This window comes from Myxocyprinus asiaticus, chromosome 20 (assembly GCF_019703515.2).
Source record: "Myxocyprinus asiaticus isolate MX2 ecotype Aquarium Trade chromosome 20, UBuf_Myxa_2, whole genome shotgun sequence".
Lineage (NCBI taxonomy): Eukaryota > Metazoa > Chordata > Actinopteri > Cypriniformes > Catostomidae > Myxocyprinus > Myxocyprinus asiaticus.
Genome location: NC_059363.1, coordinates 1386141 through 1458229, shown reverse-complemented (window position 1 = coordinate 1458229; position 72089 = coordinate 1386141). Strand labels below are relative to the sequence as shown.

The window sequence follows — 72089 nt, the reverse complement described above, 5'->3', positions numbered from 1 at the left end:
TAATTTCTTCTTGTTGTCCTTTATGTATATTTTGTTCACAATGTTCCTGTCATTTCTGCTGGTCAGTGGACCAAAACACACACTCTGTCTCTCTCTGTATGTTTTATAATGACTCTACATGACTGGGGGGCATATTACAGTTTAATTCGTTTCTGCACTTTTTAATTAGTCTTGAGTACATACCATAGTAACATAACCGATATGATTAATGACTTTTCTCGAAGGGGCAGAAAAACAGCTTTAATTCTGAATTAAGGATCAAACAAGCACTGTATAAATGAATGAATAAGCCAAGTCATATGAATACCTTACTGGAGTTTTAAGTTTGTTATATGCTGCAAAGTGGCTCTCTGAAAAATGTATATTTTTTTTACATTCTAAAAGGAAAATTGTTAGAATAGTCTTTTGGAAACACTTTCTCATTGTTCATCAAACAATGCATTAGTGTATTTTTAATGCATACTTAATACTAAATTATACATCATAAAAGTTCATATTTTTATCCACATTTATAATGCATTACCATGCATCCTGATTCACTCGCTGCATCATTTAAAGACGAATGTATTAAAACACATGATCATCTTGACATGCTATACCATTTTTTTTTCTCAAGTGCAACAATGCATTATCTTCTTAAACATGCATCATAGCTTTTGCATGTATTTACGAGAATGTAGAACTAAATATAAGGTGCATTATGAAAGCATTACATTGCACCGATAAACTTTTACACATACTGTCTTCATTCAAATGCAACCAAAACGTATATAATAATATAATGTGTAACTGATATTGCAATGTATATATATGCATGCATATACTGTATAAATAAAGATAAGTATATGCATATATACAAAGCTGTATGTAGTGTTACAGACTTTAGCTTAGTTGGCAATTAAATGAAACATCTAAATGATTGTTCGTTTGTTAGTGCAAGACACGTGTCTTGTGCATTAGGAACTGATTTTGATATTGATGATTATGATGATGTTGAACTCCTCCCCTCCTGATGAGCAGCTTTCAGGTAGAGAGTCTCTCACTAAAGCTCAGATGTTGGACAGTCATGATGGAGAGCCAGAGCGACTCCCTGCGCGCATACGAGTAGAGACACGAGTAATCATAACCATCTGACTGCAAACGACCCCAGCAGTGGTTTATCTCCCAGCGGAGGAACGTTTATTCCTGTAAGGATGGGTTGCGCCATATCAGGGTCTGGTTTGACACCGAGAGCACCGGAGAAGAGAGACAGAGACACGGAGAATGAGGGTGACGCTCCGGCGCATCTCAGCGAACATCAGATCCACATGATCAAAGACTCGTGGAGAGTTATCCAGGAGGACATCGCCAAAGTGGGAATCATCATGTTTGTCAGGTGAGAAGAATACAAGAGATATTAAATCACTGCATTTATCTCTTATTCTAGATGTCAGTTGTACACTATAATGGTAGTTAATCGATTACACCTGCCGATGTTTCATTTCAGCTCAAAAACTCATTTTTTAACAAGGTACTGACTTTGCTGACTGTCCAGTTTGACGAAACAACAGTATTAGGACAGACTGGGGCAAGTTGTCACTCAGTAAATACGTCTCATACTATTTTACAAATGTCGACCCCTATATCGGGGCACGTTGTCTCAGTATTTGTGGTTAAAGGCATAGTTCACCCAAGAATGAAAATTCTGTCATCATTTACTCACCCTCATGCCATCCCAGATGTGTGTGACTTTCTTTCTTCTGCAGAACACAAATTAAGATTTTTAGAAGAATATTTCAGCTCTGTAGGTCCATACAATGCAAGTGAATGGTGACCAGAACTCAGAAGGTCCTAAAAGCACATAAAGTCAGCATACAATTAATCCATAAGACTCCAGTGGTTTGATCCATGTCTTCAGAAGAGATATGATAGGTGTGGGTGAGAAACAGATCAATACTTAAGTCCTTTTTTACTATAAATCTCCACCTTTGACTTGCCCCAACCACTAGGTGGCGATATGCAAGAAGAATGCAAATTGCCAAAAAACAAAAGAAGAATGTGAAAGTGAATGTGGAGATTTATAGTGAAAAAGGACTTTAATATTGATCTGTTTCTCAGCCGCACCTATCATATTTCTTTTGAAGAGATGGATTAAACCACTGAAGTCGTATGGATTACTTTTATGCTGCTTTTATGTGCTTTTTGGAGCTTGGAAGTTTTGGTCACCATTCACTTGCATTGTATGGACCAACAGAGCAGAAATGTTCTTCAAAAAATCTTCATTTGTGTATTGCATTAGAAAGAAAGTCATACACATCTGGGATGGCATGAGGATGAGTAAATGATGACAGAACTTTTATTTTTGTGTGAACTATCCCTTTAAGTCTAGAAAGAAGTTTTAACAACTTGCCCTGACCTGACATTTATGAACAATGCTCTTGCACTGAGAACACAATTTTGTAGTGTCTCAAAAATGATATGCATAAACATAGTTTCAAAGCAACATGTACATAATAAATAAAAGCCCACAGCTCTTGCAAAATGATTTTAACATATATACTTTTGTTAAAAAAAACACGAATAAATAAATAACATGCTTCATCTTGCACAAAGACAGAAAATAAAACATGCAAAGCATGCCATGAACTAGAAATCTTCTGCCCAGTTTCAGTTAACCAAACAAAAAAATATTCAAATATTTATTCCCAATGCAAATGGTTTATGTCAAGCTAATATGAAGTAATATGAACATGGGAGGATTGAGTAACACTGGTGATAGGGAAAGTTAATCTTTTTGAGGATAGGTCTTCAGTACATATGCTATAAGCAAGAGTGTGATGTCGTTAAAGATATATTAGCAGATCAGGCAGATTGAGTTTTTCCTCTTGGATACGATTAATGCATCTCTGCTTATCAAAAACTAGAATGTGTGACTCAAAAGCCGATACTGTGCAAACGATAAAGCTGAATCGGGTAAAAAACAAAAAGTGATTTCAAAGCAACTCTCTTATCTGAAGAGAGCTGATGTTCTATTTTTATCCATGCTAACATCAGGTGTACCACAGGTATTGTGTGAGTCAGACACACTCTTTTGTGTTATGCTAAAAAATATACAGAGTCATAGACGTTCTATATAACAGCATGCATATATCTGCTGTTTTACAAAAATATATAATTTTGTCTATATAACAGGAACATTTGTGCATTATTAAATGATCCAGAAATCTATTAGAAATGCGATTCAAACCGACAATGACTTGAGTACACCTTTTCTTTGATATATGTGTTCTGAAATTTGGCTTAATTCTTTAGACACAAAACTCGTTCACACACACATGCATCACCTTCTATATATCACTGAGCACAATGTCCATTAAATGTTTTGTGTTCACCACAATGAAGCATCATTTTGTGCTCTTCCCTCTCATCCTCTATCAGTATTAATGGATAAACAAAAGCAGTAATGTAGCAGGACAATTCATTTGTCAGCAAAGAGAACATTTGCTGCTAATGGAACAGGCTGATTTGTGAAATAGCTGTTTATGAAACATATAAGAATGCTGCAGCTGTCTGCATTTGTGTGTGGAAAAACAGATTTATCAAAATGAAGATACGGCAGAAAAGATGGCAAATGAAAAACCATATTGTGTCATGAACACTTTTGGAAAAGTCTCACATTTTACAAAAGTGACCTCAATATGTGTGCAGGAGTAAAACACTTTTCCTCACTTATACAGTAATCCCAAAAAGTATTTGTTTACTTCAAAAACATTTCTGAGTGTCAGTATGAAAGCAAGTGTGATCTGCGTTTCTTGAATGCTGCTGGAGCTTTTCTCAGAGCTAATTTGTGCTTAATGACTTTAATCAACTGGTGTCTTGGTGATTTTTAATGAATGAAGTCAGTTCCCCTCAAGTTCTCAAGTTTAAGTTCGTGTCTGCGAGGAAAGACTGTAATCCAGGTTTCATTAGAATCTGTCCTGCTGTGGCATATGCTGCTTTACAGATCAGAGAAAGTCATTAGAGATATACATACTGTCATCAATTACTCACCCTCATGTTGTTCCAAACCCAATTGACTTTCTTTCCTCTGTGGAACACAAAAGGAGATGTTTGGCAGAATGTTAGCCTCAGTCACCTTTCAGTTTCATTGCATATTTTTTACCATATAAAGCAAGTGAGACTCATTCTACCTAACAGCTCTTTCTGCAGCCTCATGATCTCAAATTATGGCAACATTTTTGCAAAATGATATTATGCGGTTCAATACACATATTGCTGCAATTCCATGGTGAAGTGTCCACTGTGTGGCGCTAAAAGCGAGTTAAATGTTCTCCAAAAGAGACCGAGTTTTAAATCAACAAAACTGACCTCCCAACCCTAAACCTTAATTGAAGAATTTTCAGTAGTTGCAAAATGTCATTTTGTGGTGCTTCTATGACACTTCGGGTTCACGTGTGGACTCAGGCGTGCTCTTCAGGACTCGTACCCCGCTCCTTTACATCACAAGTGCAATGTTCTATCAGTTGAGCTACCGTGCATTTTGCTCACACTCGAACAAGCTTGTAAATGTAGTTGATCATGTAATGCAAATGTTAAAATGAGTCATGCACTATAGTAAAAGTGTGTAGATGGCATAAGATACGATTTTTGTGTGCAATAATGTAGGTATAGTAACGTGATTCTGTGAGACCAGGTTGTCCTTTTGTGTTCCAAAGATGATAAAAAAGGCATATAGGTTTGGAGCAACATGAGGGTTAAAGTATTTTGGGTTCTCTATTTCTTCAAAGGTCACACCCAAACCTCTTCATACTGTAAGAGTGAGAACTCTCTCTCATAATCAACAAAAACAGCCGAAACTCTCTTGACCTGAACTCAGAATGATTCACTTGAGCTTAACAATCAGGCTATAAATTTATGCACTCAATTAAACCACTCTCCTCCTGAGGAGCATCTTCATCCTCTTCCGTTCTGATTCTCTTGGACGTGTTTGTCACTTTGGAGATCTTCAGCGATCGCCTGATGATCTCAGTGATGGTCAGAACAGGGCTTTACAAGTCTGTGCTTTCACAGTTTTATTACAGGTCCTGTTGACAGAGCTCAACTCTTCATTCATGTCTGCTTTCATCTGTACTGTCCATGACAAGTCGAACAGATTTGTGGATCAACATCCATGCATGTTAGCTCTGGAACTACGTTCTCATCAACAAATCAGATATTAAACTTTGGGCTTGAATAGAGAGCAACAGTCTGGTTCCAGAAGTAAAAATGCCATTTGTTTTGTCCATAGGCTCTATTGGGTTTTCAACAACATTTTTAACATAATTCCCTCTGATTTAAGGGTTGGTCAATGGTTAGGGTTAGGTTTAGGGTTAGAACTGTGCTTGTTGCACCAACTGAAGATGTTTATCTAGGAGCCCATCCTGCTTGGCAATATAAAATCTTTCTTTCTCTGCCAGGATCTTCCTGAATAACTGTCTTTCCATCGATGATGTAGGTCAGACAATCGTCACATCTCAAAAAGCGTGATGGTTTCCTAGACAACAACAGACCATCACTGATTACTCTCTAACATCTCAGATCGGGTGTTTGGCCCCGTAATGTCTGGAAAATCAGGAACATCATCAACAATGGCTCTCAGTCAGGCTCGTGCCAGGCAGCACTAAACATTCTCCTTTTATTCTTCCTTAGAATTTCTGCAGTTATTTCAGCCTGAACCGCTTAACATACTCCATTCAACTTTATTTTGATCATTTCAGCCTTACGTGTATTTTTGGTTAAACTCTGCACTTTTTAACACTTAATACAATCTCATTGTCTTAATCTGTTAGATCTAACAGATAATGATGGCCTCATTTTAATGTTTAGTGTCTTATAATTGGTCTTTACACTGTAAAGTGACTATGGCTAAATTCGAATTCACATACTTCAATATTATTACTATTTCTGCCATTTAAAGCTGCACGGTTGCGACTTCGGCTTACAATTTCGACTTCATACCTCGCAGTTGAGACTTTACATCTAACAGATAAGACTTTAAATCTCATAATTGTGACTTTTTATCTCGCAACTGCAACTTTATTTCTCATAATTTGTACGTTTATACTGCGACATTATATTTCACAATTGTGACTATCTCACAGTTTCGACTTTATCTTGGAATTGCAACTTTATATTTCACAATTGTGACTTTATCTTGGAATTGCAACTTTATATCTCACAATTGTGACTTTATTTTGGAATTGCGACTTTATATCTCACAATTGTGATTTTATCTTGGAATTGCGACTATCTCGGAATTGCGACTATATCTCAAAATTGTGACTTTATCTCGGAATTGCGACTTTATATTTTGGATTTGCAACTTTATATCTCAACAATTTCGACATTATCTTGGAATTGCAACTTTATATCTCAGAATTGCGACTATATTTCACAATTTCAACTTTATCTCGGAATTGCGACTTTATATCTCGGAATTTGCAACTTTATATCTCACAATTGTGACTTTATCTCAACAATTTCGACATTATTTTGGAATTGCGACTTTATATCTCGGAATTGCGACTATATTTCATAATTTCAACTTTATCTCGGAATTGCGACTTTATATCTCACAATTGTAACTTTATCTCGGAACTGCGACTTTATATTTTGGATTTGCAACTTTATATCTCAACAATTTCGACATTATCTTGGAATTGCAACTTTATATCTCGGAATTGCGACTATATCTCACAATTTCAACTTTATCTCGGAATTGTGACTTTACATCTCGGAATTGTGACTTTATATCTTGGAATTGCGACTTTATATCTCACAATTGTAACTTTATCTCGGAATTTGCAACTTTATATCTCAGAATTGTGACTTTTTATCTCAACAATTTCGACATTATCTCGGAATTGCGACTGTATCTGGGAATTGCGACTTCTTATCGCACAACTGCGACTTTATTTCTTGTAATTGCGACTTTATATCAAATTTTGACTATTTTTCACAATTTCAACTATATATCTCACAACTGGGTCTTTATATCTCACAAATGTGATTTTTATATTGCAATTGCAAATGTATTTATCACAATTTTATCTTTATATCTTGGAACTGCAAATTTACATATCACAATTTCAACTTTTTAAATCGCAAATGTGTCTATATCTGTGTATCTCACAATTGTTACCAAAACTTACCTAACACTTCCTATCTTACTTAAAACTTAACTAACACTATTCCTTTGCGACCTTATTTTCATAATCTTGTTGGCAATTCTTTGTTTTGTTTTAGTACTTCAATATGTATTCTCTACAGCTGCTGAATGATCTATCACAACCCAATCACACACTTGAAACTCTTGTAAAACTCTTTGGCAAGAAAGTGTGTGAAAAGAATGCAAATGTAATTGTTGCAGCTCCAAAACAGTTTATAGCTAACACAATAGGTGATGGCACTAATATGCTGTTGATGTGAACTAAAAGGAATGGAGCTATTTCAAAGAGTTTCCACGCTTTAAGAGAGTTTAAGAGATGCATTTGTGCTTATGCAAACATTATTGCATTGTTCTTCTACCTGCTGAATGTCTGTTGTCTTGGCAACAGGTTATTTGAGACTCATCCGGAGTGTAAAGACGTCTTCTTCCTCTTTCGGGATGTGGAGGATCTGGAGAGTTTACGCACCAGCAGGGAGCTTCGTGCCCACGGCCTGCGGTTAGTATTCTAGTATACAAACACCTGTCCGCTTGATCCTGACCAGCATAATGTCAGACATTTAGACTCCATACACACTTCACAGTGGTCAAGGGTTGTGAATCAAACCTGAATCAAGCACTGCATCTGCTTAGACACTTAATCTGCTGACTGCAGTGTGTTTTTAGTTTCATTACAATTCTATTGGCACCAAATGCTCAACTCTGATGGTTGACAAAAAAGCATTGTCAGCAGATTCAATTAAGCATGATTGAGCTGTTATTTATTATTATTATTTATTTATTTATTTATTTATTTTTTAATGAAAATTCTGTCATTATTTTCTCACCCTCATTTCATTCCAAACCCATATGACTTTCCTTCTTCTGTGGAACACATAGGAGAACTTTTTAAGAATCTTCTCACAGCTGTTTTCCATATAACAACAATTGACAGTGTCCACATCTGTCACTCCAAAAAGGACAAAAAAAAAAAAAAAAGCATCATTAAAAAGTAGGATCATACAAGTAGCCCATTGAGAGCAACATCAGCGAATATTTTCAGTGAATAAGGACTTAAATTTCAGTTTGTTTCTCACACAAAGCTATAGAAAAGCCTCAGAAGACTTGAAATATTTAGCAGAAGTCATAGGCAACATTTATGATATTTCATGGTGCTCTTCTGTCCTTTTCAGAGCTTGACAGATGCCGTCTCTCATATTCTCACTGCTAATTATTTCTGGTGTCATTGTCAAGTTCATGAAATCAATTCAACCTTTTATAAATATATAAAGGCTTTAGTAGGACTCCTCTAAAGCAGGGATTCATTTCTCCCTGCTCATTAAAAACATGAACTACTGCGGCACATGGTTTATCTGGGCAGTGATATAAGAAGCTTTTGTTTCAAGAACTTCTTTCATTTGCACACCAGGATGATTGAATCTCACAGCACCGTAGAGAGCAAAGCACATGACGTGAGTGATTGTAGAGCCCTCATTAGTGTGTCATTATAGCAATTAGTCGCTCAGTAAGGGACGTGTCACTTTGACTGACGTCCACAATACGTGACATGACCGAAAGCTTTGAATCCAATGTTTTTGCTATTGTTCTGTACACCTGCTTGAAAGTAAAATTACCATGTTCATCTATTACTAACAAAACAATACTCCATGGTAACTCCATTGTTTGTTGGACATGTACCATTGAAATACCATAGTATTGTATAAGAACCTTGGAGTACCATGAGAGTATATCTATGACATCATCTTTTTTCTTCTTCTTTTTTTTGTTGTTGTCCAGCTCTCTTAATAAATTAATGTAAAAATGCAATTCAAACAGACGTTGACTTCAATACATCTCAGTTCAATTCCTGAATTAATTTTCATATTTGTTTGTGGGCCTTAAAGTAAAAAAATGTCTATTGTTAGTGCAAGACGCTCTGAGATTGTAGCAAAAAATAAATAAATTAAAAATTATATAAATGCTGAAATTCTTGTGTAAAACAACTTTTGAGTAGTTTAGCTTAATCTTATAATTTTATCATTTGTCTCTTTAAAATTGATTAATTAAAATGTCAAAAATATGTTTGCAAACATTTTGATTGATTGTGATATTTAACTACTTTGTATTTTATGGTTACACCATTAAACATTTTAAGAGTCATTTAATTGAATTTTTTGTTGCAAATGGTTAGTTTGAAATCAAAAACATACAGTTAAAAAAAAAAACCCCAAAAAAAACATTTGTTGGCTCAATGACCATAACGTAAAAAAATGTACAAATGGATAACAGCTTTACTTAATTTTTATAATTGTGTACAACACAAAATATCAATTTCAAGGTGAACTTAGAGAGTTATATAGAGTAAATGAATAATCGTGAGTTCCTTGAACTTCTATAGCTTGCAAATGCATAAAATTAAGATTTTAAGTAATACTAACTCAAACAATCAAGTGCAGAACTGAGGTTGTGGGGAATACCAATAAGCTCTTGCATTTTTAATAATTTAAGTATGTTTGTTTGGTCAAAAGGAACTTATTGCTGCATTTAATTAGTTGTTATAAGAATTCAAATAGATTTTAGCCACTTTTAGTATTATCCATGCTATTTTACTGTAAATAGCTGTTCATGTAAATCGTGTAAAGTCACCATTAGGGTGATTAGTGTTTCATTAGTGGTCAACTGTTCAATTAATGTTATTTTCCTTGCACCTGTGAATATCTATAGTGTAAGTTCAGCTTTACATGCACAATCAAGTTTAATGCCTGACCTCAGTTATTATTTTCTTTAGAGGCAAGTAAATTAAGTAGAAACAGTGATGTAAATGCTCATTTGAAACAATGTGCTATTACAGGGGTTCCCAAGGGGGACGGTACAGTCCCCCAGGGGGTGCTGAGAGCAAATTAGTAGAGAGGGGGGCGTTAGTTTACAAATGGGGGGGCGTTTATCAGCCATAATAATCAAATCGATCGTCAAGTCCCTCTTTGCTTTAAAATGTTTATCTAGACTTGGAGTATATCAGTTGGTTCATCTGATTCTGAAGTCTAGTGATGCATCTGAAGTATCTGGTTTAGCAGCGTCAAATACACAAGTGGAGGCACAACGTCGGCTAATGCACCTGTATGACTCTGTAGATGGATACGGCTCAATGGACAGAGCAGCTCTTAAAGCTTGAGCTCTTAAACTCTCAGTGAGCAGCGGAAACCATTTGAATTCGGCACAGAATTCTACATTACCACGGTCTACTGTTTATAGTTACAAAAATGTTTATAATTACAAAAAATGCCATAGTTTGTTTTATAGAAATCATGTTACATCTAACCACAGTAGTGAAGATCCATGCTGCCATGTGCTTACTATGATCTTGTTACAAAAGCACTGTTAAAACTATAAAAATAAATAATTAACGAATACAGTAACATTTTCAAAAAACAAATGTAAAATATATTAACAAGAGGGAATGAAGTAGGGGGGCGTTCATCAAAAAATGTTTGAGAACCACTGTGCTATTAGTTGTTAATCTTATTTGTGTGACATAACTTTTAAGTAAATAAAGCTGAATAACACAGGTTTTCTAGTTGTGCTGACAAAAAATGACCATAAGTTGAATTTACTTAAAAAATATATGTAGCAATTTTGCATCACACTTTTTAAGTAAATCCAACACATGATTTTTTTTCAGTGTGTGAAATCAACTTGAATGCATTTATACACAAACTAGATTTTTTTTTAAGATTTCTCTTCATCGCTATATAAAAAAAATATAATCGTCATTGTACAGAACAATGGGAGTCCTATATATTTTACCATATTATTATCCTCAGTTACCATTACTGTACCAGGGTACCACCCTGGTACTTTTTTGTAATGTATGCACTTAGAAACGAATGTAAATTAGACTAAATGGCCTATTTTTTCATATGGCCATATTTTTTACATATAGCAGTGAAATATGAACCAATACAGCTTTCTGATGTTAGATACAGTATGTTAAGAGCCACTACAAAATTGTAGCATGATATTGTTGATTATTTCTACTGCTAACACACCCACACTCCAAACTAATCCAATGCATTTGTGCCGCTGTTGTGCTGATGAGTGCACGCAGCCTTTAAGTGTCTCCCCCGTTGAAATTCCCATAAGAGCAATTAATCCAGGACTTGATTTAATCAGAGGTTTGCTGTCAGATGTGCCAGCAGGATTAGAGCAGTGTACCACCGCTCTCATGCTGACACAAAAGTTCAAGTGGCTCTTGAGTGGCGCGGTGAACGCGGCCCGTGGGACTCAACGGGAATGTGACCGCGTGTGCGTTTGTAATTGAGGTTGCGGGTTGCGTGGGCTTCTTCACAGAATGCAGAGACAAACACACTGACCTGCCCGCGGGCATGCGCTCAATTTAGACCTGTGACAGAGCCAACACCCCCCACCCCCCCGCCCACCCCCGCAAGATGCAGAAATGGGCGGCTGCCCATGTTGCCCATGCCTACCTCCACCACTGATTTCAACAGAACTTTCATTATGTTTTTCTGTTGTAGGCTAACATGAAATGTTACATTTTAGCCTACTTCATCTTGCATCAGTGGATTCATCCATTGGGTTAAAGACCTTTGTTTTTGATACATTTCAGTGACCTTTTTTTATCTGTACATAATCTTGTAAATTTTTGCAAATTACGCTTTTGCACCAAATGACTGTCTTTTACGCTTTGAACAAAGAAAAAGCAGATTATTCAGTTATTCACGATTGGAAAAAGTCTAATTATCATTTATTAAAATTTGCATCTCAACAATTCTGCACTGCAGAGTGTTTAAGCATCGTAAGCATTTCCCCACAAATGACAACAAAGCATATCTATCATACTGGGAACTGTTGAGCATGACTTTTTATCAAGTTACTGTACACAAAAATAGACAACACTAGCCTAAAAATTAATTCAATAAAGTTTGTATGCCATTGTAATTAGTTGTTTATTATTCATAATTCATCCAGCCCATTTTCTTGTTGAACGAGATTGCCGAATTGAACAAACAACTTGCCTCCTTGTCTCGTTTATAGTTGCTCAGCAGATGCTCGTTATTGATGACTGATTCATGCATTTTGTTTGCGAAACAAGTGGTACCAGTACATTCAATTCCTTCATGAATGGGACGTTGTTATCTCGTTTAGACTCAAACAACCCACTCGAACTTCAGTGAAGGAGCGTATTCATTCAGCGGGTGAAACCAATGATACACTCCTTAACAGCCTCGAATGCAATTGGCTCATGCTAAAGTCAGTCTCACAGGCATAAAAAGCCACCAAAGCAGTCTTGCGCTTCAAGTGTGGGCCGGTCAAAACGTGTGACGGGCATGGTTCCGCGGGCCGGTCAAAGAATTTCAAAGGGCCGTGTTCAGCCCCCAGGCTGTAGTTTGGAGACCCCTGCACTAACCTAGCCCTTTACCTAACCGGAACCATGACTGGAAGCAACGCCCCCTTTTGGAGTTGGCACAACCCCATTTTGGGGTAACCCCGCCGTCTTTTGGAGAGTCCACCTTGAAGCTACTGTATACCTACTTGGAAAAAGTGCGGGAAAAAAATCGGTGCACCGTTTCTTCCTATTACAGGCCTACGTGAATTTAATCGAAGCACAAGTGTGATGTTTAGCGCACAGTTATCAGACATATAGGCATGTATTGTATTTTTGAGATGATGTGTTGATTGTGTTGTACAGGGTGATGTCATTCATCGAAAAGAGTGTGGCGAGACTCGATCAGTTAGAGCGTTTACAGACGCTGGCACTGGAACTGGGCAAAAGTCATTACCGCTACAACGCGCCTCCAAAGTATTATGGGGTAAGTACCATTAAAACATTATTTGCGTTGATGTATTATTTTATAGCCACCAGGTCTTGTGTCATCAACTATTGCCAGCCAATGCAGTTCAATGAAGAGGCCAAACTGGCCGTCACATGCTGGATCAATTGCTAAGGTTTGACTGTACATGCATGAAGTCCTGCAGGAGAGCATTGCAGTAGTCCAGTCTAGATATGACAAGAAGATGTGTAGCATGCTCAGATAGGAAAGATCTGATCTTCCTAATGTTGTACTGCATGATTGCACTGTCTTTGCAATGTGGTCCTTGAAGTTCAATTGATTGTCAAAAAAGGACCCCAAGATTTCTAGTCATCTTGGATATTATAATCGTTGACGAGTCTAGCCGAATAGTGAAGTTATGTTGTATAGCTGGGCTCACTGGAACGAGAAGTTCCGAATCTGCTAGGTTGAGTTGGAGGTGGTGTTTCTTCATCTAGCATGAGATGTCTACCAGACAGGCTGAGATTCTTGCAGCTACCGTACGATTGTCAGGCTGGAGGTTTGAGGATGTGATTCAATACAATATTCTGTTTTCAATACAAGTTAAACTCAATCACCAGCATTTGTGGCATAATGTGGATTACCAGTTTGAAGTTTTAAGTCCAATATCCATGATTGCACAGGCAAATCTTTACTGAAGAATGATAGGAAATATACAGTGCATGTGATAAACCAAAAGGGGTACAAAGTGCACAAAAAAATTAAAAGTAAACGTTTCAACTGTTGGGGACTATCATAAGTGCCGCCACATAAAGAGTTAATCAACACAAACCATTTATACATACTGCAATGATTGAGTTCCAGTGAGATTAATGCTAGAAATATGACAGATATTCATGTTTGCTCAGCTGATAGAAATGGCAAATTACTTATTAATATAAATTGATTCCCTGAGTGTGCAAATATTTGTCGTTGTTTATTTTGTGTGTTCTCTTTTAGTATGTTGGAGCGGAGTTCATTTGTGCTGTGCAGCCGATTTTGAAGGACCAATGGACACCTGAACTGGAACAGGCATGGAAGGTAGTTTATGAGATATTTCAGTGTTGAGCAAAAATTGAAAGCTACACTGTATGAGCAGAAAACATGGCTTTCAAAAAGTATTCACCCAGTTGAACCTCCAAGTTGAACATTTCTTCCAGAGGTTTGAGGTTGTGTCTCATGGCTTCTTTCAGACTCCAGCTGTGATGTAATTGGTGTTTCTCAGAAGTGGCTTGTAGCTGGCCTTTTTTTCTAGTTTCTAACATTTTAACAAAGCGCTGAGTGACTCCAGCCAGGTCTCCTAAGCAACCAAATTGACCCGGTTGCTAGGGAGGGTAGAGTCACATGGGGTAACCTCCTCGTGGTCGCGATTAGTGGTTCTCGCTCTCAATGGGGCGTGTGGTAAGTTGTGCGTGGATCGTGGAGAGTAGCATGAGCCTCCACATGCTGCGAGTCTCCGCGGTGTCATGCACGACGAGCCACGTGATAAGATGCACGGAATGACGGTCTCAGAAGCGGAGGCAACTGAGACTTGTCCTCCACCACCCGGATTGAGGTGAGTAACCGCACCACCATGAGGACCTACTAAGTAGTGGGAATTGGGCGTTCCAAACTGGGAGAAAAGGGGATATATAACAAAAACAATGAAGCACTGAAACCCTCAGTGTTATAGTTGGCTTCTATTGAGAAGAGTTGCTGAGGTTAAATGTTCTTTTAATCATTTCTGATTGGTAGGAAGGCCTGAGATTGGTTGTGTTTAGGTTGTTCCATGCAAATAATTGACTAGGAAAACTAGGAACGCACCGATGTATCGGCTGCAGATATTTATCGACCAGTTTAAAACCATCGGCATATCAGTAAAAAGCATGAATACGCCAAAATGAAAAACCAATGGTTTATTTAGAATTAATTAGTAATACACTTTGTAAAAACTCTTGAATTAAAATGCACAATCCAGAAATAATAGCCACAATATTATAAATAATTAAGAATTAAAACATCTAAAACCAGCGGTATGATATCCACTAATGCTGCATGATTGATTGGATAAAGATTGAAACTGCAATATGGCCTTGTGTATTTTAGATTTTGATTAAGATTCATTTCTCTTCAGAGTCTGTTCCAGTATGTCACTCGCATCATGAAGGATGGTTATCTTGAAGAAGAGCGGACCAAACGCAACCACACGTTGACGTCCAGCAAAGAACGACCAGACAAGAGGAACACAGCGATTTAAACGTGTCACTCATTCCATATAGACTGAGATGTTCTGTGGTGTGGCTTAGCTGTGTATATAGTGTATTTATTTCTTTAAATTCATTTTGTACAGTACACAAGGTCTAAGTCTGTTTGTTTCATTTTCTAAACCAAGTCTTTTGAATGTCATTCCATGATGTTATTTGAAGGCATAAATACACGATTGTCCTAAAGGGTGACCATCACAAACAAACATTTGAGAAAAACAATTCAATTGAACCAGATTTAATTCTACAGTCAAAGAAATGAAAGTTTGGTATTCTCATTAGGACTAGTGATGCCAAACGCAATAAATGTAACATAAAATGCACTTACAAAGTAAAAGTTCATGTCAAAAAGGGAAGGATGGCAAGACACTCCACTTTGTTCAAGGAGCAACTTTCAAATGAAGAGCATCTTTAAGACTCAAAAATAGACATCTTGTTTTCAATTTTTTTTTTCTCTGAACATGAACAAACAGTGGAGAAATTAAGACGTTTTTAGATATGGGGAGAAAATTCCTGACCACAGTGCCGACTCACCATTTAAAATACATTGTTTAAATCAAAGTTTCATAAAAGAACTTGGCTCATCCTCGATGTCTTAACATCACAAAAAAAACTGAAAACTTTCTGTAAGATGTAATAAATGTAGCAAACAAAAAAAAAGGGTCCAATCTACTTTTCTTGGTTTGGAAAAGTAGACGTCAAATGTTGGCAGATTTTCAGGCAATTCCTAATCGGTCTCTCCGCTGCGGAGCACCACACACTCACGCGATGAATATCAGGTTCCCCATCAGAAGCGCAGCGAGAGCGGATGGGACGGTGGAGTGGCACAGGTGAGTGTTCAATGTCCTGGAGAGTTCCAATTAAACGCACCTTTCTCTCTTTTTCTCCGTTCATCACTGTGTGGCTTTAGTTTTCTTGCTTTTACTCTTTTTGTCTTTCTTTTTCAATCCGTCCATGTGCGCTCGCAACAAGTTAGAATACGCCTGCAAATCGAATAGGAAATATTCTGATTACTGATAAGGACAGGTGCAGAAAGGCGATTTAAACTTTGGTAACACTTTGCAATGAGGTTCTATTTGTTAACATGAGTAAATGCATTAAGTATCATGAACATTTACAGCATTTATTAATCATTGTAATGATGCATTAGCTAATCTTCTCATTTCAAAAATGTATTAGTATATGCTGAATATAACATTAACCAAGACTAATAAGTGCTGCTCATTGTTTGTTCATGTTAACCAGTGTTGAGTGTAATCTGATTACAAAGTAATTAGTTACTGTAATGTAATATACACTACATGTACGACTTGCGTGTGACAATGAACAATGAAACAGACAATGAACTTGTTGAGCAAAAAGTAACAAAATTAATTAGTAATGTGATTATTGGGGTCTGTGTAGCTCAGCGAGTATTGACACTGACTATCACCCCTGGAGTCACGACTTTGAATCCAGGGCGTGCTGAGTGACTCCAGCTAGGTCTCCTAAGCAACCAAATTGGCCCGGTTGCTAGGGAGGGTAGAGTCACATGGGGTAACCTCCTCGTGGTCGTGATTAGTGGTTCTCGCTCTCAATGGGGCGTGTGGTAAGTTGTGTGTGGATCGTGGAGAGTAGCATGAGCCTCCACATGCTGTGAGTCTCCGCGGTGTCATGCACAACGAGTCACGTGATAAGATGCGTGGATTGACGGTCTCAGAAGCGGAGGCAACTGAGACTTGTCCTCCGCCACCTGGATTGAGGCGAGTAACCGCGCCACGACGAGGACCTACTAAGTAGTGGGAATTGGGCATTTCAACATTGGGAGAAAAGGGGATAAAAAAAAAAAATATATAAAGATAAAATGAAAAAGTAATGTGATTATTTTTCATTGAAGTAATTTGTAGTAGATTACTTTGAGTAATTTACCCAACACTGATTTAAAAAAATAAAAATTGACTAAAGTGTTACCAAACATTTGACAAAATCTAGTGTACTGCATCTGTACTTAGTACACAGTTCATACTACATGGCCAAAAACATGATCCAAAATGTCTAATACTTGTAAAAGAAGCTTTATATAACATGGTATAAAGAGAGTTTATGGAAACCAACATCAAATAAGTAATAAAACTTACCATTTGAAATTTTATTACTTCTTTGGTGCTGACCTGAAAGAGAATGTTATATCAGGTTTAATTATACAGCGAATTATATTCGTATGTACATTAGGAGGGCCAAAAATATAAGTTGCATAGCACAAGATGTACAAAAATTATTTCAATGGAGCAACTAAAAAACGAACCAATTAAATTTGCTTTGACACACATGCACTAATCATTTACAAACGATTTTATGAATTATTCTCACCACTGTGCTGACTTTCTTCTTGCCGTCTGAAGCTCTAAGCAGACATTTATTATCAGCTGGTTCAAATGTCTCTGTATGCCCTTTCCTGGGGACCGGCTTTGTTCTGCCATCATCTGCACATTAAAAGCATCCCTTACAATATCAACAATCTACAAACATTCATGGAATGAGAATGCAAACACCTTGCTTAATATATTTTGGACTATGTAGTCCAACCTGGTAGGAGTGAAAAAGTACTGTAATAACAGATGAACATACATTTCTTTAAAGTGAGGACCACACTGCCACTGGTCCTGCATTTCTGGAACAGCCGAGTGAGTTCAGTGAGAAACTGCAGAGAGACAGTTGAATTATTACTGACATCAGGGAAATCAACATTTTAATAGTAGGCTAAAATATACATTTTATTTTACACTATGTCATATTACATGCTACCATGATTAATAACTACATCATCATTAACAATGTGTAATTACAAGCAGGTCAAAAAAATAAATGCACATAGTAATTATTTGTACATTATTGGATGACAGGGCGGGAATTTCTTCTGAAATAGTTTTGCGTGCACTCGCAATAAATTTACCGTGGTTTTACTACAGTTACCATATTTTACCGATGAAATTGTAGTGAAACTATAGTAATAATACAGGAAAACGAAAACTATGATAAAAATCATAATTTTGTGTTTATGGTTTAACTACAAATACCAGTTTAACTATGGTTACTGTAGTAAAACCAAGGTTACTATATAGATACAGTATACAGTGTTAAAACAACGGTTTCCACAAACAAACAAAAAACAACATGCTTAGCCTATTACAGCCATGGTAACAACAATATTACTATAGTAAAACCATGGTTTCTAAAAACTGTCATGGATACTACTATAGTAAAGCCAAAGTTTTTAAACTTACGGCGAGGCAACGCGCCACTAACTTATTGGAGGCATGCACAATTTATTGCGAGGGAACGCAACACTTAAAAAAAAAAAAAAAAAAAAAAAAAAAAAAATGGAACTGTCATGGATACTACTATAGTAAAGCCAAAGTTAACTTATTGCGAGGGAACGCACAATTAATGCGAGGGAACGCAACACTTAAAAAAATGGAACTGTCACGGATACTACTATAGTAAAGCCAAAGTTTTTAACTTATTGCGAGGGAACGCGCCACCAACAACATGCCACTAACTTATGGCGAGGGAACGCGCCACTAACAACTTGCCACTAACTTATGGCGAGGCAATGCGCCGCGAGGCAACACACGGCTAGGCAATGCACCGCTAACTTATGGCAAGGCAATGCGCCACTAACAACGTGCCACTAACTTATGGCGAGGCAATGCGCCGCGAGGCAACACACGGCTAGGCAATGCACCGCTAACTTATGGCAAGGCAATGCGCCACTAACAACGCACCACTAACTTACGGCGAGGGAACGCAACAATTAATGCGAGGGAACGCACAACTTATCGCGAGGGAACGTGCCACTAACTTACGGCGAGGGAACGCGCCACTAACTTATTGGAGGCACGCACAATTTATTGCGAGGGAACGCAACACTTAAAAAAAAAAAAAATGGAACTGTCATGGATACTACTATAGTAAAGCCAAAGTTTTTAACTTATTGCGAGGCAACGCGCCACTAACAACGCGCCACTAACTCAGGGCGAGGCAACACGCCACTAACTCAGGGCGAGGCACGCACAACTTATCGCGAGGGAACGCAACACTAATTTATCGCGAGGGAACGCAACACTAATTGCAGGGGCAAGCACAACTTATTGTCAGGGAACGCAACTAGGGCTGCAACAAATTAATCGATAAAATCGATTATTATCAATAATGGAAATCATCGACAACGAATTTCATTATCGATTAGTTGGATATATGCCACGAGCATGGAGAAGCTCCGTCAGTGACGTCACTTTACAGCCCGGTGGAAAATGTGTTGCATGATTAATCTCATTTGAAAAACGACGGAGACAAGTTGAAGCGGAAAAAACACGACCCAATCTGCCCAGCACACGAGAGCACTTTATAAACACTTCAAAGATCATAGTAAGCATACAGTTTAATGTGGAGCGGTTGCTGCGTCAGGTGCGTTGAAAGAGCGCGTGCTGTTTCATGCGCTTAAGAGTTGTTTCTCTCCAGCACATAACTTACATTTCACTGCTATTTTCTATGTTTTGTAATGTATACGTTATGAATTCAAAATCAGGTGCATATTTCGCAAAACTGTTTGTTTTTACCACAAGCGAGTCTCCGTTAAACCTCACCGAGCACGTGAGCGCGCGCATCCACGTCAATCAAACCGACTGCAATGGAGGAAAGGAGCGCAATCATTTTGATTAAACTGCACAACCGTTTACCGTGCTTTCAGTTTCAATGTAATCAATTGTGCAGCTTTAATTGATGTTAAGCTGAGGTCAAAGTGTGATGTTTCTCACCATGTGAGCGCATGTACTACAGCGAGCACCGGGATGAGACTTTTCAGCGCGAGAGTGAATGTGTTAACAGATGACTGAACTGTATAAAACTGTGCATGCAGAGATGCGAAAAACATACATATCTTCACTAATGTCATCTCCAGCCCTTTATTGCATGGTGGTTACTTCCTGAAACCACAAAAAAATGACCTTTGACCCAAACCCTAAATAAATCTGACCCCACATTGGTTTTGATGATTTGTAACATGTTCTTCACACAAAAAAAAAACATTTGTATAAAATACAGGAAATATAAAAATTTTTATCCGATTAAACTGAATAATCAAATTAATCGATTGTCACAATAACTGTTAGGTGCAACCCCTGATACGCAACAATTATTGCGAGAGAACATGACACTTATTGCAACACTTCTATCGCGAGGGAACGCGAACTATTTCAGAACAAATTCCCGTCCTGTTCTCTATGGGACTCAGTAGTAATATGAACACTGCAACACAGCTGTAGTTCATTTGAATGACGTTTATCAGCCGCTAATGAACTGCAAGTCTGATTAACATTAATAACACGTTTTAAGATGTTATTATTAACATTCCTACTTTAATATTATCCAAAAATGAATGAAATTCAAAAGAGTTATTACCACTAAAAAGTGCAGAAATGAGTGTGAAGCTTTAGCTTGCTAACATGTTTGAACTCCACGCCGCCCGATTAAACACTCAAATCATGAATGTACTGCACAGTATATATAGCTTTATAACGGATAAGCACAGAATATGTGAGATAAAGTGTTCTTACCACGTCGTTCTCTAATAACACCATGTCTTTAATGATGAATGGGCTGCTAACAGTGTGATCATAAGAACACGTGGCGCTCCGCCCCTCTCACCTCTCACCCGCTGCTGCGTCACATGACGTCACCTCAGACAACCAGTCATTTATTTAACCAAATATCGCAATAAAGAACATTTTTAATTTAGATAATGTTAATAATTTATTTAAAAATAAAATAATATTAACAGGCCTAAATAAAACCGAATATTTACATAAGACAAAGATTATTTAGTTTGTATGCCAGACAGGCTGTGGAAATATAGATGACAAACAGACAAAACAGCAAACACAAACAGATAGTTTATTTGAGGTAAAATACAAACACATAAACAGATGCAGTTTAAACACATGAATAAACTATGATGTTATGATTTAAAATAAACAAAGATTGGTGAATACAAAAGATTGTTGTTAATTAAATGCATTTTTAAATTTGCATTTGTTTATACAAATGAATCTGAATACTACATCATATACTAGGAAATCTGCTATAAAAACATTTTTCCTGTTTACAATAAGAAATCTCATGGTAAAGTTTAAATCACAAATATATTCAGATAATAACATCAATGTTCTATAATAGGCTACATTTAATTTACAACCATACAGTTTACAAAAGTTACTTTATTGTGTAAGATATTTGTTTTGTTTTATTTATTTAATGAAATGTAGAGTAGGCCAAAATCGAAATCCCTTTTTAAAATCCTTTGAAAACCTAAATGATCCATAATGTATAGATATACACTTCCCTTCAAAACACTAAGACAGTTTTGCTTTTTAAAGAAATGGATGCTTCTCTTCACCTCGGATGCATTCAATTGATTTAAAAAAAAAAAAAAAAAAAAAAAAATTGGTCATGCTGCAAATTATTACTATTTGATCATTTATTTTAAAATTCAGTTTTAACCTGTAATGTCAAAGCCCCATTTTAAGCAGTAATTAAATCCAGTCTACAAAGCAAATAACATAATCCTTAAGAAAGTATTCTAATGTACTAATTTGGTACTCAAGATAAATGAATACAGCATTTATTTAAGTAGAAACAGTCATTTTAACATTACATTATAAATGTCTTTACTGTACATCTTGATCAATTTAATGCATCCTTGGGGAATACAATGTAACACTTTAAAATAAGGTTACATTAGTTAACATGAACTAACAATGAACAATACTTTTACAGCATTTATTAATCTTGGTTAATGTTCAGTTTAACATATTAGCCTACAAACAAATTTTTACATTTAAAAGTTGTATTTGTTAACATTAGTTAATGCATTATGAACTAACATTAACAAAGATTAATAAGTACTGTAACAAAATAAGTATTTTTTTTACAGTAAACAATATATATATATATATATATATATATATATATATATATATATATATATATATAATTTTTTTAAATTTTTTTAGTTAACAATATATATATATATATATATATATATATATATAATTTTTTAATTTTTTTACAGTAAACAATATATATATATATATATATCATTTTTTTTATTTTTTTACAGTAAACAATATATATATATATCATTTTTTTTAATTTTTTTACAGTAAACAATATATATATATATAATTTTTTTTTACAGTAAACAATATATATATATATTATTATTTTATTTTTTTACAGTAAACAATATATATATATATATATATAATTGTTTTATTTTTTACAGTAAACAATATATATATATATATATATTTTTTTTTACAGTAAACAATATATATATATATTATTTTATTTTTTTACAGTAAACTATATATATATATATATATATATTATTATTATTTTTTTTTTACAGTAAACAATATATATATATATATTTATTAATTTATTTATATTGTTTATTGTTAGTTTATGATACCTGATGCTTTAACTAATATTAACAAATGGAACCTTATTATAAAGTGCACCCATTTTCTTTCACAAACATAAAAATGTCATAGTGCTTCTGAACTTTTGATGGGAAGTGTATTTGGCACTAGTTTCCTTCAAAGATTTTACATCTGAAATTTGAACTGTTTTGTTTTAAAAGTGTTTATGGTGTAGATTTGGGGAAGATACAGTCGTGGTTTTGGTTGAGCTCATCTAGCGGAATCGCATATTGTGAATTCCAGTCTCTGTCAAACGCGGCACTCAACTGCCTGTGCAATGTGTTACCCGGCAATGCGGAAGGCAAAACATCCTGGGAAACCACTAATGCCACTCCAGCAGTCGTGTTGAAGTAGTCAGCTGACCAATTAGACGTCCCTGAGGACACAAACGGTTGTAAATAGGGATGTTAAACGCTCAATATTACTTTCAGTTCACCAGTGAAATGCATATATATTTTCAGTCCATAACTCACCTATATACACCACTTTATCAGTCACCATATATTTGTTGTGGTTGAATCTGGCATAGGGAATGTGTGACTGGTTTCCTACTGGAATGACATACACTTTCTGTGCAATGAACAGGAAGAGAAACTTCAGAAAACTCATTGTTAGAGATGAGAAGTGCATTTGAATGCCGCTGACTCACCACTTCAATGTTGATGTTGTCTCTCGGGGAGTGAAGAGTATCAAGTGACTTGAGGAACGGCCAAACAGACGGGTCTGTGTCTCGCCCACAACTGACCAATAAACGCACGGACACGTTTCTCTCAAAGGCCGAATGCTTCAGAGCATTTTCAATGACCGGCCAGTATCTGTGTCACCAAATATACAGCAACAACATTGATGTGTCTACAGACGTGAAAGTAAATGAAATGCATTTGAATGTTCTTCAAGCAGAAAATATTTTACCTGTGCTGATGAAAGAACTTTGAAGCGGGGTAAAACTCCATGACGGCCACATGAATGAACTGCTGTGCGTCTCTGATGATTGACAGAATGGCATCAAGGTCTCGGGTTCGAGAGTCCGGACAGAACGCAGGTGGAGAGGCCTGAGGAAGAGGAGAGATGTGATATCTCACTCACAGACACACAACTAAAGCTTTAAAACAAAAACAACTGATAAATTGAGCTTATAGTTCAAGATCTGCATTGAGTGAATTCCCAAATGGCCATATATGAACATATACACAGTATATATAAAATCACAGTTCATTTGAGCATACTGTATATTTCAATATAGTATTTGGGAAAATGCATGCTATTTCAAAATACTACAAAATGTCAATTTTCTTATATGTTGCATATGTGTTCAAGTACGCCACTTTTTTGTATGTGCTTTGTATTTATTGCCATATCTCACATTTCTGTACTGGAAATGTTCAGATTTGAGTTCTTATCAAGTTTAGGATTAGGCTACTTTAATAAATCATTATCAAACCGCATAGCTGAACATTTGATTGAACAAATTGTTAAATCCATAAACAATTAAATACAAGTCAAAAGTTTTGACACTCACTAAATTTAGTTAGATTCGTGCTTAAAACGAGAAAGAAATGTTGTTAAAATACTGGTAAATTAATTACTTTTTATTTGCATTTTTGCAGTGTTGACAAGTGTGTAATGAAGTTAAGAGAATGAAAGCCGTAATAATTTATACTATTATTTAATGTCATTATTGTCAGCTGAACCCCTTTGATCTAAACGATTTATCTGAAGTACCCACTGATATTTTAAGCAATGTTAACCGTTTAAAATATAATTAAGTTTACATCTTTGCACTTCATTTTTATTTGCTTATTATTGTTTCTTTTTATTGCATCTATTGTTCTTTTCTTATAAGATGTATATATTTACTTCAGCATTGGCATTTTTATCCCAATCAGAGACTGCACTACATATAGTCATTATCAGCCACAGAAGTGAAATTAAAGAAAAATAAATAAATGAAATTTTATCTGACATTTCGGTTTCATTTCCCTGAAAATTGTTATAAACATGTGTAATTCCGTTTGTGTATGTACATGTGATATCTCTTGATTTGATATAGTCAATATTTATATTTTCAATAATTAAAATGACTTAAAGCGTGAACTTGAAATTAACGAAGTAAATTCTACATTTGTACTCAATTCAAACATGTAAAAATGAATGCGCTAGCTTTCTGATTGTTAGTTATCTTTGCGATGTGTCCTCATGTATCAATCCTAAAGTAGAAAGCCTTGTCATATTTATTCGCTATATGTCATAGGTAAATAAATTAAGTACATTTTACTTAACTTTTTGAAGCTGGTGTTCCCAGCATGCACTGGGAGCAAGCTGATTTGCACTATTTTTATTGTTTATTTTTGTGAAGTCTGAGGATGTCTAATCAAAAATATTCATTCATGATAAATACATATATAAAAAAAATAAAATGTTCATTTACTGTACATATTACTATGTTTAAGTACCATGTACAGCATATTTCTAAGAAAAAGTTATCCTAGTACTTTAACTCACTTTAATCAATATTATTTCATGGAGTTAAGTAGGTTTTACTTAATTTTATACCGTTAAAATTTATTAAGAAAAACTGTGTGCAAAACCTTGCATTTTATTAGTCACATTTGCAGTGTGAAAAAGCCAGGGCTGTAGCATCCAATATAACCTGGGGTGTGAGGACATGTTCCCTCTACTTCTAGAAATATTTGTTAGGAAATTAAACATTAACCCTTTCAGGCTCAGACACAGAAATTCTATTAAACACACACATAAACTGTATATATATATATATTTATTTTTTGGTCATGAACATGTTACAAACTATCAAAGGAAAACCAATGTGGGGTCAGATTTTTTAGGGTTTGTGTCAAAGGTAATTTTTTATGTGGTTTCAGCAAGTAACCACCATGCAATAAAGGGCTAGAGATGACATTAGAGAAGATATGTATGTGTTTCGCATCTCTGCATGGGAGGAACAGTAGTCTCGATACAACTGATTTTGTTTTTACACCCATGAGTATGTTGATTGCCATTCAGGGATAAGAATGGTCATCTTTATTTCACTGCCATACTGTATGTTTTGCTTCAACCCTTCAAATCCAGCTCTATGTTCACTCTCTTGATCTTTAACTGTATTCTGATCTCCATCACTACTCACAGTATCACTTCCCTGGTCTCCATGTAACGGGAGCCAGCTGGTACGTGATAGCTGTGCGGTGTGTAAACCTCACTCCCCTGGCCTCAAGAGGCGCACTAGTGACTGACGCTAGGGGCTGTAGCCTTTAGCTTCCTTGTTAGCGCGCCCGGTTCGAATCCCGCTCGGAGCGGGTCGAGCAGGACCGGTTACATCCATCACTACTCTCAGTATCACTGCCTCCATCTCCCTGCATTCTGTCACTATTCAGCTCTTCCTCAACATCATTCTCACTGCACTCTCTCTCTCACTACTTGAAGAACCTGATGGTATGGCTCTCTAAAAACATTTTTCCATGTGGTTTTGTGTTTTCTGTATTTGCATTTGTCCATGTGACAGTCTATTATGCATAAATGCATAGTGGTTACTGTGCAAAACCACCAACTTTTACCTAATATTATATAGTACTAGTATTGTATAATTTTATAATAATTTTTTACAGGATTGTGTAAAAAAAAAAAAAAATGCCCAGATTGAAATGGTAGGCAGAATTTGAGCAACACCAGCATCAACTATGAGGACCCAAATTTGCAGAGAAACTACAGCTATTACATCACTTCCTGTGTGCTACCTTCTTTTTCTCACGCTAAACAACATCAAATATTTTCACAAAATAGAAAGATTCCTACTTTAAACTCTAATGCAAAACTATAAATGAAAAACAAAGTGGTGGTTTCGCACAGTAACCACTGTGTCTGGAAGGAGAGGGTTATCGCTACAGACTGCAGCGCGATGACGTAGTGGATGTTTTGGATTTTATGCGTTACACTGAGTACATTATTACTTAGTATTAAAGTCAAAAACTGAGACATTTATTTAATATAGCTTTGCTTTTTAAAAATGGTCATAACCAGGGGTCCTGGGCAGCTCAGTGGTAAAGACGCTGACTACCACCCCTGGAGTCACGAGTTTGAATCCAGGGTGTGCTGAGTGACTCCAGCCAGGTCTCCTAAGCAACCAAATTGGCCCGGTTGCTAGGGAGGGTAGAGTCACATGGGGTAACCTCCTCGTGGTCGCTATAATGTGGTTCTCGCTCTCAGTGGGGCGTGTGGTGAGTTGTGCGTGGATGCCGCAGAGAATAGTGTGAAGCCTCCACACGCGCTACGTCTCCACGGTAACGCGCTCAACAAGCCACATGATAAGATGCGCGGATTGATGGTCTCAGATGCGGAGGCAACTGAGATTCGTCCTCCGCCACCCGGATTGAGGCGAGTCACTACGCCACCATGAGGACTTAGAGCGCATTGGGAATTGGGCATGCTAAACTGGGGAGAAAAAGAAAAAAAAATGGTCATAACCATTTTGTAAATTTTTCCTTGTTTTTCCTCTTCACCTGCAGAAAACAAATATATAAATTAAGCGATATACTCCTCACTATAATGTTCTCCTCATTTTAACATCTCCGCTGTACATAAATGCCATGGGGTGAATTATTTGTATTTGTATATTAACATGTAGTGGTCAAACATACCTGGAAGTATAGAAAAGTTAAATTAAAGTGAATCTGGAGTGCTTTAAAAATGATGCGCTCAGCACACGGAACCAAATGGAGCGCATCTTTTACTCTGAGCATGAGATGTGGAGCTCTGAATACACTGTAATAACGCTTATACTCAATACAGACAGGACAGAGCAGTGTGCAAAGACTTTGAAGCGAACAGCTTGATTTACCTGTTAATTTAATTAAATCGTCGTAGCCCTTTGCGGATAAATAATCGCACAATGTCATACCGCGATTTTATTTTAATTAATTGTGCAGCCCTAATATATAAATGTGTGTGTGTTATATGAATATATACTGTATTAATGACCATTAAGTACGCTACAGTAATAAAACAAAACATTAAAATGTGAAAACGCATGCGCATTAAAACATCCACTACGGGGGCCTGGGTATCTCAGCGAGTATTAACGCTGACTATCACCCCTGGAGTCGCGAGTTCGAATCCAAGGTGTGCTGAGTGACTCCAGCCAGGTCACCTAAGCAACCAAATTGGCCCGGTTGCTAGGGAGGATAGAGTCACATGGGGTAACCTCCTCATGGTTGCTATAATGTGGTTCTCACTCTCGGTGGGGTGCGTGGTGATTTGAGCATGGATACCGCGGAGAATAGCATGAAGACTCCACATGCGCTACGTCTCCACGGTAACGCGCTCAACAAGCCACGTGATAAGATGCGCGGACTGACGGTCTCAGACGCGGAGACAACTGAGACTTGTCCTCCACCACCCGGATTGAGGCGAGTAACCGCGCCACCACGAGGACCTACTAAGTAGTGGGAATTGGGCATTCCAAATTGGGAGAAAAGGGGATAAAAAAAAACAAAACAAAAAAAACTACACTACATCACTAAAATCCAATATGCATGGGATTTGATCCACTACGTCATCGCGCTACAGTCTGCAGCGAGGAGTACTTGCCTGAAAGGGTTAAACAATTTGTGTTTGTGATCCATTATACAGTATGTAGTGAGTGAATTCACCGCAATGTAAACTTGACTGGGTGCACCGCTGAGGTTGACCAGCAGTGGGCGCTCTTTATTGATGCGCGTGTCATAGTGGGACGGCCATGGATCAGGGATTGAAGCGTTGGAGCGACCCATCACCCAATACGACTGGAAGATCTTTTGCAGGTCAGCAGCCAAACTACTGGAGTTATAAATCACCACACCCAGCTCTTTCACCTTTATTTAAAGACATTTAAAGACACGTATACATTAGGACGTGTGATGATTCAGGGTCTGATAAGAAGAGGCAAATGTCTGCAGTCATGTTCACCTGTGTTAAAGCACGCCAGTCCATGTTTGCGCTGCCGATGTACAGGTGTTTTCTGTCCACAATCCAGAATTTTGTGTGAAGAATTCCTTTAGTCAAATGCCCAAAGTTCACTCTTCTTACCTGTATTCCTGTATTAGGAAATATACCGTTAGGAATTTGGAGAAAAGTCTGTATTATTGATCAGGGCCGTAACCACAATATACATTGAGGGGGACGAGCCCCCCCCCCCCCCAATAATCAGATATGGCCAGATTGTCATGAGAAATTATACAATTTGGGGCCTTTATCGCATTTGAAGCCTTTATTCAGAAAAATATCGCATTCAGCGCCTTTACTATATTAAAGGACCAAAGAGGACCATTATATTTTTGACCTCAACACCCGTGACCCCCAGCCCCACAGAAATCAGTACGGCGCCCCTTTGAGGACAGAGAGGACATTTATTTTCTGACATTGTTTTGCGTTCGCTCACAATACTTTTTTCCATCCCTTATGAAAAATTAACCATTGTTTTACTACAGTAACCATAGTTAAACAATGGTATTTGTTTTGTTACTCCACAATTTACCATGGTTTTACAGCAGTAACTATAGTTCAACTACAGTTGGCTAGGCTATTTGTAGTGAATAAAAAAAAAAAAAAAATATATATATATATATATATATATATATATATATATATATATATATATATATATATATATATATATATATATATTCATTTTTTAACCATGGTATTCGTAGTTAAACCATAGTTATAATCCAGGAAAACCAAAAATATGATAAATTCAACCATTCCACCAAAAATACCCTCAAATTAATAACTGTAAGATTTAAACATTTAAATTTCATAACAAAATTTCATCAAATTAAATTGTTATCTTTAATAAAATTTAAAAAAAAAACGATTTTAAGTTTTATTAATAATTTTTTTTAAACATTACACAATTCAATTTTAAGGAATTTTGTTATGAAATTGAAAAGCGTAAATCTTAAAAATTGGCGAAAATATTTTTTGAGTGTACATGGTTACTATAGTAACCATGGTTACTATAGCAACACCCTGGTTAATTTGTGGTATATGAAAAATAAACATGGTTTCTGCAGTTTTACTATAGTGAAACCATGGTTAATTTTCTTTAGGGCACATTTTTAGGTGTTCTTAAAAAATATTTAAGATTTTTGCATTTAAATTTCAAAGCAAAAATGTCATTAAATTAAATTGGGTAATTTTTAACCAAATTAAATTAATACAACTTAAAATGTAAATTTTTGTATTTATTTTGTTAAATATTTCTCAATATGATGGAGTGTTTACGTAAATGTTAAATGAAATCATAATGAGTAAATCCTAAAATTATTCATGGGAACCACTTATTTTGTAGTACTTGTAGTAACCATTTATTTTTTATTTATTTTTTTGTTGTTTTTTTTTTTTCAGAATTATTCAGATTTTTTATCATCATATTTTTCGTTTTCCTGTATTTTTCCTGTGGTTTTACTACAAATATAATGGTTTAAAATATGTTTTTTATAGTAAAATTAAATTTAAAAAATGTAAATAGTAAAATTATAGTAAATAGTAAAACAGTTTTACTGCAAATACCATATTTGAACTATAGTTACTGTAGTAAAACCATGTTTTCAGATTAACAATTTTTATTGATTCTCATAAATAAACACAGAAAAACAAAACATATATACACAAAATCAATCTTAACCCCCACTATTACCCCTCCCCCTCCACAACCTCCCCCTGGCCCAACAACATCCTGGTGGTCGCAAATCACACACACACACACAAAATAAATAAATAAAATAAAAAATAAATAAATAAACAAATAAAAAATATAATAAAAATAATCCATAAATTATATATACCCACCCCATTTCTCCACAAACCTGTTGTACTTCCCCATTCTACTAAACCACCCCTCCTCAAATGCCGCCAAACTTCCAATCTCTGAGCACCACTCCTGAAAGGAGGGTGCTCCAGCTGACCTCCATCCCCTTAAAATTATCTGTCTGGCAATCATGACACTGGTTAAGACCCAACTCTTTATGTGTCTGTTTTCAATGTCGATGACCGCCCCATCGCCCAAAATACAGAGTCTGGGGCAAAATAATTCCCGAGTGCCCAATACATCACACACCAGACTCTGAACCTTCAACCAAAACTCCTGGATCTCAACACACCCCCAAAAGACATGGGTTATGTCTCCATCCTCTGACTGGCATCGCCAGCAGATGGGTGTGTCTTTAAGACCAAGCCTATACAATCTAGAGGGGGTCCAATAGAACCGATGTAAAATCTTGTAGTAGTAAAACCATGTTTTTTTATTTTATTTTTTCCCCTTTTTCTCCCAATTTGGAATGCCCAATTCCCAATGTGCTCTAAGTCCTCGTGGTGGCGTAGTGACTTGTCTCAATCCGGGTGGCGGAGGATGAATCTCAGTTGCCTCCACGTCTGAGACTGCCAACCTGTGCATCTTATCACGTGGCTTGTTGAGTGCGTTGCCACAGAGACGTAGCATGTGTGAAGGCTTCACGCCATCCACTGCAGCAACCATGCTCAACTCACCACGCGCCCCACTGAGAACAAACCACATTATAGCGACCACAAGGAGGTTACCCCATGTGACTCTATGCTCCCTAGCAACCAGGCCAATTTGGTTGCTTAGGAGACCTGGCTGGAGCCACTCAGCACGACCTGGGATTCGAACTAGCGAACTAGTGAACTCCAGGGGTGATAGTCAGCGTATTTTACCACTGAGCTACCCAGGCCCCCAGTAGTAAAACCATGTTAAATTTTGTGGCTACTATGGTTTTACTACAAACCACATAGTTCAACTAGTTACTGTAGTAAAAACATAATTTTCATTAGGGCTGTTTTGATACAATCAAATACCGATATAGCACGATACTTTAACTCACGATATTGTATCGATACTTAGATCCATGTATTGTGATATATCGTGATATTTTCAGTGCAGTCAGAGACGCTTCTATGAGGCACAAATGAGACTGAAACTGATCCTGATTCACGGTTTCTCTCACGGACATGCTAGACCTCTCTCGCCCGTTTGGATCTAGGGCCAGGCAAAAATATCGATTTTCTACTTAAGCTTCATTTTTACGATCCCAATGCAGATCTTAAAATGCCAAGATTGCTCTTTCTTTCTATCTGCAATCCCCAACAATCAGATGTGCATAAATACTTCCCATTTGCTACTAGAAATGTCTGCGATTATCCACCAGAGTTTGAGTGGTGTAGTGGCGAAGAAGTTCAGCACTGAGATCTTTTCATTGTGTGCTGAGAGTAAAAGCTGTGACTCTTTCTGTGTAATGAGTCCAAAGACTAGATCCAAGCAAACCATTTGCTGTTTAATAATGTCTCTTTTAATATCCTTTCTGTTCTCTACAGTCAGTTATTTATCAAAGACAACAAAATAAACATTTAATTCTAATCACACATAGCACGGATGCTGTAAAGAAGCCATTCGACCAAACAAACACTACTGTCAAAGTCCCTGCCACAGGTCTTTATATGTTAGCACTTGTTCTAAATATCTAAGTAAATACTTGTAAATAGTACAAATTAGGCATATAAACAACAAGCATGCAACAATATACTGTATATAAATATATGCAATTTCAATTTATTTATGTAATGCATGGACTGCATAAAAAAAAAAGCCAAAATGATGAAAAACTAATGATAAAAAAAAATTTGTAAAATGTATAAGTCTGTAATTTAACAAGTTAGAAGGTCCCCTGTATAATGTATAACAGCATTAGCTGAAAGAGAATTTATTTCATACTGTCTGTAAGCAAAATGGACATTATAACTGAATTCTACCCAAATTAATTGAAATTAAAAGCGAAATCGAACCATGATATCGTGATGTATCGCGATATATCGAATCGTGACATGTGTATCGCAATATGTATCATATCATGAGGTGGCGGGTGATACCCAGCCCTAATTTTTGTAAGGGATGGATAAAGCCATTTTGGGGAACCCAAAATAATTGCGAGAAAACAATTTGTGAGAGAACGCAAAACTTTTCCATTTCAGAAAATAAATTCCCTTCTTTTCCTCTTGGTCAGAGGAGATTACAAATATTTAAGGCCAAAAATGTCAAAGAAATTCATTATAACTCAATATTATATTGGTGGTGGTGCGGGGGGGATGTGTAATTCCTCACCATTTTCCTTCAAGGTTTTTAAATCTGTTGAATTGGGAGATAAAGTAGGGATGCTGGTTACCACTCGCACTGATATATTTCTAGATGGTAACGCTTTAAACCGTTCTAATATATCTCTGCCCTGTGACACAAAAACACAAGAAATTATTTGACTTTAGGTTCAGAAACATCAATATTTTCAAATGCAATATATCCAAGGAATAATTGCAAAAGCTTAATTTAACAGAACCACAAACTCACAGGTCTATCCGTGGATGAGTTGACGTTTATATCTTCACCTGTAAGAGTCCAGTAGAAAGATGCAACATCGATCTGTTTGGTGGCCAAAGACAGAAGATCTGTCCAGGCTTCATACAGATTTTTCCCAAAGGTGACGTTGCTCCCAAAGTCCATACAGCGAGGAATACTCTCAACCAGAATGATACTATTAGACATAAAAGTGCAGACCAGATCTGAGTTTGGGTCAATTTGAAGCAACAATTAAGAGTTTGAATATTTAAAATGTACAACATTCCTAAAATTAAGTGTATTTTCAACATTATTTGAGTTCAATAAAGCATATCTAAGGAATCTATGGAAAGTACATTTGAAAACTTAGAGGACCACAATTCAATGTGCCCATATCAGATTAGAAAAGGGATTTTACTATATAGGGGAATTCATGAGTAAGTGACTGAACTGTGAATGAATTGGTTTTATTGTCCAGAAAATGAAACTGAATCTAATCTGAAGTCTAATGTATCCATGTAGACAGCAACGTTACAATGAAACAGAGTCTGACACTTTGAATCGTTTTGGTAAAAGAGAGCCGGCCGGAGATCAGCAGCACTTTAAATGTCAAAACTGATTTAGAATTATTGTGGGAAGTGAAATGTGCAAACAGAAGTTTCTCACCTGCTCTGTTCATCAGAGGCCGTTTGATCATAGCATGCCACAGTTGGATGTGAATTCAGAGCTGCATTAATTTCATCTTCATTCTTTAATCTCTCTATTACGGCGATGGCCAGTAAAACTCCTAAAACAATCAAACATCCAGTTGCCAACAGAGCAGCAATGGGCCACTTTGAACTCTAAAAAGAAGATGAGAAATAATCATCAATACTTGAAAGAAAAAAAGATGAGCTATATTTCATATACAGTCAAAACTTACTCTCTTATTGGACACATAGTTATCATGCAAGCTCTCATACGGAGAAGACAGCGGCTGATTCTCTTCTAATCGTGAAGATCTAAAGGGAGAACAACATGATGTTCCTCAAGAGCAGAGAAATCAATTGTAGTTTGAAACTACGCATAGAACGTTGTTTATTCTTGTTATTACCCAACATAAAAGCAAACAATAAGATGATAAATTGGTGTAAACTTACACAGGCATGATGACAGCAGGTGTTTGAGTCTTCTGTGTTTGTTCCCCAACAGTAGACACACAAAAGGAACATTCTCAAATAGTTCTCATTAGTTCCTCATTCACTTCTCATTTCTGTATTTAATGCTGCTGTAACACGTCTAATGCTCAAATTAGATATGCAAAATGTGATGCTATTCAACACACAGTAGAGGTGGGAAAAAACAGATATGTAGACATGATATTTTAACTCGTGATGTTTGCACAGCAAATATCGACACTGTTATTTACATTTTTCCACATTAATATTGTGGTCATGAGAAAAAATAAAAATTGTCTTTGCCAAATCGATCTAGGAATTGAACAACAGTCCCTTAGAAGGTGCCGTTACCATGCTGTACACATCATCACCCTCCCTTACTAAAAATTAGTAACATTAACTGAAGTGTTTTAACAAAAATGTTAGTATCATATAAAATAGGCCAAGCTTTTAGGTGAAATCAATTATACTTTTGTGTATTGAAATTGTGTTGTAATAAATAACGTTTTAAAGTGTTTAGGCTACTATTGTACTCATAAATACTATAATTTATTATTTAGAAAGACTAGCTACATTTACCTAACCGCAGAAATAGGGAGCCATTATAATCTTATATGATTATGGCTTTGCATTATACATATATATTAGGAAATAAACTGGTCTTGTTTTGTAAACTGGCACTTTTATATTATTTAACAATGCATTTGGTGATTTGGAAACAGTTCTCTTATGTCCGAAGAAGACAAATGCAAAACAATGAGTGAAATATCGCAACATATTGTAGTTTTGAATCGTAATACACCAAAAATAAAGAATCGCAATAATATCGTATCGGACCTTAATATCGATATTATATCGTACTGGACCTAAATATTGATATAATATCGTATCGGACCTAAATATCTATATAGTATCGTATCAGACCTAAATATCGATATTATATCATATCGGACCTAAATATTGATATAATATCGTATCGGACCTAAATATTGATATAATATCGTATCGGACCTAAATAATCGATATTATATCGTATCAGACCTAAATATCGATATAATATCGTATCTGACCTAAATATCGATATAATATAGTCTCGGATCCAATCATTGATATAATATAATATCGGATCTAAATGTCGATAAAATATCGTATCGTACCTTATGTCGATATAATATAGTATCGGACCTAAATATCTATATAATATCGTATCGGACCTAAATATCGATATAATATAGTCTTGGACCTAAATATCGATATAATATCATATCGGACCAAAATATCTATATAATCTAATATCTGACCTCAATATCGATATAATATAGTCTTGGACCTAAATATCGATATAATATTGTATCAGACCAAAATATCGATATAATATAATATCTGACCTAAATATCGATATAATATAGTCTCTGACCTAAATATCGATATAATATCATATCGGACCTAAATATCGATATAATTTAGTCTCGGACCTAAATATCGATATAATATTATATCAGACCTAAATATCGATATAATATAGTCTCGGACCCAATTATCGATATAATATAATATCGGACCTAAATATCTATATAATATCGTATCGGACCTAATATCGATATAATATCTTATTGGACCTAAATGTTGATCAAATATCATATCGGACCTAAATATCGATATAATATCTTATTGGACCTAAATGTTGATAAAATATCGTATCGGACCTAAATGTTGGTATAATATCGTATCAGACCTAAATATCTATATAATATCGTATCGGACCTTAATATCGATATAATATCGTATTGGACCTAAATATCGATATAATATAGTCTTGGACCGAAATATTTATATAATGTCTCGGACCCAAATATCGATATATTATAATATCAGACCTAAATATCTATATAATATCGCATCAGACCTAAATATCGATATAATATAGTCTCGGACCCAATTATCGTGTAATATAATATTGGACATAAATATCAATATAATATCACATTGGACATAAATATCTATATAATATTGTATCGGACGTAAATATCGATATAATATAGTCTTGGACCTAAATATCAATATAATATAATATCTGACCTAAATATTGATATAATGTAGTCTTGGACTTAAATATCGATATAATATCATATCGGACCTAAATATCGATATAATATCGTATTGGACCTAAATATCTATATAATATCGTATCGGACCTAAATATCGATATAATATAGTCTTGGACCTAAATATCGATATAATATCATATCGGACCAAAATATCGATATAATCTAATATCTGACCTCAATATTGATATAATATAGTCTTGGACCTAAATATCGATATAATATTGTATCGGACCAAAATATCGATATAATATCTGACCTAAATATCGATATAATATAGTCTCTGACCTAAATATCGATATAATATCGTATCGGACCTAAATATCGATATAATTTAGTCTCGGACCTAAATATCGATATAATATCATATCGGACCTAAATATCGATATAATATAGTCTCGGACCCAATTATCGATATAATATAATATCGGACCTAAATATCTATATAATATCGTATCGGACCTAATATCTATATAATATCGTATTGGACCTAAATATCTATATAATATCGTATCGGACTTTAATATCGATATAATATCGTATTGGACCTAAATATCGATATAATATAGTCTTGGACCGAAATATTTATATAATGTCTCGGACCCAAATATCGATATAATATAATATCAGACCTAAATATCTATATAATATCGCATCGGACCTAAATATCGATATAATATAGTCTTGGACCCAATTATCGTGTAATATAATATTGGACATAAATATCAATATAATATCATATTGGACATAAATATCAATATAATATTGTATCGGACGTAAATATCAATATAATATAGTCTCGGACATAAATATCAATATAATATCGTATTGCCAGTTACCTTGGGATACCCACCCTTAATATAGAGTAGCAATAGTTTGATCTTCCAAATCCCAGTTTCTGGCATTCCTTGAGTTCAAACTCAAAGGTTCGGGCACCAAAAAGTCAGTTTTAAAAATGCTGCACATAAACTACGTTACACACCTGACAAACAATTTAACATCAACATCAACAGATAGCTTGATAGATATCTGTGGTGAGTCTGATCCAGAGATTTTAAAGAATGTTTAGTTCATAAAATTAAGTTAGACTCCAGCACAATCTATAAATTGTAAAATTTAAGTAAAAAATATACCTCTATATTTCACCCTTTATTATGTCCATAGTAACAACAAACACTTATCTACACAGTTTACAGAGAGAGGAAATGAAAGCAGTCAGATCTCAGCGCACAGGAATGTTTTGTTATAAAATGTTGCTCTGGTATATTGCATGTCTCATCATTTTACATACCTCACTCAGTGCATTGGTATTTGTTCATATCATGCAGGCATCAGAAGGTTTGAAGAAATCAGTGGGACAGAAACTCCTGATTGCTCACATTTATAATTTCAGTTTCATTTCACCATAAACACAACTATGACCAGACCTTCTCTAAAACAAATGCTTACATGAGCATTCTGATTCTGCTGCAAATGGATTTAAAAGAGACACAATTAGAGGTAGACCAGTCGCTTTTTGGATCTATCGGTTATCGGAAAAAATCCCGATAGTTGCCGATATTTGATTTACATTTCTTCCTCTTTTATTTATTTATTTATTTAATTTCCTTATAAATAAATCTGATCTGGTGAAATATATTCATACAAAACTCTTCATCTGGTGAAAATATAGGCTTTAAAAAGCTGCATTTGTTAAATACATACATATTGAGCATTATAAAGGAGCCAAGACTCTGTCATTTCAAAATAAGAGTCCCTAGTGTTTTTCTGACTTGTTTATAGTTAAAAGTACTGCACCAAATGTTATGCAACAAATCTTAATTTCTCTGGTTATTATTGAGATTTTGGTTGCACAATATGTTTTTAGATATAACCCCTTTACTTGAAATCCTCATGTTCAGTTTAGGGTCAGAGAGACCCCAACATCCTTTATATTAACCCCCACCCCCCAACCCTAACCTAACCCTAACTCCATGTCTTTTCTTAATCCTACGAGAACTGATTATACACTAAATTTCAACTTTCAACATCAACTGACCTCCATGAAAAACATCAAAACATTAAAAATACTAAAATAATTACAAAGAAAAAAAAATAGGGTTGAATTCTTTTAATTTTCAGCTCATGTATTGTGTAACTTTAAATACAGCACATTAATGTAGAAGGGCTTTACAAACAGCCGAATATGAAAATGACATTTAAATATGACATTTTCTCCGGTTTAACAAGTTGATGACTGGAATTGAATTGTGAACACGAGAGATAATATCTGCTAAAACAAGAACATGAGAGATAGTAGTTCTTACAAAATGATTTGAACTGAGTTCCTTATAATCTCAATGTGGAATTCTACAACACTGCTTGAAAAAATTACAAATAGTAACTTTTAATCATTTCTTTAACGATCTTTAACGTGTACACATACTCTGTTCAGCACAGACAAAAAGTGATTTAAATAGTCATGTAAATTACTGTACCTTATAGCCTATCTATAACAACAATCAAAGAAGTAACAAAGGTAAAGTTAGTCAACATCAGTGTATTTACTGTTATTACACTTTAAAGTAAAAAATCATAGTTTTGAAAATGGCTGTATGTGGTTTTTCAAGCATTTATAAAGTGAGTGCTATTTGTTGAAATTGCCGTTCAGGTCTTTACGATAAAGAGAGTTCTTTGTTTGGAGGAAGATACAAATGTGCAAATAGGCCAGACAAAACTTGTCGTCATATTCTCCCAAAGATAACGAGGAATTTAGCAGAGCTTGTGATTGGTCAAGATATCTTTATTATACCTAAGAGCCAAAGTAGATTTAGATTTATGTGCCTAAAGCTTTAATCAATATCAAAGTGATGATGTTTTGTGTCATATGGCAAACCCCTCAGCCGTCAGTCTAGAGACCCTTCTCTATCTGAGCTTCTAAACATCCGTCGGGCGCTCGGTGTTGGTCCACCGCCTCGCGGGGAAGACCTCCAATTCCGGGACACAGGTCTTGAACTCCGAATCCCAGCTGCAGATAAACCACCCGTGGAGAAAGTCTTACCGAGATCTGGATTTCCTCGAGGATCTATGATTGTGTTGATGACTGAAGAGGAAATGGGTCATATTGTTTACTGACGTTTATTCGACCATCTACAGCACATTTCAGATATAGTATGTATACATTTACATTATGATAAAATGTATACCATGCAATACTTATTATATACATTTTATTATTATACATATATTATATACACTGCCAAAACTTGCCATTGCATGCATTATTGAAAGATCTTTAGTCGGTGCGATAACAAAAACGGTTCAATTGAAAGTTTTCCTGAGAATAACCTACTAACCTTCTAGCTGTTTCTGGACTCTCCCGAGTTCTCTGAGAATTGATGCAATTTCCTGAAGACAGGCAATCAGACACAAGGAAGGGAAAACAACTATATTGACTAATGTGAAATTACACGTTTTTTTTTACTAGCAGGACGAATGCATCAATATTTAATAAGCTCTAATATTCTTAAACTCATTCAGTTTTCCACACTGATTTTATGTTTGATTTTGAGAACGGAAAATGTATAAAAAAAAAATAGAAAATTACAAAGTAAAATGAAAAAGAGACAAACCTTGTTTGATGTTTTCAGTGGGGGCGAATCATCAGCAGCATTGATTCCTGCTTCAAACTCTCTTAAAGCATCTGTCTTATTATTGAACAATGCCCTGGAAAAATATAACGAAACCAACATATTACAACCAGGTAATGCAGGAGGATAACATCATGGAAAGCAGGAATACAAGTTACCCGTGTGGGAATACAGTACATGGGTAAAACTGTGAGTAATGATGTGTACTGTTTTACCAAACTTTAGGTTAGCTAAAGCACAGAAATGTCAATTTAGTTGCATCTTGTGAAAAGCAAACGAGTCTCACTTGATTTTCTCTGTCAGTTGTTCTGTGTTCTCACGGATTGTGAGAGAAAGCTGCGACACAGGAGTCAGCATCACATTGTTCAAAGTCACCTATCAGAAGAACAGAGTTTAAGTTCAACTACAAAAACTGCAAACCCTGATATTTAACATACAACACATAAAACAAAGAGTGAAAACAAGCGTTTCTACCTCATCTTGTCTGAAACTCTGCTGTTTGATGTCTTCATTTCTAAAGGTCTGCTCAGACTCTTCAACCATCACCGGGCCTGGAGATTCTTTTTGGAAATTCAGACTAGCCTCTGGAATCTGATGCCGCAATTGAAAGCCCATTTAAAAACAGACATTATATGTGAAGGAAGCCATACATAAAACATATCATTTCAAAACTCCACAAAACATCAGTTGTTTTTAATGCAGAGGGGTTAAGGCCAAAATATGCATCAGCTTTCTGTCTGCAGCTACATCTCATGCACAGTATACATGATGCAAATGTTATCATCTGCACAGTATGGACAGGGTGTCCAAATGCAGCCCAGTTTTTCTAGACTTGCGGACAGTCCACATCTGTGCGCATCGTCTGCACATGCGTCTGGCTTTGACTGCACTGAAAAGTATCACAAAGCAGTTGTAGCGTGCATGCGCCGAACAAGTCCAAATGGGCTCACAGTCAAAAGAAAATACTTTGGAAGGCTAGAGTAATCTACTGTGCACAAGACGTAATGGTACATGCAAAGACAAAGTACACCCTAGCTTTCAGCATAATGGAAAGAGTACCTCTTCATGGGCAGATAACGTTGGTCCCACACTATCAGCAGAAGCACTCTGAGATTCAGTGTCTCCAGCAACATCATGAATCTCTTGAGCCAGAATCGCCAAATCTTTAGCCAAGTCTTGACTTAATCTACCAAACATTAATATTCAGTGAGGCAATTTGTAGAAACATACGCTCTTAAAACACATGCCATTAAAGTCAAATTAATCTGTGTTAATAAGATAAAAATTCTGCACGTAGGCATGAACGATTTGTTGCGTTTCCCACCTTGCGATCTCAGCACTATGAGACGTCCAGTTCTGGAACGCATCGCTCTCCTGTCCCTCACCGTCTGAGTCTCTCAGTCTGGGTCCTGCTCGCACCGGACCTGGTGGGTGGATTCTGGAGGTCTGCTGGGCCCCTGAATGATGGGAGTGTTCGTGTTTAGGGGTACTATGGTTAAACTCGTACTCATCCTCCGAGGTGGAGGCGTAGTCTGAACCCTTCTGACGCCTCCTGGAGCCTTGGCCCAGGGATTCGGGAATGAGCAGTGTTTGGTACACCATGTCATCAGAGGATGGGACAGAAACAAAAAGCAGGAAACGGAAGAAATACAGAGAGAGATGAAAAGACACCGAAAAACCAACTACCTCTTCCTATTCATGAATGGGTTTCCAGTTGCCCACCAAGTCATCAATAAGATTGTTAATCCCCTTAGTAAAAGTTACATTAAATTACCTTGATTTTCAATAATATACCTGGTTTTTAGTGTGACAACCTAGTTAGCTAAAATGTAAAATATTAGTAAAATTGGGGACTAATTAGACGGTCTCTTGTTAGTTAAAGATTGTCATTAGCCCAGTGCAATACAAACCACAGCACAATCAACACTGAGTCAATGAATGAAGAAACACACACAAGGTGGGTAATTCAGAGACAGTGAGAGAAAGCTGGATATAACTATATCACGAAACATATATTTTAGAAACATCATATCACCATGTACTTTTTCTTTTGGAAGCTTATCACTCTGATAAATGTGTGCAAAGCCAAAATAATCGTTGCAAATATCTATACCTGTGCTAACACTTTTGCAAATATCTCAAAATGAAAGGACAAACAATTTATGTTGAGCATAATTTTCAACATTGCCATACTCACTGGCAGTGCTGCTGACATATTTGGCACTGCTAGAGCGTCCGCGGATGATCGGTTGTCTGTTTGTTGCCACTGTAGCCTTGTGCAGAAGAGCCTTGGGGTCCGGCACTGAAGCTTTCCGCACAGAGCTTCCTGACTCTGTACTGTGGTTTGAAAAGCCTGTCCGGCTTGTGGAGGACTCTGTGTCACTGGGTGTGGTGAAGGAGCCCGTCCTTTTCCTGGGTAGTGCTAAAATGTCCAGTCGCGAGAGCTTCTTGCTCTCCTGAGTGACTTTGTTCGAAGAGGGGTTGCTGTCTGAGTTTTGAGACATGCGTTCGGTTTCTGTGCCTTCATTGTCTGAGGCATCGCCCAATCGGGCCCGGCGGAGCACTGAAGTCCTTGTGGATCTTGGAGCGGAGAGGCTACTGGAACGAGACAGCCCTTGGTTTAATGTGCTTTTGGACTTGCTTGAGTTGTCCCTCTGAAGGGGAACGGTGTACTTCTTATAAGGTTGGGAGCTTGATTCCTGGTCTGAGACTGCATCAGTCCGATTGCGTGTAGTGGAACTCTGAGGATCTGGCCCAGAGTCCAGAGAACTAAGGCTGCGACGGAGCTGAAAACATTTGTTTGGCTCTACCTTACCATTGCGGTCCTTTACACAGGATTGGCTATTTTTAGACCATGGATCACCAGAAGTCTTAAGTCCTCTTGTATACTGACTGGAAGCTGTTTTATCTCTTAAAAGTCCTTTGAGGACCAATGGCTTCTTGGGCACAGAATCTGGAGCATTTTTGCCACTGACTGTACTGGAGGTGTCTACATCTGATTCTCCAGAGGCCGAGTCCCCAAGATGGGATTTACCATTGTCTTGATTCAGAAGTTTGGCCTCCAGAGCTGCAAGAATGTCCTCAGTGTGTTTGAGGTAAGACTGAGTGTCTTGACTGTTTACAACTTTAAAAGCTCCTACAGTCTCTTGGTCCCTGCTAGAGGGTGGACTAGATATATGGGGTAATTTGGACAACTGGTCATTGTCGCTGGAACATTCTTTGGTATAACTTTCCTGTCTGATAAGAGAAATGGAATTGTTTATACTAAGAGAAGCAATCTTGTTTTGATCAGTGTTGGGTGGGGAGTAGTTGTTCTTGCTGAGCTTGGCATACTGTCTCATTACAGTAGCTGTAGAGAATTTGGGAGGTGAATCCTGGTCTTTTTTGGTCTTGGCCACATCAGAGGTTGGCAACTCCTCTTGCTTAGGTAGAGCCTTAGGAGACTGGTTCCCCATCATTTCAGTTCTGCCAGAAGGTTTCCTGCTCTGCTCCACAACAGAGCTATCATCAGACTTACTGGCATCACTCAAGCTGTCAGGGTCAAGATCATCTTGGACACTAAGTTTCTGGGGATCCCACTTTTGCTTCTGAACTTGAAAACTCCTCTCACCAACAGAGAGGTAAGGATCAAGTTGGACGAGTATTGTGGGTGGTGGTGTCTCAGTCTTCTCCTTCAAGGGAACCAGAGGCAGAACTCGTCTTTTTCTGCTGCTTTGGCCTTCTGAGCAGTCAGCACCTCGGTTAAGCATAACTTGGTGGATGATTTTTCCACCAGCTTAAAGGCATGATGAACAGGACAAATCAGTACACAAAGCACAATGTGCTATCAAAGATATAAAAGAAAAAACATAATCATCAATACCTCCGGGGGAAAGCTCAACTTGTGAAGGGATATCAAACAGTCCTGGTGCAGGAACAGAATCTGAATAGCTGTCAGCCAAACTGGCCCAGCGAGAAACCCACCTAGTGCCTTCAGGTGTTAATGTCGCCTTCGACTGTATCTGTATACAGGAAACCAACAACTGAAACCAAATGTCTCGATACATCCAGAGGCTTTTAAGTGGTAATCCATTCCAATTAATATCTAAAAGTAAAGTGAAGTGTTTTCACTAAATGTCAGTAATATAAGTTTATTTCACAGCTACAAAGTAATATTTTATTTGAAAATGGAATAATCCTCCTAGATCTGCCCTAAACTGCTCAAAACACTAACATGAGATATTATTGTATTAAGAACATGGCAACCTCCTTTTTAAATAGCATGTTGTGTCTTATAAAAAATGTAAAATTGTACTGGCTTACTACGTATTGATTACATGACTACACCAACAGCAAAAACAAAGCATATTTCAAAAGCATACCAAATGAAAATATCTCAACCTTAAAAAGGATCAGCCCCTTTCATGATTAAAATCATCCATCCAAAAGCAGGAAAAAGCCAAAAGAAAGCTTTGAGAGGTTCCCCAAGAAAGACCACAATGAACTCTCAGAGGAAATGTAAGAGTTGAAAATATACCTGATTGCTGTGATTGAGTGATTGACAGACAGATTGAGTGAGTCTGATGACCCTAAGTGAGCATGCTTATGATTATTAGTCAGATGTGAGGTTACCTGTCCAGGACTCTTGGCTGTGTCACTATGGTCTGTTGGGTATTGGCCTAGTTTTGGACTTGAGCTATTCTCACTGAGTAGAATGCTATCATGGCCTGCACTGTGATCAACTATCGGCTTAAATGTTGCTGCTGCTAAGATTTGGCTGCTGTCGCCAACACCAAACACCTGTTAATGATAAAGCATGCATAAATACGTAAGGCTTTTGTGTTTGTACCCAGCCAACTGGAACTCTTATTATGATGTGTGACTGGATGAATTATTCAAAATTTTAAGTGATTAAATATTCGGGAAGTGACTGAAATAACCCCAATAAGAGAACTGGAAACTGGCCAGTACCTTGTCAGTTTGGCCTAACATTGTTACTTAGAAATAATTTATTTGAAGCCTAATAAAACATTGTGTGTTTACTGTCTCTTTGCTGCTCGAATGTCAAGTTGATCTGACGAGACTGTACCTGGTCGATCATGCTCCGTGCCTCCACCACCTCTTTGTCTGGTCCCTCTGTCTCAATGGTATAGGTACCTGCATCACTTAAACTGTCTTCTTCTTCTTCTTGCTTGGGGCCAAGGGTTTTGACGTCTTTGTTGTTGTCTTCCATGGGCACAGAAGAAGGGTTTTGAGGCCTTGACTGTTGGGAAAGTGAGGTGGAATATGTCTGATTCATAGTATGAGTATGAGAATGAGATGAGGTAGTAGGACTCTTATGTTCCACTGCAAAACAAGCGTTTGTTGTTGGTGGGAATAAGGCAGATGTAGAGTACGGGGTCTTCACACATGTAGAGTTAGACCTACTAGAGTGTGAGCCCAACGTGGAGGCAGAACTAGTTTTGGACACTCGAAGCAACTCTGCTGCAAAGTCCTGCACCAGTTTAGATTTTCGGCCCACGCTGCCGAAAGGTTTGGACAATGAGCGGGATGAAAATTCAGAGGTACTCATACGGATTTGACTCTTCTCCCGTCGAAGTGATCCAGCCCTCTGAGGACTATCAGAACCTTTGAGGGGAATGGTGAACTGTTGGGTGGGTGGATTATGACTAGAAGACGTGGTTGCGCCTTTCCGTTTGTCTAACTTATTTCTGAGGGCATTCTGAAGATCAGGAGAAGACACATTATTGGTGAAAGACTGCGATCGCTTTTTCCGCTGACCATCATCAAAAAAGTCAATGACAAAAGCTTGCTGGGGGTCTTGTTTGCCTTGGTTTTTGGACTCTGGTGTATAGTTAGTACGGTAATCATCCTCCTCTGGAGTGGTGACAGGTTGTGGAGGAACAATCTTTTGTGGCCCTAAAAGGGACGTTGACTGAAGGTCTTGCGTTTCTTCTGGATCCTCCAAATCACCATCTTCATGAAGGTGTCCATCTAGAAATACCACACATAACAGGTCAACAATTAACCCAAGATGGATCTTTTCTAACTATACAAATGTATAGTTTTGGTCTTTTACCTTTGAAGGTCTTGTTTAAGAGTTCCTCTGAGCCAGACTGGCCATCTAGACTCCTCAACATACTGGCATCACTCTGTACCAACCAATCAGCAACTTTGTTCTCCACGGACATCACCTCTGGAAGTGTGGCAATTGACTCTTTACTGGGAGTCCTGTGTTGACGGATTGAGAACTTTGTGACATGGTCTTTGATCTTCATCTTTCCAGGTGTTTGGTTATCAAACTCAATGGTGAAGGAGGCGTGGCCCTGCACCACCGGGGGTGTTGCTGGAGGTTTGTGGTCCGTGTCTTTTGTTGGGATCTCCTCGACATCCAGGAGTGCAGTTTTGGGCTTGGACTGGATCTCCTTGGTGGGGATCTCAAAGTAGCTTGGTTCCTTACGGTAAGAGTAACCGGACATGTCCTGCCCATTTTGAAGGTCATCTGGAGAGGCAGTCAACTCACGTTTGATGTCTTCTTTTTGGTTTTCTGTGAGAAAGACATCAGTGTTAATGCGTGTTAACACAAACCGATTACAAAGACGGATTAAGATGCTTGCCAACTCCATCATAAAGAAGTAGAACTACTCAAATGCTTACCACACACCAGCTGTGACTCACAGTTTCTTAGTATCTCCAAGTCTTTAAGATCTAATTTACATCATTACCTAACCAGGTGCAACAAGAAGTTTGCAGCCACGAAAACATTCTCTGTCCACACTGAAATGTGAAATGCTGTGCAACAAAACCACATCCAATCAGAACATATTTCCTGTTAAATTTATAGCTATGTAAAGCATCATTTTGGACCAATGAGCTTCCGCTGTGTGTGTGGCCACCAAGCATGACATAACAGAAATAGAACTTAAGCATCTGACAAAAATGTCTTGCCATCGTATCTGGTTAGAGCTAAAACTCAGATAAACATGGAAGAGATCTCCATGTTAGGATTTATGGCACGCTGTTCCTGGTTAGGACACAGTTTTACATGTATGAAATGCCACCAAAAAAAACAACAACTTACATTGCAAATTAAAAATTGTTGTCAGAAGAATGAGCGAAAATAAAAGCATTGAAATTCACATCAAAAAAACAAAAAACTGAAATGGAACAAATGTGAAGTTGCTACAGTTACACTTTAATCTCTGTAAGAAGTACACTTGAGACTTAAAACTCAGTGAAAACACAATGACATTCTCACTGGGTTCTTGGCTAAAGCCGCTGCTAATCCATCACGAGGCTGGACCTACGACTCTGACATGTTTTAAAGCTCATGCCAGCGTGGAGTTTAGCTCTGAATTCCAGAGGCTTGAGATCACCAAACACAAGAGGATTATTCTGTTCTCAGTTCACTTTGAGGATCTTAATCTTGTGTAGTGATTTCACTGAACTATACAAATATTTAGGTGACAGTGAACCTTACGTGCAACAGTAATGACTACTTTGCAGGGCACCCCACTGCGACTAAAACGGTAGCAAATGCAACACAAAATAAATCATTTGACAATTTAAAATCAAGTCGCTATTGGCGACAGTCGGGAACACTTTGTGTCTGTCTTTGTTGTTATCATCTTTCACCGCTTATTACATGCGACAACAAACACAGCATGAGCCATGGCAAAAGTTCTGCGTTATGTACTGAATCTTGGGTGTTGTTGGTTTTTTTTTGGTAGCACTTTATCTGTGACTTTATTCAATATGGACTCATGGGGCACTCCGCCACAGTGAAAAAAGACTAAGAAAATTTGTAACACATTTTATTCATTACATTACACTACACTAATAATATTATATTAAAATAACATATAAAATTATGTAAAATATATCATATATAAATATATATAGTTTTTTAAAACTATCTGCAAAATAAACTATCAACCTTTTAAATCGATTAATTCTATAATTGTTTGGATACTAAAAACAGCCATTTGGCTTGGAAATGTTTCTATTTAGGTGCCAATAGCTCCAGTGTTTCCCATCTAGACTATGGCAGCCCATAATAACATAAAAGATCTCTAACGTTGTGTTTTGCGCCGTTGCTTCGGCAAAGCATCTCTCAGTCCGGTCCCCGGCTTGGTTCCACCCAGACCACGAGATAATGACAATGGTTGTTCTATCTTAACGTTTCTACAGTTTTAGTGAGCGGTGCGTCAAAACAATGGAGCTATACACACCACATGCACTCAGGGGCGATCAATGCTATATCATCTTCTTCTCAAGCGCTGAACATGCTTCATTTCCTGCTCCATGCGTGTTGCCTCTCTCCCTCGCAATATACACGAGGCATCGCATAAAGCCTAATTAGGCTACGTAGAGTTCCAGGTGCGGTTATTTTAACAACAGTAGCGGAGACACGGTGAGCAGCAATGTAGATGGAGACTGGCATCTTTCGCTAAAACACACACTGCAGAAAATAAGAATAAAGCAAAGTGAAACTATCTTCATCTGTCTGATAAATGACTCGGGCGGTTCAGCTAAAGCAGGTTTGTGACAGGACAAGTTAACGTGTCACCTTTTTAGACTAACCTCTTTTTCCGTCTAAATTTAGCTTTATTAATCAGCATGTTACGTGCCTTTCTTGTCAAATATTTTTTATTTATTTTTTGCTTTAATTTTGTAAAAATTAATCAGAGAAGTAATTGGTTCCTGCGTAGAGACCAGTAAGCTTTTGGGGCTGCTGTCGAACCAGGTTTTCGGCCCCGGAACGGCCTTTTTTGTGGTGGAAATGCGCAGAACAGTTCGAGAATTCGCACCGGACCAAGAACCCACACCCGAACCATGTCGATGGAAAAGGGCTATGCTTCTGATGAGAACATTCCCATTATTTCATAGTCAGCCCATTTATACTTAACTTTAGCAAACAGTATTTTTAAGATGTAAATTGTTAGTTTATTGTTATAAGATTCTCACTTTAGGAAAATATAAAAATGGTCCATCTTTTACATTTTCTACATTTTCTCTCAGGGGTTACCCCTAAACCCCCATACAGTAACCTATATGTTCTCAGTCAAAAGTACTTCTATGTCCCATACATAGGCATCTGAATGTAAAAATAATTAAAAATAAATATTCAGAATGTCAAAATGTTCAAACACAAAAACTGGACTGCTGTCACCCAGCTTGAAAACAAAAGTTGATCTTATCTTGTAATCTTAATATCCAAGTGCCCTCGACCAATGAGCTCTATGAAATATATTAGCCTAATCTTTTGGTAGAAAAGATCCCTCACACCCCACTGCTTTGGCTTTGTCTCTGGGCCAGTGTCCTCATCTCTGCTTTGAAGAGACTATTCATTTCAAAGCCATACTGACTACTGACACCGTGCAAGTTATTATTTTCCAGACTTTTGCTGGGAAGAAAATGTAGAAACCGGACCTCTTGAAACTTTCCCTGCTCTAGTCGATTTTGTGTTTTAACCATTTGTGAACTGCGTAAAACGCAGTCTCATTTATGCTTTGTGGGTGTGACTTTTTTGCCATGTCATCACCATTTATATCTATACAACCAATGTTTTTTATTTATTTATTTTCTCCCCTTTTCTCCCCAATCTGGAATGCCCAATTCCCAATGCGCTCTAAGGCCTCATGGTGGCGTAGTGAATCTGGGTGGCGGAGGACAAATCTCAGTTGCCTCCGCGTCTGAGACCGTCAATCCGCGCATCTTATCACGTGACTTGTTGAGCGTATTACCGTGGAGAAGTAGCGCGTGTGGAGGCTTCACGCTATTCCCACAATCATCTGGCATCAAGACATCCACGCACAACTCACCACGCGCCCCACCGACAGCGAGGACCACATTATAGCGACCACGAGGAGGTTACCCGATGTGACTCTACCCTCCCTAGCAACCGGGCCAATTTAGTTGCTTAGGAGACCTGGCTGGAGTCACTCAGCACACCCTGGATTCAACTCCAGGGGTGTTAGTCAGCGTCTTTACGCTACCCAGGCCCCCCTACAACCAATGTGTTTGATTAAATTACTACTAGAGCACAAAACTGTTTACAAGAGCACAAAGTTCTTCATAGATCTAGCCTCTTAATTTTGCTCTCAAAGTGCACCAGATTGATTAACTTTAAAATGTACAAAATTCTCTTACGGGGTAGCATGCCCCTGGACCCCCCTACAGGGTCCGTGGTCCACTCACCACAGTCATAAAATCCTGTGGGAAACACTGAGCAATATATTAATTTTTTTTGTCTGTAGCCCTGCTTTGGTCCTCAAAATAAATATTGCTTCTGTAAATCTTTTCCTGGGTTTGTGTTTAATGAAACACCAGGCCACAAGTCACAGTCACACACCTGTGTAATTCTCATAACCGCTCTGATCACAATGCTGATGCTTATTATCTTTATCAGCTTCACCCCACCAGGACGGCTGACCGTATAGAGGAGTGGGTCTGGAGATGGACAGATCTGTGATGAGAGAAAGGGAGATGAAAGGAGGAGACAGTGAGATGTTAAAGAAAAGTTCTGGGAACAATACAAGTTAAATTATCAGCTTTTGTGTCATAATGTCCATTACCACAGAAAAATATTTTAACTCGTCTCTCAAATTCTTAATAATGTGCCAAAATTGTGGTTACACTAATACACTTAGCACAAGCACATATATCTAATCACAAATGGATCTACAAAATGCCCATATAGTGTCAAATTAATTTTTTTTTCAAGACAATTAGAAAATAAAATTGATATATTTTGACCAATGTGTATCAATATGCAACAAATATAGACCAGGATTAATTACTTCCACACTGAAATTTTAATTAAATAAAATGTAACTGGCTGTCAAACACATATTGAGCCACACATATGTATTTTATCAAACACGTTTTGAGTCTAAACAGATTTTTAGTTGTACACCTATATGACAAAAGCCAAATCATACTGTTCATGTGTTAAACTTGCTATAGTTTACTTCCACATTGCTTCTTCATCAAATAGCAATGTCAAGTGTAAATCAAGTCAATCACTGAAACATCAGCGCCACCTCAAGTAAGAAATAGTATGTAACTGTGCCTTTAAGCAGCTTGGAAAATTCCAGAAAATTATGTCAAGCCTTTAGACAATTAGACAATTAGCTTCTGATAGGTGGTGTACTGAATTGGAGGTGTACCTGTGGATGTATTTTAAGGGCTACCTTCAAACTCAGTGCCTCTTTGCTTGACATCATGAGAAAATCAAAAGAAATCAGCCAAGACCTCAGAAAAAAAAAAACTGTGGACGTCCACAAGTCTGATTCATCCTTGGGAGCAATTTCCAAACACCTGAAGGTACCACGTTCATCTGTTCAAACAATAGTACGCAAGTATAAACACCATGGGACCACGTAGCCATCATACCACTCAGGAAGGAGACACATTCTGTCACCTAGAGATGAACGTAGTTTGGTGTGAAAAGTGCAAATCAATCCCAGAACAACAGCAAATGACCTTGTGAAGATGCTGGAGGAAACAGGTAGACAAGTATCTATATCCACAGTAAAACGAGTCCTATATCGACATAACTTGAAAGGCTGCTCAGCAAGGAAGAAGCCACTGCTCCAAAACCACTATAAAAAAGCCAGACTACAGTTTGCAAGTGCACATGGGGACAAAGATCTTACTTTTTGGAGAAATGTTCTCTGGTCTGATGAAACAAAATGGCCATAATGACCATCGTTATGTTTGGAGGAAAAAGGGTGAGGTTTGCAAGCCGAAGAACACCATCCCAACCGTGAAGCATGGGGGTGGCAGCATCATGTTGTGGGGGTGCTTTGCTGCAGGAGGGACTGGTGCTCTTCACAAAATAGATGGCATCATGCGGAAGGAAAATTATGTGGATATACTGAAGCAACATCTCAAGACATCGGCTAGGAAGTTAAAGCTTGGTCGCAAATGGGTCTTCCAAATGGACAATGACCCCAAGCATACCTCCAAAGTTGTGGCAAAATGGCTTAAGGACAATAAAGTCAAGGTATTGGAGTGGCCATCACAAAGCCCTCAATCTGATAGAACATTTGTGGGCAGAACTGAGAAAGCGTGTGCGAGCAAGGAGGCCTACAAACCTGACTCAGTTACACCAGTTCTGTCTGGAGGAATGGGACAAAATTCCAGCAACTTATTGTGAGAAGCTTGTGGAAGGATACCCAAAACATTTGACCCAAGTTAAACAATTTAAAGGCAATGCTACTAAATACTAACAAAGTGTATGTAAACTTCTGGCCCACTGGGAATGTGATGAAAGAAATAAAAGCTGAAATAAATTATTATCTCTACTATTATTCTGACATTTCACATTCTTAAAATAAAGTAGTGATCCAAACTGACCTAAGACAGGGAATGTTTTCTACGATTAAATGTCAGGAATTGTGAAAAACTGAGTTTAAATGTATTTGACTTAGGCGTATGTAAACTTCTGACTTCAACTCTATGTGTACATGCATATGGAACACTGATAATTCAGCATTGTCACACAGAAAATCGACACGATATAGTAGTCATTTGTATGAATAAAGTACTAATTTGCCTTGTAATAAAGAAATATATATAATAGATATGAAATAAAACATGATTTATGGAAGCGCAAAAAAAAAGAAGCAGTTAAGCAGGTAAATTAAACAGTTATGAAAAATATTTTGCACAATTTTGGCATTTGTTTTGTTACACTATTCAGAAGAGAAAGGTTGAGGAATACTAATGAGGTATGGGCATAACTCCAAAAAATGGATGAGGTACAGGGAGGTCCTGGGGTCACTAAAGACCCGAGGTATACATTAAAGGATTAAACCACTATCAACTGGCTTTAATGCAAGTCAATTGGCAGTTGATCAATAACAAGCCCAAAAGATTAAGCTAATTCAAAACGGTGGAAAAACTTTCACTTTGCATATCTGGCTTGGAGCCCCTTGGAAAGAATCCGAGTGATTTTGCTAATAGCACAGCGGCATAGGTGCAACTGAAGAATGCAGTCTCGACTCCACCCAACTACACACATGTAATCAAAGCAATCTAAACCATCAGCTGTTTAAAGTGTATTAATCTAGCAGCCCACTGCCTGTTGCAGATAACCAGTCATGCTGGTTAATGCAAGCTGCAGTATGGACATGGATGTCATAGTGACAGTATGCAGAATCAACAAATAGGACAAGACCGGAAACAAACCATTAGATCCAATCCAGTGGCCAAAGAAAGCAGAGGGTGTTAATACCATCCAAGTGCACAATACTTTAGTAGTTTTATTTGTCTAGCTTTATTTTGGATGCAAGTTATTTTTCATTATGTTGAAATGTCTAAGATGTTGACCCACTTTTAAAAGAGGTAATCGAGTTCGGGTGGTGATGTCATGTTGCACCCATGTCGGCTTTAGAATATGACAACTGACCAGCCTGGTATCACTGTAACACCCAAACCTAACAAAACACAAGCTGATTGTCTTTTTACAAAACAAAAACGACCATTTTTGAACCATAATACAAAGACAGCATTCATGCAAGACAGTGGGAGGAGTTTAACACCACTGATAAATGTTTCACTTGGTGAAAAATCAAGAAACTGAAGTAGAAACTAACATCTGAAGCAGAAACTAACATCTCACAGTGTGACAATAATTAAATATGATTCATTCTCATGAATCAGTTGGGCAGGACCAGGTCACAAACTACAGGAAGTGACAGATGTGTAATATTCTCATTATGTCGCTAAGATTGAGTCTGTACTGTTAGCTTTCAGCTCCATCCAAAAACACTTCTTACGTTCATAACTCTTATAAAAAACTAATAACGTAAACAAAGGACTCCTTCCATTTTTGACAAATTTTCGTGACGTTTTCAAGACTTTATCAGATTACAGTGATGTGAAAAAGTATTTGCCCCCTTCCTGATTTCTTCTATTTTTGTGTATTTTTCATACTAAATCGTTTTAGATCTTCCAATGAGATATAACATAAAACAAAGGCAACCTGAGTAAACAAAAAAATTAAGTTTTCAAATATATATATTTTTTATTGAAGCAAAAGTTTATCCAACACCTATATCACCCATGTGAAAAACTAACTGCCCCTTTAAACTTAATAGCTGGTTGTGCCGCCTTTAGCAGCAACAACTGCAGCCAAACGCTTCTGATAACTGGAGATCAGTCTTTCACAACACTGTGGGGGAATTTTGTCCCACTCTTTAGTTCAGCCATATTGGAGGGTTTTCGAGCATGGACTGCCCGTTTAAGGTCCTGCCACAGCATCTCAATCGGGTTCAAGTCAGGACTTTGACTAGGCCACTCCAAAACTTTAATTTAGCTTCTTTTGAGCCATTCAGAGGTGGACTTACTCCTATGCTTTGGATCACTGTCTTGCTGTATAATCCAGTTGTGCTTGAGCTTCAACTCACGGACTGATGACTGGTAGAGAGCAGAATTCATGTTTCCCTCAATTATTGCAAGTCGTCCTGAAGCAGCAACGCATCCCCACAACCTTAATGTTCTTCTGGGTTACAGTGGTTTCCGCCTCGCCACTCTTCCATGGATGGCATTTTTGGCCAGTGTCTTTCTGATAGTGGAGTCATGAACAGTGACCTTTATTTCTGTGAGAGAGGCCTGCAGTTCCTTGGATGCCGTCCTTGGCTTTTTTATGACTTCCTGGATGAGTCGTCACTGTGCTCTGGAGGACTTTTGGAAGGTCGACCACTTCTGGGAAGGTTCACTACTGTGCCAAGTTTTCTCTCTCACTGTGGTTCTCACTGGCTCTCACTGTGGTTCTTTGGAGTCCCAGAGCCTTTGAAATAGCTTTGTAACCCTTCCCAGACTGATGTATTTCAATCACATTCTTCCTCATCATTTCTGGAATTTCTTTGGACCTTGGTATAGTGTGCTACTGGATGAGAGCTTTTAGCCAACTTCATGCTGTTGAAAAATTTCTCTTTAGGTGTTGATTTGATTGAACAGGGCTGGCAGTAATCAGGTCTGGGTGTGTCTAGTCCAGCTGAACTCCAATATGAATCCAGTTTCATAGATTTGGGCATTTAGTAACTAAGAGTACATTTACACGACAACGATGTACTAAAAACGGAAAAGTTGTTCCTTTGTGTTTTTGAAAAGTTTCGCGTACAGATGACAACGTTGTCAAAACGATCCCCCTTCACACGGATCCACGAAAACGACTAAAAACACTGTATTATGCATGCCAGGCCAGTAGTTGGCGATGTCACTTTGTAAAGAAACACTACACGCCTGCATACATAAGCATTCTTCCTGTAGTCCGCCATTGTAGTTTTGAATGTCTCGCACGTTGTTTTGAAGTACTCGCGCGCACGTCTATAGACTGAACACGTAATACGCATGAGCATGACATCATCGTTTTCACAAATTCACGTTTTTGTATGTTTACACGGAGACGAAAAACTTGCACTTTGAAACCCGTTTTCAAAAGTTTGCGTTTTCAGGCCCCAAAACACCACTGTCGTGTAAACAAACAGCCAAAACGCATAAAAAGTTTTCCGTTTTTAGTTGAAAACGTTGTCGTGTAAACGGCCCCTACAGACCCAGTTGGCATTGGATAACTTTTTTGCTTCAATAAATAACATTATCATTTAAAAACTGTATTTTGTGTTTACTCAGACTGCCTTTGTTTTATGTTCGATTTTGTTTGAATTTCTTAAACAATTTAGTATGAAATACACACAAAAACAGAAGAAATCAGGATGGGGGCAAATACTTTTTCACAGTACTGTACATTATTTCCACTATATGTCCAAGTCTGCAAAACACGTCTTTATAAATTTCCAAGGTTTCCATGAAAAGTTTCTTCTGAGCATTTATCCACTATACCATATTGCCCATCTGAACAGTTTTATAGGAACTACTTACACTCCATTTACAAACACAGCGGACGCAGCCAGAATGCTGTTTTCATTGGAAAACTCCGGTCTTCCAGTTCACACAGCTTTGGAACTCCTACATTTTCCATGAGTAACACCATTCCTAAACAAATATGTGTCTGTGTGTCCCTGTTCATTTACTATTTCACTTTATGTTGATGCACTAGACTCATTTTTGTGGTTGACCATTAAAAAACCGGCTACAGAACAATCATTTAACAGAACAGCAAGATTTCTACATTATATAAATGTGAGTGGTGTTTGCCCATGCAAAACATACCAAATGAGTCTGGCACCCTTTAGTCTCTGTGATATTCTGCTCTCTAGATCGGACTGGAGTCCCTCTTTTAATGCAGGTGAAAATGGTGTGTGTGTTCTCTTAATAAAGTAGTAGCCCATTAGAGGTGTGCAATCCGACCCGGGCCTAATGGGACCATTAGGGTTTTGGATCAGTTTTTCAAGTAAGAAAAAATAAACAGGCCTACCTATCTCACTCACAGACATGCGCGAACGGACAAGTTAGGGGTCGTTCACACTAAATCTGCTTTTGCGTGTGTCCTATGTAAACACACGCTGGATGGATGTGTTTGACTGTTGTACCACATCTCGCTGTTCCTTCAGCGAAAACACTTAAGATACCTTGTCAAGCTTGTTTTTAGTGCAGGTGTCACAAAGATTCAAGTTCAGGCTGCAAAGAGGACTTTGTGACTGTTACAAGGTTTCACATTATTACAAATTGTTCTGCACCAAGCAAAGTTTCGTTACTTGATAAACGGTAAACCAACGTTTTTTTTCCTCCTATTGCTTTAGTGTGCTGAGGGTTAAACTGTGTATGTTCACTGTTACAATTACATTACATTTTACATTTATGCATTTGGCAGACGCAGGAGCAACCTGGAGTTAAGTGCCTTGCTCATGGACACAATGGTGGTGGCTGTGGGGATCGAACCAGCAACCTGATTCTGATTACCAGTTATGTGCAAGATCTGTGAAGATGATGTGAGCCGTGTCTTTTGGAAACAAAAGACGAGGAAAGCTTCAGGCCCAGATGGCGTTTCACCAGCGTGTCTTCGATCCTGTGCTAACCAGCTGGCCCTCATCTTCACACAGATCTTCAATAGATCACTGGAGCAGTGTGAAGTCCCATGCTGCTTCAAATGCTCAATCATTATTCCTGTCCCAAAGAAACCAAAAATCACAGGACTTAATGACAACAGACCTGTCGCTCTGACGTCTGTGGTCATGAAATCATTTGAGAGACTGGTGTTGGCCCACCTGAAGAACATCACTGGACCCCTTCTAGATTCTCTTCAATTTGCTTATCGAGCAAACAGGTCTGTGGATGATGCAGTCAACGTGGGATTGCATCATATCCTGCAACATCTGGACAGACCAGAGACATATGCAAGGATCCTTTCTGTGGACTTCAGTTCAGCTTTCAACACCATCATTCCAGCTATACTCCAGAATAAACTACACCAACTCTCTGTTCCCATGTCAGTGGATTACCAGCTTTCTGACAGACAGGCAGCATCTTGTGAGACAGGGGAAATTCACTTACAGCACCTGTACAATCAGCACTGGTACCCCCCAGGGATGTGTGCTCTCTCCACTACTCTTCTCCCTCTACACCAGTGACTGCATCGCCAAGGACCCCTCTGTCAAGCTCCTGAAGTTTGCAGATGACACCACTGTCATCGACCTCATCCGAGATGACGATGAGTCTGCATACAGAAGGGAGGTTGAACAGCTGGCTGTCTGGTGCAGTCAAAACAATCTTGAGCTGAACATGCTCAAAACGGTGGAGATGATTGTGGACTTAAGGAGGAAGACCCCAACACTGACCCCCTTCACCATTCTAAACAGCACTGTGGCAGCAGTGGAGTCATTCAGGTTCCTGGGCACTACCATCTCACAGGACCTGAAGTGGGAGACCCACATTGACTCCATTGTGAAAAAGGCCCAGCAGAGGTTGTACTTCCTTCGCCAGCTGAGAAAATGTAACCTGCCACAGGCGCTGCTGATACAGTTCTACTCAGCGGTCACTGAATCTGTCCTCTGCACTTCAATAACTGTCTGGTTTGGTTCAGCTACGAAATCAGACATCAGAAGACTACAAAGGACAATTCGGACTGCTGAGAGGATTATTTGTTTTTGTATTGTTGTACACTGGAAGCTCCTGTCACCAAGACAAATTCCTTGTATGTGTAAGCATACTTGGCAATAAAGTTGATTCTGATTCTGATCATTCATGTGTGGAGCACAAACACCACAGGACCAATTACACACTGAACAATTTATACTTGATCACATCATTCATTCAAACACCACAAACTAGACAACATGCAAAACAATTCGTTCTACTTTACTACAGCGTTCTTGTGCACATGAATTAAAATGTACAAGAACACGAGTTCAAACAGAACATTTGGACATTTGGGTTTAACAGTAATCCCATCATGGCACATGTTTAGACACTGCAGTCACCTGCAGCAGGGTAATGCCAACCTGAAACAGATTAAACACCACTGCTCACATCAAATCAGACCAGTGTCTGTCTGTGTCTGAACTCTTCTACACAGAGAGAATGTCTTGACACTAGATTTGCATTATCCAGAAGGAGATGTCAGTGCTTGCAAAGCAGCAAAAGAATACGGTTAAAGTTTTAGGTAAGTTTAGGTTTTAGCTGTGTAGATGAAGTGCTGCATTCAATTTCCTTTGACTTTGATCAGGAAACTTGATTCAGGTGGGATGGTGTGAAGTGTCTCTATACGACAGGTGGTTGGAGGTGCCTGGTTGAAAAATAAGAGGGCTTGTTAGGCCTGTCGCGATTATTAAATAATCGTCTGATCGTGGTTATTTGATCTTACCCTGATTATTTGAGATAACCGTGATTATTGTGCACTTCAATTTCCAATCACATTTTTCTATCCAAATAAGGGAATACAGAAATGAACAGCGCATGTTTGTGTCTTATTTTCTGGTGTTTTTTTGCATTACGTGAGCACTACAAAAATGAGCTCTGACCGCCTGGGCCGCACCGTGGACTGCCTTAAAAGCAGCTCCTGAAGAGCGTGAAGATTGTGGAGGTTTGTGCCAAACTCAAACATGAACATATTAATGAGGATTTTGATAGTGAACGCAAAGCACTCAGGTTTCACTTTTAATGTTCACGTAATGGCAAATGTCCTTGGTCGTTGTGGGTTCATACACGCAAAGTTAATGACAAGCAATGACACATAGGAGGAGACGCCCGCTTACTCTATTTCTGTGGAGATGATAGAATGAAGAAACACAGAATCTTCCTTCATGACAAATAATGGCTCTTGCCCCATGGGTTTAACTGGAGAGCCTTAAAAGAAAACATTTGAATGTGAAGAATTTAGGATAGAAATATTTTAGGATTGCATGATTTTATATTGTGACGAGGAGGAGCGTGGGGCCGAGCTGTGACTATGCATGCCCAGCCCCCAATCGGGCTAATCAGCCAAGGAGGGGGATAAGTGCAGCAGAATGTGGCAGTTTGGGAGAGAGAGAGCCACATGCAGCTGCCATGTGTGCGTTTATGTTTTTGTGTCTTTTTGTTTAAGTTCCTGTTAAAATGTTACTTTGATTGTTCAGCCGGTTCCCGCCTCCTCCTTTCCTAACCACAACTTGTTACATTGGTGCTGATGCCCGGGAAGTAGGAGGGATGCGCTGTCGTTGGGTCCTCGCCACTACCAGCCAACCCAAAGGAGTAGCCGTGGCCATCCGCCGAGGGACGGAGTCGTCACTACCGGCCGCCTGGACGTGGAGGAACGGCTACCGACCGCGAGGGGAGAAGGGGCTCGCTGCCGGCCGCCTGGAGCAGTGGAGCCGCTGCCAGGGGCGGAGGGGCTCCCTACCGGCTACCAAAACGCGGAGGGGCGTTCCATCCACCAGGGGTTGGAGGACTTGCTCCGGTCCACCCGGGGAGGAGTGGCTGTTGTCCGCTAAAGGTTGGGGAGTGGCTGAAGGCCGGGCGACATATTGACTTAAGTGTTTATTAGGGTCTGTTTGTTACCTGTGATTTTTTTGTGCTCCGTTTTGTCTGGTTTAACACGTGATATGTTGGTGTTTCGCCGTCTCTCATCTGTGTGTCCGTGTTTCTTGGTTTCCAGTGTATCTTGACTCAACTGAAGCTGACTGGTGTATTTCTCATGCTGACATCCAAAAAATAAATTACATTTGTAATAACACAACACACATATGCACAAAAATAAAATGTATCAGTGATTAACTCTATTGATTAAGCAGCTGGCCAGGTATAAAAAAAATATATATAAAAAAACTACATTAAAGGAATATTCCAGTTTAAATACAAGTGAAGCTCAATCGACAGCATTTGTGGCATAATGTTGATTACCATAAAAATGTATTTCGACTCGTTCCTCCTTTTCTTTAAAAAAAGCACAAATCTGTGTTCCAGTGAGACACTTACAATGGAAGTCAATGGGGCCAATTTTTGGAGGGTTTAAAGGCAGAAATGAGAAGCTTATAATTTTATAAAAGCACTTGCATTAATTCTTCTGTTACACCGTGTCCTAACCAGACACGACACGCGAAGAGCGACAGGGCTTTCTATTTTTGGAATGGTTTCTATTTCTGAGTCGCACGAGGCAGTACAGTCAACAAATATGTCTAAAATTATTCTTATTGCAGTATATTAAAGTCGGCTTCTCACTATCCAGTTCAGAGCAACTTGATTTTGGCCGGGGGGTGTCACACACCTACCAAATGTTGTGCTTGAGGTATCGTTCTCTTCAGTCGGAGCTCTGTCTCTCACACACACACCAGATCAGAATGGCAGAGGCGAGACAAACCGGCTCATTCTGACTTTCTCTCTGCTTCCATGTCACGTGGAGATTGAAGAAATAACAACAGGAGTACCGCGTGAACATAAACAATCATAACAGACTGAATAAGGATGCGATTCACAAAGTAACTTTTCCCTGTGCATGTGTGTGGTTGTATAATTATCCTCTCAGGGCTTGCTGTAGAAAGCATTATGGAGTTTATGTGAGAAAATGAGTTGTGTTCAATAAACATACTGTTCTGTCTGTGATTGCTATTTTCTACATTTTATTGTCAATTATCCTCATTTTGGGGGGCCTGGGTAGCTCAGCGAGTAAAGACGCTGACTACCACACCTGGAGTCGTGAGTTCGAATCCAGGGCGTGTTGAGTGACTCCTGCCAGGTCTCCTAAGCAACCAATTGGCCCGGTTGCTAGGGCGGGTAGAGTCACGTTGGGTCTTCGTGGTTCTCGCTCTTGGTGGGGCGCGTGGTGAGTTGTGCGTGGATGCCACGGAGAATAGCGTGAAGCCTCCAAACACACTACATCTCCACGGTAACGCGCTCAACAAGCCACGTGATAAGATGCAAGGATTGATGGTCTCAGACGTGGAGGCAACTGGGATTCGTCCTCCGCCACTCGGATTGAGGCGAGTCACTACGCCACCACGAGGACTTAGAGAGCATTAGGAATTGGGCATTCCACATTGGGAAGAAAAGGGGAGGAAATAAAATAAAATACAAAATTATCCTCATTTTAGTGAATATCGCGGTGTCACATCACGCCTGGTGTGGACAGACAGATTGCTTGTTGCTGGAATCTTATCACGTCGCATCTTGTTAGGACAAGGTGTTAAAACTCATGTATTATTTGAGCTGTAAAGTTGTTTAAATCATAGTTTTTAAGGTCGTTTTAGAGTTTACAGTGTTATGTCATCATGGTAACATAGATGTAAAATTTGATATAGTGTAGCTTTACATAGATGTGGTTAGTAAATGACTTGTTCACACTAAAATCATGTTAACATGCATAATGTTTACTTAGTAAAAAACAGATTCTCACTTTTTTTAAAGAAAAGGAAGGACGAGTCGAAATTAATATTTGTGGTAATCAACATTATGCCACAAATGCTGTCGACTGAGATTAACTTGTATTGAACCCAGACTATTCCTTTAATATAAAAGTACCTTCAGTGCTTCTTCAGGCAATTTGTGTTGGCTTCTCTCCAGGATGTATATATGTGAATGTGTGAATAGTTAAGAACAAACAAACTGTGTGACAGCACAAACTGTACAATAATGAACATAGAAAGGACAAAACTTCCAAGATCAACCACGGTTTCATTCAAATTGCTTGTACCATCATTTCTATTGTGCTGATACAACTCTGTCCTGAACAACAGTGCAATACTGGGCAAATCTGTCTCATAAACAACAAAGCTGCTTTTCTGGTCATTATCAGACAGAGTTTCTGCAAGGTTATTGGTTTTCACGCAGGGTTCGCAGTGTAATCTAAAGCCCTGACTCAAACCACACAGGATTTACACTCCACAACGTCACTTCAGTTTGAGGAAGGATATCATATCCAAAGCGAATGACATCGGTCAGTTTCAGGGTGATGTACGTCTGATCGGGAATACGAAGATCATTCACAAATGTCTGCGGATAGATGAGGAAAAAAAACACAAATGAAAATTTACAGCGATCTAAAACAAATGCTTATGCAGAATAGCAAGTTAAACTTACCCCATTGAGGCTGCCCAAATCTTTGACCAGGTGCTTGTCCGTGGACGCATCATAGTTGATCACGGCGTGTTGTTTGTCCACACTGCGAGACTGTGAAGGTGCAAGGAACACAGAGAGTACTGTAGGATAGCAACATTGTGAAGCCTTATCATAAAATAAACGTGCAAACAAATCCAATGTTCAAATTACAAAGGGATAGAAAACAATCTTTAGCTTAAACACAATGATCTAGATCCTTAAACAGAGAAAAGAAGAGCCGTTTAAAGAACATACGATTAAAACATTGTCCTGTCTGCAGCTCTTATACAAAGTTTAGGGAACAAACTATGACCAAAGACCACCATTGCAGGATGGCTGAAAACCCTTGAAGTGTGCAACTTTTTAAGTGTTAAAATACTTCCTCCTATCCCGGATTAATATGCAGACACAACGGAGTAGTGGTGGTGTAGTGGGCTAAAGCACAGAACTGGTAAGCAAAAGGTTGCTGGTTCAATCCCCACAGCCACTACCATTGTGTACTTGAGCAAGGCACTTAACTCCAGGTTACTCCGGGGGGAATTGTCCCTGTAATAAGGGCACTGTAAGTCACTTTGGATAAAAGTGTCTGCCAAATGCATACATGTAAATGTAACTGCAAGTAAGCCATTTGTAAAAAATTTAAACACGGTGTCTCTGTGGTGCTATCAAAAATTCCTGAGTTATGGGCGGGACTATCTGTTTGTTTGATCAGCAGAAGATGGGGTTTTCAGAAATGTTTATTTTTGAAATTCCGTTCAGTGGTGCAGAAATGACACACTTTAGATTAGAGACTTTATTTACTTTTTTTTTTTTTTCTCCCCTTTTCTCCCCAGTTTGGAATGCCCAATCACAATGCGCTCCAAGTCCTCGTGGTGGCGTAGTGACTCGCCTCAATCCGGGTGGCATAGGACGAATCTCAGTTGCCTCCATGTCTGAGACCGTCAATCCGCGCATCTTATCACATGACTCGTTGTGCATGACACCGCGGAGACTCACAGCACGTGGAGGCTCATGCTACTCTCCGTGATCCACGCACAACTTATCACACGCCCCATTGAGAGCGAGAACCACTAATCATGACCACGAGGAGGTTACCCCATGTGACTCTACCCTCCCTAGCAACCGGGCCAATTTGGTTGCTTAGGAGACCCGGCTGGAGTCACTCAGCACACCCTGGATTTGAACTCCCGACTCCAGGGGTGATAGTCAACGTCTTTACTCGCTGAGCAAAAGAAAAACCTTGTTGAATAAAACCTTGTTTATTCAAATGATACAGTCATAGTATTGTGAGGATTATTCTGGCCTAAGCTGTGTGTTGATAGATGAAAGTGCTGAAACACGGTAAATTAAAGAGCTTTTTTTTTAAATCAATTTTCAAATGAAACATATACATTATATATATATATATATATATATATATATACACACTGTATATATATATATATAAATGTGAAATGAATATGCCATCAAAAGCATAAATATAATATTACAACTGAAATCTGCAATGAAGTGAATGCACAACACAGTTACTAAGGATCTAATACTTTACTAAACTCATTCAATTACATTATTTCAAAATTGTAATTCAAGGTCCTTCATGCAAGTTAATATATTTACGTCACGCGGCTGACACGGTGATGCTAGCAGCCCTAAGTGAGAGAGTGGAAAATGTTTTAACTAGACAAGAAATCCACAGTGCTTAAAGAAGTCGAAGAAACACTCTAAAGTGCATTTAAGATCAAAAAATGCCTTTTCCATGGAGACAAACCTGACAGTTTACTCACAGATAAGCATTTACATTTGGTCAGAGGAAGACACAAGTACCAGTGTTATCAGAGTCAGAATCGTTCATGCAACAAGGCCGCTGCAGTGAGATTCTGTCCAAACTCATTTACAGCCTCATTACTGGCCATCAGTAACTCCTCTGAGCTCATGTCATTGTTAAAACCCTCTGATAACCCTTTTCCACCGGCATGGTTCGGGTGCAGGTTTCTGACCCGGTGCGAACTCTTGAAATCTTCCGCACATTTCCATGTAGACAGTAACCCGTTACATCATCGTTCGGCTCTCAGGTTAGTTGAAAAGAGCGGCCGGTTTACCATAGGCTCCAGATTGCCCCGGCCGTGAACCAGCGGAGCACAGGCTCGGCACGAGTACCATCGCAATTTCAGTGGAAAAGGGCTATGACAGACTCCAGAGCTTCATTAGACCTTTCATTAGGTTTTTCTGCAGAATGTGAATTTAACAGAGATTCAATGTTCAAGTGTTGAATGGATTTATCTATTTGGGTGACATGTTTGCTTCTACTATCATTCTTTTTAATGCATGTTGAATATGCATCATATGATCTGAAGTACACTGGCCACAAAAAGTATTACTATCATCTGACCACCATACAGTGTAATTTTTTGTATTCATTTTAAAAACTATAGTTTTTATGAAATGTTTTGCTTATAAAGTGTGATTACGCTCCTTTTGTTTAAAAATAAATGCAACTTGCGGCTTTGATATTTTATCTAATCAATGCAATGACATCAAGACATTTTTAACAGTGACTGAAGTGACACTTTGTGGGGCCGCTGTACTTTAACTATGTACAGCTTTATGTACTGTAAATTATTTTGTGTGTATGCAACTTCAAATTGCAATCAATCTGATGTTTCTGCAGTTATTTTGAAAGAGTATAAAACAATGCATTTCATACTGCTGGTGAGGAATGCAACGGAAATACCAGTGCAAGCCACAGTTCATATGCAGGCAGGGAGAGAATGAGGTTTGAATACACAGGACGGGGGTCTTTTGACTCTAAACAAGCTGTTGTGGTGAGTGGCCCGTTCTAAACTAACCACAGACCAACAGAAATGTATAAACAGTTTGAAAGCACTGCATTCTGAAACCGGCAGAGTAAGACAAATAAAGAGGGAAGCAAGTTTCCCGTTTGATGTCTGATCCCAGAATATATGATTTGAGTTTAAGAGAGAGACTGTGTCTTGTCTTTAGTGATTATTATTTGCTTAATAAAACAACAATAATGGCATGTCCACATTTATTGAACTAGGTAAACGTGTGTGTTTAGGGTCTCACATGTAGCATCAGTTCACAGTCCTCTCGACCCACAAAGATCATCTCCCGTGGCAACCGGTGGCGTGTGCCCAAGCTGCTCACCAGGAACCATGAGGTCACACTCATCTTCACAGCTCATCACACTACATCAACATCCTGCAGGAGATACAGGAGGAGCTCTGAGGATTCATTATTAACTATTAAATAACCAAACAGACACACAAAAGCATAGAAACGGGTTCTTAATACAGCTCAAGTCAGCATGCTTAGAGACAAGACTGTCATACTTCATCTAAAACTATTTTAAACAACATTTGTACTTAAATTGTCCATAATTATACCAACCCAAACAGTGATTGAAAGTGATGAAAAAAAGCAGCCAGACACATTTCACATCCACTGTCCCATAAACATTTAAATCATTTTAAGCTAAAATCTTGATGCAAAAACAGTTCTTCTCCATGTTATTTGTCCACTGAACAAACCACATAAATCTATATAATAAAGTAAAAATAACCGACGGTGGCTGATTCTCATGGTAAAAAAAAAAATATTTTTGGTCTTAATTACTCAAATCAATAGAAACAAATTAAAGATTCAATTTGCATTTAGAAAATTAAATCTACTTTAGGGGCATCAATAATTTTATATTGTGACATTATATTCATAACAGTTACACAAAATTTACCCCAAATTCTCATTACTTCAATGTGTTTAAAAAAAACTATCATTTAAAAAGTGTGTTATAAAAAGTGTGTTACTGTAGTGAGAATCATCATTGAAAACTATGGGAATAGTAAAAGTAAAAAGCCCAAATGTGTTACGGTAATGAGAATCATCATTGAAAACTATGGGAATAGTAAAAGTAAAAAGCCCAAATGTGTTACGGTAATGAGAATCATCATAGAAAACTATGGGAATAGTAAAAGTAAAAAGCCCAAATGTGTTACGGTAGTGAGAATCATCATAGAAAACTATGGGAATAGTAAAAGTAAAAAGCCCAAATGTGTTACGGTAATGAGAATCATCACTGAAAACTATGGGAATAGTAAAAGTAAAAAGCCCAAATGTGTTACGGTAATGAGAATCATCATTGAAAACTATGGGAATAGTAAAAGTAAAAAGCCCAAATGTGTTACGGTAGTGAGAATCATCACAGAAAACTATGGGAATAGTAAAAGTAAAATGTCCAAATGTGCTACGGTAATGAGAATCATCATAGAAAACTATGGGAATAGTAAAAGTAAAAAGCCCAAATGTGTTACGGTAATGAGAATCATCATTGAAAACTATGGGAATAGTAAAAGTAAAAAGCCCAAATGTGTTACGGTAGTGAGAATCATCACAGAAAACTATGGGAATAGTAAAAGTAAAAAGCCCAAATGTGTTACGGTAATGAGAATCATCATAGAAAACTATGGGAATAGTAAAAGTAAAAAGCCCAAATGTGTTACGGTAGTGAGAATCATCATTGAAAACTATGGGAATAGTAAAAGTAAAAAGCCCAAATGTGTTACGGTAATGAGAATCATCATTGAAAACTATGGGAATAGTAAAAGTAAAAAGCCCAAATGTGTTACGGTAATGAGAATCATCACTGAAAACTATGGGAATAGTAAAAGTAAAAAGCCCAAATGTGTTACGGTAGTGAGAATTATAATTGAAAACTAGGGCTGAAATGATTAGTCGACGTTATTGACAACGTTGACAATAAAAATTTGTCAACAAAAATTTCAGTGTCATGGGGACGCTCGTCCCTCGAGCGCACACGCTTAATGCAGCTAGATTATAACGTGATGGCTCACGATCTATTGATTCATAATATATGTGTCACTGTGCATTTCTTATCCTGAAGAACATTGGCAATACGCAGCTTTATTAATAAGAGAGAGTTTGTGTTTTTGTGAGTTAAAAATGGATTGAAGTGAACAGAAAGGTGAGAGAGGGTTGTCTTCGCCCCATTATACACGGCAACAAAATACGTTTTGATTTGTTTTGGCTTGTTTTCCAATATAAATATCTAAAACTCCTTTAAAACAACGTACATTTACTTTAGCAGCTATACTGCAGAATAAACAACTGTTATCTGAGAATGTTGAATATAATATTAAAAATACAAATATTTTAAAATATCTAAAAATCCTTTTAAAAAATATGCATTGACCTGAGAAGCAGCATATATGATAATTAGACTTGCTTTTAGAGAATAGATCTTGAATATAAGTATATTTTGTTTTTACTGCACTCGCAGAACAAGTGAAAAATACACTTATATACAAAATACACTTATATTTAAGATCTATTCTCATAAAGCAAGTCTAAATATATGTTGTTTCTCAAGTAAATGTATCTTGTTTTAAGGATTTTTAGACAATTTTAAATGGAAAATAAGACAAAAACACTTGATAACAATAGGATTTTTTTTTTTGCAGTGAATTTCTTTACTGAATTAAACTTAATAAAAAGTATTTTTCCCTTTAATTCAGTGAATGTCATTTAGAGGTATTTTAAAAGATGATTTTGTGCTCTTTATTGTTAGTAAGACACGTTTAATACAACCTTTAATACAAGTCAGAGCACAAGCTGAATAATCGGTAAAGAGCTAACGATTAATCATTGCAATAATCGCCGAATAATCGTTCGAATAATCGTTAGATTAATCGATTATCAAAATAATTGTTAGTTGCAGCACTATTGAAAATTATGGGAATAGTAAAAGTAAAATATTCGGACGTGTTACTGTAATGAGAATTGGGGGTAAAATGTACTGAAGTGTCCTGAAAATAATGTCACAATGCAAAAAATCTAAATGGACCTAAATTTGATCATAATTTATGCAAAATATAATTCTATAATGTTTTGTATTTATTTGGGTTTAAAAAGTAACAGTAAGTTACTTTGCACAGATTTATGCTTTATAGAGGCAATGTTATGATATTATACAGGCATGCTTTTCTTTTTTAGCATGGATTTGATTCAAAGATCAAAGCTTTTCAAACACATGTGAAAAGTGACACTGAGATCACACAGTCTGAATTCTGACTCTCACACACTGAATTCAATTCATTTAGCTCACCAACACAACCTGATAACACTTCAAATAAACCTCTAAATCAATATGACTTATAATAAATATTAAAAGATCACAAACCACTTTCTGATTTCCAGTTGTAATCCATATGGAAGAGGAGGAACATGACATCACCGTCAAAGTTTCCTTTTCCTGTGTAACATGACAACACAAAATAAACCAAAACGAGTCACTGTACTAACACACAAACACAATAAATAAACAAAACTGACACACAATGTTGCAAATACCCGCAATAACGTCGCTTTTGTGTTTAAACTCGGTGTAACAGTACTTCAGGTAAATACACACCTTGAATGTGGAAAGCGCTCGGACAGCTGAAACTCCAGAAGAAATGACTTTATCCCGACATTCCCGAAAACACCTTTAAACTCATTAAAACACACATTAACGCATCTTTACCAAAAAAAACATGTATCTTGAGTTCGCCACTGTTATTCCCGGTGGATGAAAGACATTTATCCGTGTGTGTGTGTGTGTGTGTGTGTGTGTGTGTGTGTGTCAAAGTTTGTCAGTGACGTCACAGCAGCGCCTCCACCTGAAACTGAAGCCAGAAAAACAAGATCTGCACTAAACACCTTTAATTAATGCATTACAATAGAAAACATCGAGTATTTCGAAATATATGCAAATATAATATTGAGGAAAATATAGTGGCTATTTGAGTGCGTTACAATAATTTATGGACATGATTAATTGGCTAGAAATGAATTGTCCTGATGTACAGTGATATAAAAAGTATTTAGACTGGCTTTAAATGTATACATGTTTTTACATTATATACTTGCAGCCAAAAGTTTGGAATAATGTACAGATTTTGCTCTTATGGAAAGAAATTGGTACTTTTATTCACCAAAGTGTCATTCAACTGATCACAAAGTATAGTCAGTACATTAATAACGTGATAAATTACTATTACAATTTGAAAAAAAAAACTACTTCAAAGAGTTCTCATCATAAAATCCTCCACGTGCAGCAATGACAGCTTTGCAGATCCTTGTTATTCTAGCTGTCAGTTTGTCCAGATACTCAGGTGACATTTCACCCCACACTTCCTGTAGCACTTGCCATAGATGTGTCTGTCTTGTCGGGCACTTCTCACGCACCTTACAGTCTAGCTGATCCCACAAAAGCTCAATGGGGTTAAGATCCATAACACTCTTTTCCAATTATCTGTTGTCCAATGTCTGTGTTTCTTTGCCCACTCGAACCTTTTCTTTTTGATTTTCTGTTGCAAAAGTGGCTTTTTCTTTGCAATTCTTCCCATAAGGCCTGCACCCCTGAGTGTTCTCATTTTACTGTTGTACAGGGCCAGAGTGGGATTCATATTCAGCCCGGGATGTCATGTCCAAGTCAGCCCACACCCAAAAGGGAGGTTGGAGGTGATGATAACAATAAAACAAGATCACAGCAAAAATATGCAATATATGTAATTACTTGAAAATTATTTAAGCTCTCCATGTCATTATACCACATACAGTATTCACTACGATTTTCATTTTGTCATAAGACTTCATTATATGTGTTGTAAAAATAAGTGAATTTTAAAGGGATATTTGATCATTTCCTCACCCTCATGCCATCCCAGATGTGTATGACTTTAGCAGAACATGAATGAAGATGTTTAGAAGAACTGTTGGTCCATTCAGTGCAAGTAAATGAGAAGCGGTGAGAAACAGATCAATAATTAAATCATTTTTTACTATAAATCTCCACTTTCACTTTCATAAGCACTCTTCTCTCTTAAGAGTTCTTCTTCTGTTTTTGGTGATTTACATAAGCATATCGTCCCCTACTGGGAAGGGAGGAGAATTTATAGTAAAAAAAAAACTTAAATATTGATCTGTTTCTCACTCACACCTATCATAACGCTTCTGAAGACATAGATTAAACCACTGGAGTCTTATGGAGTACTTTTATGCTGCATTTATGTGATTTTTGTACCTTCAAAGTTCTGATCACCATTCACTTGCATTGAAAGGACCAACAGAACTGAGAAATTCTTCTAAAAATCTTCATTTGTGTTCAGCAGAAGACATCTGGGATGGCATGAGGGTGATTAAATGATGAGAGAAATGTCATTTTTGGGTGAACTAAGTTTATTTTAAAGACTATCTAGGCACATAATAACACTATAGAACTGTAAATGTTTATAACTATTTCAAGATGTACAGGCTCACACTTTAAACGGTCAGTGTTTTGTATTTTAGATCATTAAAATAGCAACAGATCCAGTGAAACAATTAAGGTTGAGTGATTGTTTTTACATTTTTACATGCCATTCAAAAACGTGCCATTTTACAATGATAAGAGTGAAATAAAAGACTAAAAATAACACATTTGTAATTTTCTTTTACTTGGAATGTAAATGTTCAGGACAAAGGCAAAATGGTTACTGTCTCTTTAAGAGGGTACACCTTTGTATGAAATCTTCATTTTTTTGGCAATTTCAAGCATTGTACAGCCTTCATTCCTCAAAACAATGATTGACTGATGAGTTTCTAGAGAAAGCTGTTTCTTTTTTTGTCATTTTTGACCTAATATTGACCTTAAGACATGCCAGTCTATTGCATAGACTGTTTGATATGTTTGATATAAAGGCAAGTGATTTTCTAGCACCAAATGATCAATTTATCATGATTACTCAAGGATAAGGTGTTGGAGTGATGGCTGCTGTCTAGATTTGATCAAAAATGACTTTTTTCAAATAGTGATGGTGCTGTTTTTTACATCAGTAATGTCCTGACTATACTTTGTGATCAGTTGAATGCCACTTTAATGAATTAAAGTATCAATTTCCTTCTGTACATTATTCCAAACTTTTGGCCACCAGTGTGTAACAAAGTATCAAAACAAAAGTGTAATTTGTTTTAAAGACAGATAGCACACTTTTCAAGCAAAACATCTGACAAAATGTGGATTTTAAATGATACAAAAATAGATGGTGTTGAAAATTAGTACAAGAAAAACAGAAACTGACGTCATTCATTAAATTCATTAAAAGTCATTAAGCAAAAATGGCACAGAAAAGTGACAAAAAATATTTTAGCTTATTTTTAAGATTTGCACATTTTAATTTCATAACAAAATTCCACCAAATTAACTAAATTAATGTAATAAAATGTGCAATATTTAGATTTTTTTTAATGACTTTGTTTTAGTAAAGATTACTCAGTTCAGTTAGATGGAGTTTTGTTATGAAACTGAAATGAGCAAATTGTAAAATTATTTTTTTTAATATGATGATATCCATCTTCAACCTCACCCTGAACCGTAACATTAAGTTTGACCTCTAAAAAAATCAACAATACTTCAAATGTACTCTAAAAAGATCTGACACTACAGTCAATCAGCACTAACAATTTACAATCATTGTGACTGTAAAATCTGGCTATAAATTAGGGAATAGTTCACCTAAAACTGTAAAATTCTCTCATCATTTACTC

At 37.5% G+C, this 72089-nt stretch overlaps 5 protein-coding genes across 9 annotated transcripts in view; 2 read left to right on the top strand and 3 right to left on the bottom strand.

The window, feature by feature from the left end:
• Positions 1-20, top strand: part of LOC127410763 (pleckstrin homology domain-containing family G member 3-like) — a 78982-nt gene extending 78962 nt beyond the window's left edge. The window contains exon 18 of the mRNA XM_051645980.1: positions 1-20. This exon is cut by the window's left edge and continues 1935 nt beyond it. The gene's annotated coding sequence lies outside the window, so the exon portion shown is untranslated.
• A 1043-nt stretch (positions 21-1063) lies between these two features.
• Positions 1064-15226, top strand: LOC127410754 (neuroglobin-like). The gene is made up of 5 exons (XM_051645975.1): positions 1064-1375; positions 7575-7682; positions 12870-12990; positions 13951-14031; positions 15104-15226. Exons 1-5 carry the CDS (start codon positions 1194-1196, stop codon positions 15224-15226), a joined length of 615 nt encoding a protein of 204 aa, XP_051501935.1. The 5' UTR covers positions 1064-1193.
• Positions 14871-20929, bottom strand: LOC127410749 (signal recognition particle 14 kDa protein-like). Its single transcript, XM_051645968.1, has 5 exons — positions 20828-20929; positions 17841-17913; positions 17583-17695; positions 17351-17383; positions 14871-16216 (listed from the first exon to the last, which is right to left on the bottom strand). Exons 1-5 carry the CDS (start codon positions 20849-20851, stop codon positions 16127-16129), a joined length of 333 nt encoding a protein of 110 aa, XP_051501928.1. The 5' UTR covers positions 20852-20929; the 3' UTR covers positions 14871-16126.
• A 1800-nt stretch (positions 20930-22729) lies between these two features.
• Positions 22730-37712, bottom strand: LOC127410711 (5'-3' exonuclease PLD4-like). The gene is made up of 12 exons (XM_051645904.1): positions 37697-37712; positions 34283-34314; positions 34066-34144; positions 33810-33985; positions 33156-33339; positions 32916-33036; positions 28709-28836; positions 28414-28614; positions 23666-23805; positions 23403-23568; positions 23227-23323; positions 22730-23129 (listed from the first exon to the last, which is right to left on the bottom strand). Exons 2-12 carry the CDS (start codon positions 34288-34290, stop codon positions 22918-22920), a joined length of 1512 nt encoding a protein of 503 aa, XP_051501864.1. The 5' UTR covers positions 34291-34314; positions 37697-37712; the 3' UTR covers positions 22730-22917.
• A 796-nt stretch (positions 37713-38508) lies between these two features.
• Positions 38509-69101, bottom strand: LOC127410683 (centrosomal protein of 170 kDa protein B-like). 5 transcript variants are annotated; one of them, XM_051645839.1, is made up of 20 exons: positions 68935-69101; positions 68704-68775; positions 65574-65708; positions 62472-62561; positions 62306-62384; positions 61914-61972; positions 59958-60096; positions 50368-50481; positions 46093-46560; positions 45103-46007; positions 44646-44813; positions 43897-44035; positions 42232-43809; positions 41359-41593; positions 41094-41220; positions 40509-40625; positions 40321-40409; positions 40017-40110; positions 39741-39792; positions 38509-39487 (listed from the first exon to the last, which is right to left on the bottom strand). In XM_051645839.1, exons 3-20 carry the CDS (start codon positions 65676-65678, stop codon positions 39291-39293), a joined length of 4755 nt encoding a protein of 1584 aa, XP_051501799.1. In that variant the 5' UTR covers positions 65679-65708; positions 68704-68775; positions 68935-69101; the 3' UTR covers positions 38509-39290. The 5 variants fall into 5 exon arrangements, with proteins under 5 accessions (XP_051501799.1, XP_051501800.1, XP_051501802.1 ...); XM_051645840.1 differs by having other exon boundaries at positions 41359-41491; XM_051645842.1 differs by lacking the exon at positions 44646-44813.
• Between the last annotated feature and the right edge of the window lie 2988 nt (positions 69102-72089).

What these genes read in the sequence shown, in the direction of transcription:
- LOC127410754 (XM_051645975.1), top strand. Translation starts at nt 1,194, where the DNA reads ATGGGTTGCGCCATATCAGGGTCTGGTTTGACACCGAGAGCACCGGAG. An exon ending in CTTCGTGCCCACGGCCTGCG is followed by an intron (nt 7,683 to 12,869) that starts GTTAGTATTCTA and finishes TGTGTTGTACAG; the next exon opens with GGTGATGTCATTCATCGAAA. An exon ending in AACTGGAACAGGCATGGAAG is followed by an intron (nt 14,032 to 15,103) that starts GTAGTTTATGAG and finishes ATTTCTCTTCAG; the next exon opens with AGTCTGTTCCAGTATGTCAC.
- LOC127410749 (XM_051645968.1), bottom strand. Translation starts at nt 20,851, where the DNA reads ATGGTGTTATTAGAGAACGACGTG. An exon ending in TGTTATTAGAGAACGACGTG is followed by an intron (nt 17,914 to 20,827) that starts GTAAGAACACTT and finishes GTCTCTCTGCAG; the next exon opens with TTTCTCACTGAACTCACTCG. An exon ending in AAGTAATAAAATTTCAAATG is followed by an intron (nt 16,217 to 17,350) that starts GTAAGTTTTATT and finishes TTCGATTTGCAG; the next exon opens with GCGTATTCTAACTTGTTGCG.
- LOC127410711 (XM_051645904.1), bottom strand. An exon ending in GCCTCTGATGAACAGAGCAG is followed by an intron (nt 33,340 to 33,809) that starts GTGAGAAACTTC and finishes TATGTCTAATAG; the next exon opens with TATCATTCTGGTTGAGAGTA. An exon ending in AAAAACCTTGAAGGAAAATG is followed by an intron (nt 28,837 to 32,915) that starts GTGAGGAATTAC and finishes TTCCTAATACAG; the next exon opens with GAATACAGGTAAGAAGAGTG.
- LOC127410683 (XM_051645839.1), bottom strand. Translation starts at nt 65,678, where the DNA reads ATGAGTGTGACCTCATGGTTCCTGGTGAGCAGCTTGGGCACACGCCAC. An exon ending in TGCCTGAAGAAGCACTGAAG is followed by an intron (nt 60,097 to 61,913) that starts GTACTTTTATAT and finishes TTTGGATGTCAG; the next exon opens with CATGAGAAATACACCAGTCA. An exon ending in CACTGAAAACATCAAACAAG is followed by an intron (nt 39,793 to 40,016) that starts GTTTGTCTCTTT and finishes GCCTGTCTTCAG; the next exon opens with GAAATTGCATCAATTCTCAG.